At 37.1% G+C, this 72089-nt stretch overlaps 3 protein-coding genes and 2 long non-coding RNA genes across 7 annotated transcripts in view; 3 read left to right on the top strand and 2 right to left on the bottom strand.

Annotated features, from left to right (window-relative positions):
• The first annotated feature begins 9586 nt into the window (after positions 1-9586).
• LOC132606267 (F-box/LRR-repeat protein At3g03360-like) lies at positions 9587-12694 on the top strand. Its single transcript, XM_060319681.1, is given in 5 exon segments — positions 9587-10319; positions 10322-10519; positions 10968-11188; positions 11597-11758; positions 12165-12694. Coding segments are annotated over 5 exon segments (1533 nt in total). The 5' UTR covers positions 9587-9730; the 3' UTR covers positions 12528-12694.
• A 24804-nt stretch (positions 12695-37498) lies between these two features.
• LOC132606266 (uncharacterized) lies at positions 37499-42107 on the top strand. 2 transcript variants are annotated; one of them, XR_009569654.1, is made up of 6 exons: positions 37499-37922; positions 38562-38688; positions 39949-40003; positions 40377-40466; positions 41734-41786; positions 41876-42107. It is a non-coding gene; the product is annotated as an uncharacterized LOC132606266 (long non-coding RNA). The 2 variants fall into 2 exon arrangements; XR_009569653.1 differs by having other exon boundaries at positions 37500-37922; positions 41737-41786.
• Positions 42108-44232: 2125 nt separating this feature from the next.
• On the bottom strand, positions 44233-48047 carry LOC132606263 (GDSL esterase/lipase At1g71691-like). The gene is made up of 5 exons (XM_060319680.1): positions 47603-48047; positions 46571-46692; positions 45725-45964; positions 45144-45393; positions 44233-44606 (listed from the first exon to the last, which is right to left on the bottom strand). Exons 1-5 carry the CDS (start codon positions 47880-47882, stop codon positions 44386-44388), a joined length of 1113 nt encoding a protein of 370 aa, XP_060175663.1. The 5' UTR covers positions 47883-48047; the 3' UTR covers positions 44233-44385.
• Positions 48048-53551: 5504 nt separating this feature from the next.
• On the top strand, positions 53552-56118 carry LOC132606265 (uncharacterized). The gene is made up of 3 exons (XR_009569652.1): positions 53552-54048; positions 54935-55000; positions 55918-56118. It is a non-coding gene; the product is annotated as an uncharacterized LOC132606265 (long non-coding RNA).
• Positions 56119-69557: 13439 nt separating this feature from the next.
• Positions 69558-72089, bottom strand: part of LOC132606262 (uncharacterized) — a 5624-nt gene continuing 3092 nt past the window's right edge. For both annotated transcript variants that reach the window (XM_060319679.1, XM_060319678.1), the window contains exons 2-4: positions 71614-72089; positions 70396-70911; positions 69558-69841 (exon numbers count right to left, since the gene is read on the bottom strand). The exon at positions 71614-72089 is cut by the window's right edge. In XM_060319679.1, coding sequence (XP_060175662.1) covers positions 69683-69841; positions 70396-70911; positions 71614-72089 — 1151 coding nt within the window. In that variant the 3' untranslated portion in view covers positions 69558-69682. The remainder of the gene's footprint in view (positions 69842-70395; positions 70912-71613) is intronic.

Genomic DNA, 72089 nt, shown 5'->3' with positions numbered 1-72089 from the left:
TGCGGCACTTGACAACTCGCTCACGTTCTTGCACAACTTGCTCACGATCTTGCTATGCCAAGTCAGCCTAGTTTACTACACTCAAGATCGCTAAGGGAACAGTAGTTGAGAATGACAAGAGAAATTTGCTAGAAGGAAGCTTTTTACTATAGAAGACTTAATTGATTTTGCTTGATGGTTTACAAATGAATGACCCTCCTATTTATACTACTCACTTAGGGACTAGTATGTAAATAATAATTATTATACAAGTCCCTACATATTTACAAATAAGCTCCTATTCTAAAAAACTCTACACAACTAGATTATTCTAAGGACTTTCCATGCAATTCCATAAGGTTCTAAGGTCTTCCGTGAGAAATCTCCATATTTCTCTAGAACCTTCTCACATAAGCTAGCCTCTTCTCCATGTAAGCATCCACATAAGCTTCCTACATGGCAAAAATAGTTTCACGTGGCGCCTAGATGACATGATGATGTGGCGGGTCATCGCATAATGTCTATATAAACTGTGCCAAATAAACACATTTTGACATTGCATAGACAAGCCCGAGCGCGTGCCACTTGCCATCAAGTGCCTTTGATGCGACAAATCAAACCAATAAAATTAAGGGGGGGGGGGGGGGGGGAAGCACATTAAAAAATAACTCTATCCCTTCACTTTTCTCGTTGGCAGACACCCCCATTAAATTTTGTTGGCAGCCACCACTTCTGGTGAAGCATCTTCTCCGGTAGCCATCTTTGACGATCACCACCTTTGTTTTCTAATCATTTTTTCTTTCCTCTCTCCCCCTGTACTTATTCTAACCATTTGTAACTTTACATGACGTGAAATTGTTCGTTAAGCACTTGTATAGGTCTGGACATACTTTTAAGTCAAATTTTTATTCATATATGTTAGGATTGAATTCTTCTGATAACACCATTGTTGAAATGATCAACACATCGATATCTATATATAATATAAAACTAGACATAGATGAGGTGATGTTTCTATGACTAGCATTTATATTTATCTTTTTTTTTTTCATATTTTTCAATCAATCACTATATTTAAGGCCCACAATATATTTATTACATAAAATATATTAACCCTACCGTTTTTCCCTTAATCAACCCATTAGCAGCCGTTCATTTCTTTTGCTTCCCCTAATAAATTCATGTGAACGTTTTTTTCATAAAACATAAGGCTTCTTCTATGTTATATATAAGTTGCAACGAAGAAGGCTGCCATGATCTTCCTCTTCCAGTTTGTTCTTCCAATTTAAAATTTACATGTGATAGAGTAGGACTATTTTTTTACCTTTTCCAGCAATTTGAGAGTCATGTTATTTACTTTTTGTTGGAATTATCCTGATTTTTTATATTATTATTTTGTTTGTAATATTGGTTCGATTTGTTTCGTGATGGATTTTTCTGTCGAAATTTTGTGCTATGACGGGCTTAGATTATTGTGTTATTTTTTACTTTCACTACCAGCAAAAGCATGGATACTATGATTCAATTAAATATGCTTTAATTTCTTCTATCATTCATCAGAATTAATATTATGCATCATATTTTTCATGCTTTGTCCGTCTTTTAATTATTGTAACAACACTAATATATTTGAATTTTGGGTTTATAACTTGAGGGACTTTGTATTACAGGTATGATTAGTTGATTATATGATGTTTTAGGTATTAAAAAATAATGAGTTATAGATGAATCACTTTCTTGATCTATTCGTTTATTATCCTTTTCTACTTCATGTGACCTTTGAGTCCAAACATGAAAATTCGGTGAATTTTTTTTTCTTTTGTTTCTTTTTCCTTTTTGTTTAGCTTAACGCAGTGTTTTTCTTGAGAGTAAAATTTTAAATAAAGAAGTGAAGAAAAAAATATAATTACTATAAGGATGCACCATTTTAATTTGTCATGTAGATAATAGTGCTTAAATGAGGAGAAGATGATTTGATATACTATCTTCAAGAAAAGAAGTATTTTAATTGATTTAGAGGCCAGCCATGTGTGAAGATCGACATGACTACTATGAAGGGGGAAATGAAATAATAAATTATGTAAAGAAAAAAGGAAAGAAGGGAAGGGAAAAAATTAAAGAAGAAAAATAGTGTATTGATTCGAACATTGAAATTAGTATCCAAATTTGGTGTCACGCTTTCCTTCTTTATTTTCATTTGAGTTTTGCACAAATATATGTTGTACATCAAAATCTAACTACCTCATGAAGTTAAATACCAATTTAGGACATAAAACAGCTAAATTACTTATTTACAAACTTAAGAAAAATGATTTTTCTCTTCTTTTCATTTTAAAAAGTGTGTGTGTGTGTTTTTGGCATTTAATAATGAAAAAGTAAAAGAGAATTTTTTTATTGGTAAAATTATCGTTGGTGCTTCAATGAAGAAGTATAACCTCACAAGGTGGATATAAATTTCTTTATTATGGCGTAGAGATCTAAATTCCAAAACACTACAATGTTTACCTCAATAATCTTGAAAATTGTAAAACTAAAAACCCATTTTATTATTGAAGGGTACCACCGAATAATGAATGCTAGTGTGTATGCGGGTACATGACACCGGGTGAGAAACAAAAAAAAAATCATTGAATGAAATACACTTTTAAGGATGAGTGAAAAAAATATGTAACTGAATAAAATTAGTAACAAATAAAATTATTGAGTAAACTATCCAGACCAATCAGCAACCAATCAGCAAAACTATCCAGACCAATCAGCAAAAGAATAAAAAACACTTTTAAGGATGAGTGACAACACAATGTTTTTTCCATGTATGATTAGGTTAGTTTCTCTACTATTGGAGTTTGTTAATGGTTTTATTTGTAAAGTACATATGTTTTGATTTTAATGTCATTGTTATTGCCTTCCTATTATAAATTATATGTCTCTGTTGAAGCAAACTAAAAAAGAGTTATAGAATTAATATATGTATTGTTATAAAATAATAAAGCAAAGAACAAGAATATTGTGGAGAAAGAGAGAAGAGGGGAGAGTTCTTATTTCTCTTATTGGGGATGAAATACAATGAAGAGAACCCCTCTATTTATAGGAGAGAATTGACTTGGTGTCAAAGTCACAAACCCTAAAATTCCTCCTAAAGATATACATCACAATATTATAATAATATTTATAACACTCCCCCTTGATGTCTATTTCGATAGATAATGTGCCTCGTTAAAACCTTATTAAAAAAACCCAATGGGAAAAAATCTAGTGAAGGAAAAAGAATACACATTTCTAATAATACGTCATTTGGTTGCCTCATTAAAAACCTTACAAGGAAAAACTCAGTGGGACAAAAACCTTGAAAGGGAAAAAAAGTACAACGCGTATTAACTCCCCCTGATGAGAACTTCAATCCAAAAACTTGAATCTTCACATCTCAATCTTATGCACCATCTTCTTGAAATTTGCAGTTGGTAGAGACTTGGTGAATAAATCAGTCATATTATCGCTCGAACAAATCTCTTGCACGTTGATATCACCATTCTTCTGGAGTTTGTGTGTCAAGAACAACTTTGGTGAAACATGCCTTGTGCTTTTATGAATCCTCTCTTTAGTTGGGCTATGTATGCCGGTGCATCTTCAGTCTTTGGATAGAGTTATATTGTTAAAATCACTCCAAGTGCATTCCTGACTTGCTTTATAAACAGATGTTATCTTTATATGATTTGACTGTCATGTAGAACAACATCGTATGACTATAATCTCCATAGTCATAGCAAAATATATAAATGCATCAATTGCATAAAGATGTGGTACTTCAGGACCAACAAATTCTGCAAGTTTCTCATTTCAACTTCTTTCAGCAGATAATCTATTCTTTCGAAAACTCTTCAAGAGTTTCAATAATTCTCAAGTCATCAACTTGCACTAACAATATGAAAGATTTTGATTCACAAAGACTTAAGGATAAATAGAGTCATTTGTACCCTTAGCCAGTAAATATTCATTAAGGTGATAAAATCGTATTCACCTTGCTTAGCTTAATTCATATAAGAATTATGAAAATTTCTACAACTTGTATATGCTTCAAGCATTTAAAATTCTTCAGGAATTTTCATATAATTTTGTCAAGTAATTCATATAGGCTGTGACAACATCTATTTCTATTTAAATGATGTGACATCTTCTGGTGTCTGGACAGCAAGTCCTATAAGCTTTACGCTTACCAAGATGCGTCATTTCACTTGGTAATAATGTCTACGTTAGCATGCTTTATATACGTAGAATTCAGATCCTCATAATCTTTTACAATATTGTGCTATATTGTACCAACGATATCGTCGACGATATATCATTTGTATCGGTTAGCAATGTGACATAACTTATTGAGATCTCATCACTTCTATTATTTTTAGGTACCTAAACCTTTCATGAGGTTTCATGAAGTGTTATGTCGTAGGCTCTTCAAGAGCACATTGCCTCCTTATAATGATCATTAATCATTTGCTCCTTTTTTTTTTCAATGATTATTGCGTTTGGAACCGATTGGTCTATCATGCTTCATGCATGCTTTAGATGCTGTCCTTCAAGGACATGAATTTAATAGGAGCATTTTGCAGCTGAAGTTAGAAATTAATTTTGGGTCAGCAAATGCTTCTAGCATTTGAGTAGAATTATCTTTTGAATGAGGATCATACTAATGATATATAATTCATCACATATTCCTCAGCTGCTTATTCTCTCCCCCTTATGTTAGAAAAACTAACATACACGCCATTTTCTTTAGGGGAATCCATCTTTATGCATCATGATAGATTAATTAATCGTATACCACATATAAAACTGTTAGATGGAAATATCTAATTCCTAACCCTGAACCAATTGTGAGGGGAAAATTTATCATAATTTATTGGTCTGATGCATACAAGTGATGTTGTATACAATATATCATATCTCAGACCAGCACCTGAAGCTTTGTTCTCATAAGCAATGGTTTAACTATTTATCGGAGGCATTCAACGCCAAACCAGCTAGCATTAATAAGATGAATTATCTTGATTACATAATCTGAAAATTGTGCTCTCAACTCAATTATTTTGAGCAAGTAACTTTGCATATGTCAAAATGCGGGTTGACAATAAACGCACATGTGACCATCTTATTGATGCATCTATTTAAAACATCACATAACAAGTGAACGGGCCCATATTCACCTTTTATATTTTTCCAGAATTTAGGGAATTCAATCCAACATTAGCCAGTATAATCAACTTATCATGAGAACAAGCAACAAAAATAATTCCTTGAAGAATCTTCTAGTTCTTCAATATATGTCAAATACTCAATTTGCATATCATATTTGAATCGGGATGGCCATACCGCTCATGCCGACTAATAAAATTATTTATACTAGTAAACTTCAAGTTTACCATGCCATGTGCTATTTGTTTTAGTAAACTTCTGGTTTACTATGACATGAATTATTGTTTGCACCTATAAACTTCTGGTTTACCATGTGATTCATCATGCTTATATTGGTGTAGTACAATTTGGAGAGTAAAGAGGGTAACCATTCATATACATATTTCTTACCCACTATAATTTTCAAGATATTTAATCCTTCAATCATTTATAGCTTCAATATGATAGCCATTTACTTTAGTAAACTTCGGGTTTACTACAACTCGTGTTTCAGTCATGACACCTTCGTATATTTCAATTTAGAATGAATGACATATAGGCTCTTCCGGAGCCTTTAATTTATTCTCCATAATCACATTTTGTTTGGACACTACTAGTGTCATGATCTTGTAGATGAGTGGTTAGCTCTTCTGGAGCCTTTAATTGATTTTGCACTATATATTTATATATATATTTCATAATAAGCATGAAGACATGAAATAAATTACCACTTCTGATGGTAATAGGCATAAATAAATTTAATCATATAAAATGAAACTCACAAAATTTCGCCATATGTGAATGGTAACCTCTAAAGTTCGATCAAGAGGATATCAAATTTTATCATCCAGCTACATTCCTTCGCTTTGGTAGTGGTGATACAATAAATTTTCAAAGTAGAAATATCGCTACCACGAGAAGTCTAATAGATCTGATACAAATATGTTACCACGAGAGTCAAATAGATCTGCACAAATATGTTTAGTAACAAAGAACAAATATACAAAAGAAAGCCAAAGGAGGATATTTGAGGCTTATACACATACTTTTCGGTAATTCCGCTGACTATAAGATTATGTTATACATTCAGTAACCATAAGTGGTTCCTTGCCTGAAAATTTAAAACTTTTAATTTATTTTACATATAATGTGTCAAACTTATTCCTTTTAAGAGATAATTCCAAATTAAGAGGATTCATATTATTAACAGAAAGAGTAAATAAATTGATCATTTTTTTTTCTTTTCTTGGTTTTCTTTCCGGACGTGAACTTTCTTAGAACTTTCCAATCTTTTACTAATACATGCTATAACATCACCAAATAATAGCTATCATGATTTTTGCTAATAATGAGAGCAAAGAAATGGAAGGGAACGAGTGAACTTTACCAGAATTTCCTCTCTTGCAAGGACAACAAATATTGCGATCGATCGGGTCTTGGCATAAATTAAATATTTATCATACCTTGAATATGAACAGTGGACAATTACCCATTCAAACTTTCTCCTAATTCGATTTCAATTGCAGTATTACTGTTAAACACTGTTGGCGTCATGAGATAAACAATAGTAGATTTCAAAATTTGCGATTTCGAGAGTAAATTTCTGAGTTTGCTACTTCGGGAGCAGATTTCTGAGTTTACTACTTCGGAAGTAAATCGTAGATTTTTTTTTTCCAATTATTCTACCTCTTCTGGAGGTGAGGCTTGATATATTCACAACCAAGAGCATGTTTGAATTTATAATCTTTGTTAAATATCATCACATTCACTTTAGGGAATGGATCTGTATTTGTAACATTTGTCAAATATTCTCATTCTTCGGGAATGGTACATAATCATCTGAACGTGATTTAACCATGTCAAATTATGATAGTTTAGAACCTCTTTTAAGATGTTGCTACTTCAGGAGCAAATCGAAACGTACATATGATGTAAAGAATTTTGCTCAAACACAACTTCAATTGTAGCCAGAACAATACATCGGAAATATTACCTCTTCATATAGGCGGCATAAATGAATTTAATCATAAGGAGACTTAAGAAATATTGTCACTTCTGGTGATTCATATATTTCTTGTAAATTCTCATTCTTCGCCATTAAAGGATATGGAATTAATATCACAATCCCTGTTAACGATATTGTTCTTCGGGAACAACTTCGAGACATAAATAATCAAATGAACCAGTTAGATTCCATAGATCAAACGAATCCAACGTAATAATAACATGCTATTAGTAGCAAAAGACAAAGCTAAGCTACTATAAGGATTATAAACAATTGACCGTATTCCACATATTCACGGATCTCACCATTGTAAACAACATTAGTAGAGAAAATTACTTACCTACATCTGGAGGAATTTAGCATCAATTTAATTTCTTTCAAACAGCAAAAGGAAACTTTTCATTTAGCTTGCACTCGTGTCAAGCTCTAAATGATATAGCTCTCCCATATCTCTATTATGGTACTCGATCACAATTCAGCAAATTCTCGAAATGAGTTTAATCTCGAAAATCTCTAAGAATTCTATCTGAAATAGAAAATTAAACTTAAAATGGCAAAGTCTCGTGCTGATAACGTGTTATAAAATAATAAAGCAAAGAACAAGAATATTGTGGAGAAAGAGAGAAGAGGGGAGAGTTCTTATTTCTCTTATTGGGGATGAAATACAAAGAGAACCCCTCTATTTATAGGAGAGAATTGACTTGGTGCCAAAGTCACAAACCCTAAAATTCCTCTTAAAGATAGACATCACAATATTATAATATTATATGTATGAAGTTTTTATATCATTTTTATCTTGAGTAATTTTATAAAAAAAAATTGTTAATTAAATTCACTAATTTCTTTTTGCGCGGCCAAATTTACTAGTTCATGACTATAAATAGAACAATTATACAACATTTCTAAGTAACCCAATTCATGATTTTCAATAAGAGAGAGAGAGAGTGAAAAACCTATATGAGTTTGTAAACTTAAAAGCAATTTCAGTGTTACTAATCAAATCTCTATTTTACCATTTGGATTTTTTTGAAGCCTCTATGAGTGTCATCAATGGCGACATATGGGTTGTAATAGTGCATAAATACTAATTAAACGCTAGTGAATGATTTTGTGACACTAATTCAAATGCTACTGGAGTCTTTTAAACTTAACACTAATTCAAATGAAGCACCTTTTTTCTTGCTAAGAGTCTGTTTGGATGGGCTTATGCCTATAAGCTGCACAGCTATAAGCTAAAAAAATAAGTTGGGTAATCTAACTTATTTTTTTTTGCTTATACGCTGTTTTCAGCTTATAAGCTACTTTAGATAAGTTAAGTCAAATGGGCCCAATTATTTTTTTGAGCTTATTTTAAGCACAAAATGACTTTAAGCTGGCCAGCCAAACACTTAAAAATGCTGAAAACAGCTTATAAGCAACTTATAAGTCAATCCAAACAGGCTCTAAGTCTGTAATTGATGATGTCCTTGCTCCACTGAATTTGGAGATGATATAAAGTAGGTAGTGAGTGGGAGATAGAAATGAAGATGAAGATAGGGAGGGAATGTTAATTTTACACAAAATATCTATACACACTACTCACGCGCCTAGGAAGGTGTAAGATTCACGGTCTGTGCCATGTCCGCGTGCAGTGCTTAATAGGCACAACTTACACATATATTAGGTGTTTAATAGATAACACTCTTAGTTGAGGTGTGAAAAATTGTGTCAAGTTTAAAAGACTATTTATGTATTTGGCCTATATTTTAGGTTAGATGGTTTAGAGAATGGGACCCTATTAGATTTACTATTACTCCATTCAATTTAATTAAGAAATACAATTAATTTCTTTTTGAGATTTTTTTCACTTATTAATTTAAAGGTAAAATTAGTTGCTGCAATCTACAGAAGTGGCATAACAAATAAACATGCCAAGGAATTTCATATTTCTTTTTAATATGACCAGTCCCTGAAACTTTCTTTAGTTTTGAGAAATCTGGGAGGAGGTTTATATTTAGTGGGCGTTTGGCCATAAAAATTATTCACTTTTTTCCGGAGTTGTATTCCGGAATACCAAAAGCAAGAAAAACTTGTTTTTAAAAAAATTTCCACTTTTTTCACTATATTTCACCAAAAACTACAATTTCAAAAACTATAGCCAAACACAACTCCAACTCCAATTTCAACTTCAAAAATTCCAAAAAAGGTGAAAAAGTTTTTGATATTTATGGCTAAACGGCACCTATAAAACCTAGACTTAATAAAAGGTGGAAGATAAGGGTAGGTTCAGGATATTATAGACAATTTATTATTAAAATTAGTTTGGATACAAAAACATCAAAATAAAAGAGATAAACATAATATCTCAAACTACAAGGGAGTTAAGTGTTAAGAAATCAAACCTAAGAGGTCTAAAATTATCCTTTTATCTTATCAAAACATTGCTTAAAAACCCCGAAAATTAGGGACGGAGCGAGGGAGTAGTTGTTTAAAAAAGAGAACTGACATCTGCTAGTTTCGTGTTCTTTGGACGTGGTTTGCCATTTCGAGGAAGGATCTCATAAACCCCCCTACATTACAAAATCCTTTCTCTCTTCAATGATGGATTCACGCTATTCCAGCAAAAATGATTGTCATAGAAGCAGTAATTTGACAGAGTCAATGTCAAAGAAACAAAACATAGAAGTCACTGAAACCCTAGACCGTATCAGTCAGTTGCCAGACCCACTCTTAGTACAAATTCTCTCTCTTTTGCCCACCGAAGATACCGTCACATCATGTATTCTCTCAAAGAGGTGGCGTTATCTATGGACTGCAATTCACAATTTCCTCTTCAGTAATAAAATTTACAACAGAGTCCAAAACTTCATATCCTTTGTGGACCACGTTTTAACTCATTCCACTTGTTCTAAAATCAAAACATTCCAACTCGATTTTGAAGTCAGAGAAGACTGGGAGGACTTTGATTCCAAAATCAGCAAATGGCTCAGTTTTGCTGTGGAAAACAAAGTGGAAGATATTGTATTGTATTCGTTTGATGATGATCTCACTTACGAATTGCCTCTATCTATGTACGCTTGTTCGTCATTGGTTACATTGTATTTGAGCCATTGGGTGTTTGATAAAGGACTGAACATAGCTTGGAACTCTCTAAAGAGCCTAACTCTAAGAAAAACAGAGTTAGAAGATACGATATTGCGATATTACTGTCAAGTTGTCCTGCTTTGGAAACTGTGGAGCTGTCATTTTGTGAAGGTTGTCGTCGTCTAGAAATTACTTCTTCAAATTTAAAGAGACTAAAGTTGACGAACCCTTTGCAACCTCTGGTTGAAGGATATGATTCTTTGGAAATTATTGCCCCACATCTTCAGCATTTGGATATTTCAGGTAGAGATGACAAATGTGGGGAGGGGTTGGGCTATTTTTTTTTTTTTTTTTTTTTGTGGGGTGTGGGATGGGGTGGGGTTCAAAATGAGCTGAATTGACGTTATTTGGGTTGAAATGGGCTAAAAAGCAGGTGAAAATCCAACCCGCCTGATTTTTTCTAAATTTTGATTGCTTTATTTGTTCTTTTATAATTTTCTTAGTACCTAATAAAATTATTATTTGTCTTTATTATGACTATATATAATGTATCAAATAAAAAATGATGTTTTTTTGAAAATATTTTGATAAGATTTTTCATGGAAAATTTGGCTAAATATTAGCCTGGGTTGAAATGGGTTGGGTTGATATGGGCTGAGCTAATAAATAGGCGGGTCAATAACCAATCCAAACTTGAGCGGGGTGGGCGGGTTATGATTTTATGGGCTAATGTTGCCACCTCTAATTTCAGGAGAACTTAGAGATCTCAAGTGTAGGCTTGTAGATGTCTCTTCTTTGGTTATTGCCAGCCTTACTTTTAGCATTAGTTGTATCACTGACTGCTGGGAGGAAGATGATATTGAGGAAGACAGCTGTCGTGATCATCATCAAGTTATTAGAAACCTTATTCTGGACTATCTTCAAAAGTTGAGGTATGCGGCTGAGCTAATAATTGGATGTTGGTTTGCAGAGGTTTGTTTCTATGTCAAGAGACCTTATTGTCTATTTGATTTTTAGCGAAGAATTGCAGGATGTAAACCTAAGAAAGAGAAGAGTGTTGGAATATCATACAATTTTGAACTTTTGTAAACATGAGAATTTCAGTGGAATTTGTTTTTGTTGAATAATTGGAAGGAAATTTGTAATGTATATAGAAGGATCTTGTCTTCACATTTTGATACCTTTTATCATCTTCATATTTACTTTTTGAAGTAGGTATTTTCTTTACTAGCAATAGATTAGGCTTTTGCACATTCTTGTTCCTTAAAGCGTTTAGATGGTTAGCTTTTTCATAGCACTATCTTTTTGTTGTGGATTACTTTTTATTTGTAGTTGCTTCTTTCTCTATCCTTTACTAATTCTTTGAGATTATTTCACCAGGTCGTGTACATGATAAAACTTGAAGGAATGATGCTTCCAGAATTGAGATGCAAATGTCTAACTCTAAAGTTACATGTATCGGAGTATAATCTGTATGGAATAGCCAGTCTTTTGCAAACCTCGCCTCTTTTGGAGTCACTCAACATATACATCGAAGTTGAGGTCGTAATTTTTCTCGATTTATGCTCTTCTTTTTACATCCGTTCAATTTTGAAGTTCTAAACCACCTTCCCTCGAAGGAGTTCCTTAAGGAGAATGCAAATATAATATCATTAGGAATATTTTGTCACCGTAGAACAAAAATGGTCAGGGTAGTTGCTTTCTATCCGATAAACAGGCTCAAGAAAGAATAAATAATCATTGACAACTAAACCTCTTTTTGCTTGGTTTATGCATTGTATGTGTGTTTCTGATGGGTATTAGATAGTATAATCATTTGCTGAGAACTGTTCAAGATTTATGGGTTTTGAGAATTGTTCTACTGTTAGATCATTTTGTTTGTCTTCTCTTGAATATTTCCATAAGGCTGTTGACCCGCTTTGGATCCTGAATTTATTCTTTGTTCCAGTGTGGCGATTCCCCCTGCCAGCTTGAGCAAAGCTATTTCGCTGAACTAGATAACATCAATTTGCCGAGTTGGATTCCAAACACTGTGTTTCCCAATCTCAAGAATCTTCAGATTGTCGGCTGCGGAACAGGATGTTTGAAGGAGTGGTCTGAAGAAGGCTTATGTAAGCTTTTCGAACTTTCAAAGTTTCGACTAAAGAATGCAGTGGCTTTGCAGAAGTTTGTTATCGTCGCGAAGAGAAGAAAATGCTGCACTTGTTCAGAGAGCTGTGTGTCCCGGCATTTATCACAATTGGCTAAGAAATTGTTAGACACCCCAAGATCATCTAGGAATCTCATGATTACTTACCAAGAGTTAGCTTAGCATGACCAGGATGGAAGTTTTTTTGCTTCGGCATACTGGAAATACCTTATATTTTAGCTTTTGATTTACTGCAGTCGTAATTTTGAACTTGTGGCATTCCCCATATTATGATGGCTGCTTGGTTTCTTAGAAGAAAGAGGTCCCTACAGTTTTGTTTAAGGAAATAATCTCTAGCTGTTATATTTGTGGCATATAGTGTTGTTGAATGCTTTTACTTGAGGTTATGTTCATACTAAGACTGTTTGATTACATCTAATTGCTTGATTTTCCTGAATCTCCGTTCCTCAGACAGTTTTTTTGAAAATGTGCTTACTAGGGGTTGCAAATTTTTTGTGGAACAACTCCTTGATAAATAACATATGAAGGAGTTTTGAGTAGGCCTTATGAACTTCATTATATCCTTACTATAATTAGACAAAAGAATCCCTGTAATAGGTGTAATGATGACTTTGGGCTACCATATGATGGTACCTTTTTTAGGTTTAATTTTTAAAAGAACTTTCCTCACGTGATGTTAATGAGTGCTGATATTCATTTTCCTGTAATGAAAACTTTAGGATGATGACATCTGATAGAAGTTACTGCTAGTCTCTCTTTTTTTGTGGTTTTCTTATGGCTGCTGGTGACCGGAGTCAACAAACTATGAAGCTTGCTGATGTTGTAGTTTCTTTGATGGACATTTCACAAAAATTGCCGCATATAAAGAGTTTATAATAAATCTCGTAGTACATAATAAAGTTTATTTAGATGTAACCTGTGGTGAAGAAAGGATTCTGGTAGAAATATGTCCTAGATTGAAAGATCATGTCAAAACTGCTGATGGTTCTTGAAGGCTTCATTTGTCCTTTCTATTTCAGGGCAGTTGCTGATATGCTTGCTAAATTGCATCTCTATGACAATGGTTGTTGACATGAGCAGAGTGGAGGCATATTTCCTCTGAGGAGGCAGCTTTTGCTGACTTATGCCTAATTAACTTGAAGTTTTGGACAATAGCTGGGATATTTAAAGCCATTGCATCATTTAAAGGAAACCTTTTCTTGGCTTTTCCCTCCTAGTCATGAATTAGTAGTAGGGTGCTAATCCTTTTTGGTCCAAAATTATGGTTAGAAAATGCTTTTCTTACAAGATATTGAGATTATCTGTAACCTCTTATTGTAACGTAGATTCAAATCTTTCCAGCCAGCAGTTTGGAGGAAAAAAGCGGCTGAAAACATCTTCCAGATGAGGAAGTTGAGTTCGTTAAACAAATTAACAAGGTATGTGTGGAAAGATCTTTAGAGTCGGTTTCTCATGATTTAGACACAAGAAATTAGGTCGCTTGATTATCTCTAGTGCCATTCTCTTCGATAATAAGTTTCACCAATCCACCACCAGATGAATTTGCTCCTCTTCTGCTGCTTGCTATACACAGCATGCTCGTATCCTGAAATCTGAGTCGCTTCATTAAGTTTCACCAATCTACCAATTTTCTGATTATTTTCCATGAGTCAGTTTTTTGCTTTGTTTCTTGGCATACAGAGGCGATTCTGGAATTTAAAGTTTATGTGTTTAGATTTTGCCACCGAACCCATAGCTGGTCTAAGTTACTGGGTCATGATCAATTATTTATGCATATTTAATGGTTTCCTAATACAAATCCAAGATCTAAAGCTACTTGATCGTCCGAACCCGTAAGTAATAGGCTACCCCAGTTGGCATATTAGACATCCCCTAATTTATTAGGAAAAATAATTCTAACTTAAAATTTGGCGTATAATAATAATAATAATGTTTTGTTGGAGAGGCTTGAAGCTATCAAAAATATTCTACACAAACTAGCGCAACATTTGATTACACAAAATGATTTCTCGATGTAGGCTATATTTTTAACATACCGGCAAAAAAATATATCTCGAAACCAGGATTTTTGTACATTGAGGTTGCTTAGAGTGTTTGGATGGTACGATTTGTCACAACACTTATCACTTTGTTGTGGAGTACTTTCCTTTTGTTGTTATTGCTTTTTTCCATTATTTACTAGTTTCGTAGGGATTATTGCACCATGACCTATGCATGTTGCAGTTCAAAGGGGTGCCGATTCCAGAACTGAAATGCAAATATCTTGCACTAGAGTTGCATTTTAAGAAGTTTAATTTGTATGGAGTAGTTGGCCTTTTGCGAGCTGCACATTATGTCGACACACTCAAAATAGAAATGGCAACTATGCATGTAACTTCTTCTCTTCTTTTTACATCTATTCATTTTATGAACCCCCTTCCACACAAACACACACGCATCTTCTTTTGGGGAGTTATTTCTGAAGGAAAACGTGAATATATCCTTAATTATCATAAGAAGCTTTGCTTATATCAGTGTAAAGCTTCTCGTTACTATTGTTACTTTCTGTTTGGCAGATGAGATCCGAAACAAAAAGGACTGTTGCAGTATCACTCTTTGCTTGGGTTACCTATGCCATGAATATTCAAGATAGGGACAACCATCATCAGCATTTTTCAAGTACCATTAAGATTCGCTGGTTCTGAAATTTTTGTGTACCTGACGCTTCTACTCGGAAATCATTTTTTCACTTTTGTGCAATTTCCATTAGACTGACCTGTATTTGGTCCTGATTATATTCTCTACCTCCAGCTTGATGACTACAATAGTTCTCAGTTCTACTTTGAGTTGAGATATTTGGTCAAAGGAGATAATATTGATTTGCAAAGTTGGATTTCAAGCTTTGCGTTTCCCAATCTCAAGAATGTAAAGATTGGCGTCTCCTTCAGGATGTGCTTGGAGAATCATTTCCAATGGGGTTATGTGATGCTTTTCAAACTTTCCGAATTTCTGTTAAAACATTCAGCAGTAGATGAAATTTGTTATCATATCAGAGAGAAGAAAGTGCAAGAAATGTCCAATGAACTGCGTGTCTTAATATTTATTTTGATTGGCTGAGAAATTATTATGTTGCCCAAGATCCTCCACTAATTCTGCGATTATCTTCCACGGGAGAGCTCTCTCCATGACTAGACTGCGAGTAGTTATTTGGTTCAGAATATGATAAATATCACCTTATATTGAGTGTTTGATAAACAGGTTCCTTAACTTATCTCTGTAACTAATTACCCTTATGCCAGCTTTGTTTCTCAAAGCATATGTTTGTTGCATTTTAGATGTTGTACTTATGCATTTAGATTTTCTTGTAACTGTTTCCCTGGACCTATTAAGATGAGCAGATCTCCAAGCCACATTGTTTATGATAATTAGTCGCCTGAAATGTTGTGTTTTTGCTACCTTGCTTTGTCAGTAGTATCAAGGTCTATGATTGTGAAATTGTTCCATTTTTGGGTTTGTCCTTGGAAGAGAGATTTCTGGATTCAGGTATTGTTTGTTTGTTTACCTCGGATAATTTTTAGCAGTTATGACTGTGGCTTACAGTGTTGTTCAATCTTTGTATTTAACTCTTAAGGTCATAAAGACGAGACCAACTGGGACCGAATCTTCCTATCTTCTTCTTTCTCTTTATGTACCCCCGCCAAGAATTTAAGAATGTTTCATTATCTGTTTGATTCGCCTGAAATCTCCTTTCTTAAGGCAGAATTTAATTGGCTGGGACAGGTTATAATGGATTGTGAAAAAGCTTAGCTTCATTTCTTTATTATCTTCTATTATAGTGAATGAATAATAATTTCTTGTGTTATCCCTCAATCTCGACGTGTGTTTGACCTATTTTGACCACACAAAGTATTATGACCAGTAATCCTCATGATAATTTTTGAATGTTTTGGGAGGTTGTAACAAACTTGCCCAAGATCCTCATGCATCATCCTTTTATAAAACTTTTATTTGACCTGGTTTGATGAAAAAATTGAAATACTATGACAAGTCTAAAACTAGTACAGTTAATCTAATTTGTGCCCGGTGATAATGTGATGACCCTAGTGATAATATTTGCCAAATAATTTATATGGGGTGCACTTTTTTTTTTGACATTATTAATTTGCACTATATATATATATATATATATATATATATATATATATATATATATATATATATATATATATATTAGAATTATGGGGCCCATAATTTTTTTTTTGCACTTTTTTTTTTGACATTGTTTGTTTTTTTAATATGGGATTCACTTTTTTTTTTTATATATATTGCTTGATTTTGTCAATATGAGATACTATGTTCAAAACACGATTAATATAACATTGTAGTTTGTGCTCTGTATTTAAAACTTTATTATATTAGTGTTTGCTACGAATACGCACGTGGCAATGAATCTATCATTATTGACTTAATGAAATACTTTGAAAATTACATGAATATTGTTTGTTTTTTTAATATGGGGTGGACTTTTTTTTTTACATTATTAATTTGCACTATTTTTTTAATATTAGTTGTTTAATATATATGGGGCCCACACTTTTTTTTTATTAAATTAGAACGGATATATATATATTAGAATTATGAGGCCCACAATTATTATTTTTAATATTAGTTGTTGTTTAATATATATGGGGCCCACAATTTTTTAAGGGCAATTCGCAGAATTGCCCTTTTTCTGGGGTGGTATTTAAATTTTTCCCTTCATATTTGTGGTCTTTAAATTTTGCCCTTCGGCTAAAACCCATAGGTTCCGGGTTCGAACCCCCGCTCAGTCAAAAATTTTAAAAAAATTTGCAAAGCAGAGTTTAAATTTCGCTATGCCCCCTCCGACAGACTTTTAGGCATGTTTAACTAAAAGTCTGCCGGAGGGGGCAGACTTTGCCTTGAAGCATATATACGTATTTTGTTTTTTTAACTTTTCAAGGTAAACTTTTAGTAATGCCTTAACTAAAAGTGTGCCCCATAAAACATAACTAAAAGTATGCCCCATAAGGCTTTAAGTTTTCCTTAAGGCATAACTAAAAGTTTGCCTTATAAGGCAAAGTTTAAATTTTGCTATGCCCCCTCCGGCAGACTTTTAGTTGTGTTTAACTAGAAGTCTGCCGGAGGGGGCAGACTTTTAGTTGTGTTTAACTAAAAGTCTGCCCCCTTCGGCAGACTTTGCCTTGAAGCACATATATATATATTTTACTTTTCAAGGTAAACTTTTAGTTATGCCTTAACTAAAAAGTGTGTCCCAAAGACATAACTAAAAGTATGTCCATAAGGCGGAACTTTTTCTTAAGACATAACTTAAACTTTGCCTTATAAGGCAAAGTCTATGCCTTAAGAAAAGTTCTTGTCTTATGGGGCATAATTTTGTTATGCCTTAACTAAAATTCTGCCCCATAAGGCATAACTAAACTATGTCTTAGGAAAAATTCTGTCTTATGGGGCAGACTTTTAATTATGCCAGATCCGGCATAACTTTAGCTTTTTCTTAAAGATTGTATGCTGGATCCGTCATACACTCCCCCAGTCCTGTTTGGCAAAATTATTTTTTATTTTATGCCTGAGCGGGGGTTCGAACCCAGACCTTCATGTATTCGCCCACCTTTCCAAGCAAAGGGCAAAACTTAAAGACCACAAATATGAGGGGCAAAATTTAAAGACCACAAATTTGAAGGGCAAAATTTAAAGACCACCCCAAAAGAAAGGCAATCCGCGCAAAAAAATGATTTTTTTTATTAAATTGGGACGGACGACGAGAAAGTGAGCCCAACCGGCTCTTCTTAATAGTAGAAATGTCTATATATTTGAAGAAAGAAATGATTTCATTTTTACTATTAAGGACTAAACTTTAATTTTTTTAGTTTAAATAAATATATAAACCATTTTTTTTAAAATGTGACGTTTTAATCGTATTAATAAAGTTAAACAAAGGCAGAAATATCTAAAATTTAATTTAATCAATTATTTATTTTATAGAAGATGATTTAAACTCTATAGTAATACTAGTCATGTTATACAAAATTGTTATACGGCCCATATAATTTTATACGGACCGTATAACTCGTCCGTACTTCATGAAACTTCAAATCGACGTTTTGTTTTCAGCCATGATAAAATATGGTCATATTATACAGACCGTATAACTTTATACGGACCGTATAATATGTCCATATAATTTCCGCCTCACTTTTGTATAAATTCAAGCCTTCAGTTCTTTTATTTCATTATTCACAATTCCAAGCCCTAGCAACAATCCAAAACATCAAGGTAAGTCAATCCAAACCCTTCCAACTCAATTCTAACATATACTCTAATAATCTAAGCAAGAAATCATTGTTCCTAAACTAGGGTTTTCAAGAAAACCCATCTCAAGGTTCAAGAATTTAAGATTTTGGAAATCTTCTTCAAAGTTAAAATCTTTAATTCAAGTTTGGAGCATTACCAGGTATGTAGAGTTACTATCTACGTGTGGGAACATCATTGTTCTTCCCCACGCCTTAAAATCCATAAATTATGATTCTCTACTAAAACTAGGGTTTCTACACCATGCTCATGATAACCCTAGGCCCATGTCCATGATTATATTATGTATCAATTGCTATTATTCTATCATTGTGTTCTTAATAACTCCATATGATTATTGAGAATCAGTCTGTAATCCATAAAAACCCTTATCTTGTATTTCATGGGCTCTTGCATGCATGTTTTAGCTAAAATGATTATTTCATGAATATCCTACATGTCTACAAGATTTCATGCAACTATATTATATAATTACTTTCATGCTATGATACAAGATACATAAATGCTAAATACAAGTTATTTCATGAAACCACGTTTACAAGTTATTTCATGATATCCATGTACAAGCAAGTTAATGTTATATCCCGTGTTTTCGCATAATTGGAAATCGTAAAAATAATTAAGACTTGTATGTTATAAGGAAATAATTTGATTTTAGTTAATATGTTTATGTTGTTTATGGAAGTATTGATGCAAAGACCTCGGGGAAGGCCGAGGGCAAATTTGGAATTTCAGAAATTAGTTTCGGGAATTACAAAACGAGATTTCAACGAATTGGGCTCAAGAAAAATTTGAGAAAAGTTTAGGCCCAAGACCAAGGGGTGGCCGGCCAAGAGGCCTTGGCCCAAGCCCCATATAATGGTCATGTGATTTCCATGTGCTCATTAATCAAGCATGTTATAAAGTCATCCTTAGCTATTAGAATGTTCAAGAAACAAAAATTAAAACCATTGAGCTCCAAAAATAAGCTCTCGGCCGAACCCTTGGAGAAAAAAGAAAAATAATTTTCCTAGCCTTGATTTGATCCTAAAAATCTTGTTCTTTTTGTATTAGTAGTAAGTTCAAGACGCTCTCCGACGTGATACAATTAGTTTGGCGAAAGAGCGACGTTTGCAGCAAATCGGAATTTCAAGAAAAAGGTGAGAAATCTATGTTTTTATGTTATGAAATGGGTTTATATGTTATAGTGATTGATGTTGCATGAAGATTATGGAATGGTGTTGTGTTTGTGCATGGCGTGTGTGTGTGAGAAGGGTGTGTTTGGCCGTGAGCAATAGTGTGGTGGAGGGGAGGTGAATTTGATTTTTGTTTAGTTTGTTAGTTGTGTCGTTGTGGCATTTATGATGTAAATGAATGTTAAACGAGTTGAATTGGCATTGAAGTTGGTCTTATGTCGATATGGGAGATTATGTAATTTTCATGTGATTTTTATATAATTATAGAAGTAAGATTTTAAATGTGAATTATGGTCGTTGTTAATGAATTTGGATGAAAACAATGCGAGTTGATAGTTTGTCGCATTTGTTGAAGTTTTGGATAGAATATGGAAAGTGGCGGCATACTTGAATTCATGTATATCGCTTGGAATATTATTGGAATGTGTTTGAATAACTTTGAATGAGTAAATGAATATGATAATGTGGATGTTAGTTTGATGTTGTGAAGTTTGGATGAAAGTTGTTGAATTATGTAGAAAGAAAGAATATTGACGTTAGACTTATTTTGTTGCGACATATGATGTTTGTGATATTGTGGGCTGTTGTGTTGTTGTATATGGAGCCGAGCTAAGTCTCGGGGTGTTATATATATAGGGGAAATGTTGCCGAAATTTCGGTAGGCAAATATGGGATTAAATGCATTCTTAAGTATTGAAATTCCTAATTAGGTAACTCTGACCATTTGCAGATTCTGAGCGAAACGGGACTTGAGTTTTGGGCGAACGTAAGACGTATATAAGGTATGTAAGGCTACCCACTCCTTCTTTTGGCATGTCTTAGGTATGCTAGGTCAATATCGGAACCCCGGGAGCAATCCTGTTCCCCGAAATCCGAATTAGAGAATGTCTACTATTCATTCAATCGAATTGAACCTTAAAGTTCTTCTTTTGTTTTCAAAGTAATTAAATGTTCGAAACTTATGCAAATGTAATCAAATCGCTTCGGATCCTCCATGTATGATTCCATAGACCCCAAATGTCCGTGATTCATGTCCGCCACCTCGACTTGACCCGAGGTGGGCCCGCTAACCCCGAGACTTCTTTGTTTGCTCTATTATGCCCATTTGTGTACAAAGTCGGTAAAAGACTTTTGTTATGAATTTGCCTATCATACAATAATGTTATAACTGCCACGATATTCTAAACTATATTTTGAACCATAAATATTACTTTGGAAATATCTTTGTGAAAAGAACTCCGTACTAACTAATCGCTCGACTATTTTGACTAATAAATTGACTTATGATTTTAACAAGTTTCAAAGAATATTTTGACATACAAATTGCATTGTTTGCTCACGACTCTGCTCGTGCCCTTATTATGATTTCGTTCGCCGGTTCCCGGGCCGGTTATGATTCGTGCGCGCTATGATAAATTCGGCCGTATGCTGTGTTACGGTTCCCGAGACTTCGCCATAGGGCCGGGTTCCGTTTGGAGTTATGTTGTGATATGGCTGGTGATACGTATGATGATATGTGTGTTCGGGGATGTACGGAGATTTGAACCTTCTGGTGTTATGCTGTGTGTGGCACCAGCGTCGGAGTGGTGACCACGTTCCTGAGCTTTGCATGATTTTTGCTTGCATTATGTATATATGATTTTGATACAGATTTTGATATACTGTTCGGTATTTCCCTCATTTGTATCCTGTTTGTTTTCAGTTGGGGTTATATTTTCTGTACTTTATGCTTTACATACTCAGTACATCTTTCGTACTGACGCCCTTTCTCCGGGGGCTGCGTTTCATGCCCGCAGGTACAGACACTGGTGATCCACCACTGTAGGCTCCACTTTCTGCTATTTCGGAGTACTCCCTTTTGATCCGGAGTCCACTTTTGGTACATACATCTTTTGCTATGTATATATTTCTGTATATCTGACTATTTGGGTACGGCGGGGCCCTGTCCCGTCATATGTCTTCGTTTTGGATTTGTAGAGGCCTGTAGTCATATATGTGGGTCGAGGGTCCTATATGTGTTTGTCTGTTTCCGATTTGCGTCTTAATGCGGTTCGTCTGTTATGGTGGCCAAAATGGCCCTTATGTTTATATTTGTACACATGACCGGCGATGTACATTCCGCCGCTCTTTTCCGTTCTGATATGGTATTATGATACGTGCGACCGCTTAAGACAGGTTTTGATTTAAATTATGTTTAAAGTGGCTAATATGAAAAATTTAGTTAAGTTTGGATTTGGTAATTGGCTATGTGAATTGGTCTGGGTGCCCAAGTAGGGTGCCAGTCGCGGCCCACGGGGCTGGGTCGTGACAAAAGTGGTATCAGAGCGGTTTGTCCTCGGAATGTCTACAGGCCGTGTCTCGTAGAGTCTTGTTTATCGGTGTGTTGTGCACCATATCTATAAACAGGAGGTTACAGGGCATTTAGGGTGTTACCTTTCTTTGGAATTTAGATCGTGCGTTAGAGCTGTGCTACTAGGATGAGTTTGATCTGATTCGTTATTGTGTTTGCAGTGATGCCTCCGAAGAAGGCAACGACGGCCCAGAAGGGCAAGGCAGGGATGGCAGGCACTAGTCAGGCACAGCGAGTTACCCGGGCTCGTGTTTATGATTTGCCCGAGGTGGTGCCACATTCAGAGGGATCCGCTACACCACCACCGGCGGAGCCTGGAGCAGGTCCATCAGCAGCTCCAGGGGCCCGAGTACCCGCACCCGAGCCTCCAGCATCTCAGCCAGGGGCGGAGGACAGGACACTGAGAGAGGCCGTGCAGTTATTGACCACTCTGGTAGCGGGACAAACTCGCAGACGCGGGCGGAGAGATGATGATGATGACGACAGGCGTGACAGCCTGAGAGTTCGAGAGTTCCTATTATGTGGCCCTCCAGAGTTTTTCGGGTCTAAGCCCGACGAGGACCCCCATGACTTTATTCGGGGGATGCGGCGCTCACTAGATTTGGTCAGGGCTTCAGAGACTGAGTCTGTTGAGTTGGCTTCGCATAGACTACGGGATGTTGCTGCTCACTGGTATGAGTCCTGGGAGCTATCCAGGGGTGAGGGTGCTTCCCCAGCCACTTGGGACGAGTTCGTGACTGCTTTCACGCGCCACTTTTTGCCCCCAGAGTTTCGGCGGGCGCGGGTTGACCGATTTTTGCATCTGCAGCAGAGGGGTCGGAGCGTCCGTGAGTATAATATGGAGTTTGATTCTTTGGCCCGGTATGCACCTACCATAGTAGCAGATATAGCCGATCGGATGCACAGATATGTGATGGGGTTAGACCGCTACTTGATTGATGGCTGTATGGCGGTGGCATTGCAGACAGACATGGACATTGCCCGACTACAGGCTTATGCCCTGGGTATGGAGGACAGACACAGGGCCGATCATTCCAGTAGAGATCGGGACAGGAGGCCGCCCAAGAGGGCCAGGTCTGCAGGCTATTCTGGAGATTCCCGAGGCGGACAGCCTCAGCAGCAGCAGTCAGGCAGACATTTTCTTCCGTCAGGCCGGGGTACTCAGTCAGCCGGCAGGAGATTTGACAGTGCAGGACAGTCTGGGGCCGGTCAGAGCTCCAGGGCGTCAGGTTCACAGATATCAGAGGTCCCAGTCAGCCCAGACTACCCAGGCCCCGTTGTTCTCACTGCGGGAAATCACATCCGGGGGAGTGCTATCGGGTTACCGGAGCCTGTTTTTCATGTGGTGGTCAGGGCCATATTATGCGGGATTGTCAGTTGGCGAGTGGTGCTGGTAGTGTAGCTCAGCCTACGGGATCAGCCGCTGGTTCATCATCTGCTCCATCAGTTGCACGCCCTGCGGGGCGAGGTATGCCGGCACCGGCGGGACGCGGTCGAGGCCGTGGCAGCGTTTCGGGTTCTAGCGGTCCCTCGAACCGCATATATGCATTAACCAGTCGCCAGGACCAGGAGGCTTCGCCGAATGTCGTCACAGGTACATTACTGGTTTTCTCCAGATCTGTATATGCACTGATTGATCCGGGTTCTACTTTATCATATATTTCCCCGCTCGTTGCTAGTAAAATTGGGATAGTGTCTGAGCCTATAGAGCCATTTGAGGTGGCTACACCGGTCAGGGATTGTATTATAGCGAGACAGGTATATAGAGATTGTTCCGTGACTATATGTGATCGCTGCACTAAAGCTGATTTGATAGAATTAGATATGCTGGAATTCGACGTCATTATGGGTATGGACTGGTTAGCTTCCTGTTATGCTAATGTTGACTGCCAGAAAAAGGTAGTCCGTTTTCAGTTTCCAGGGGAACCAGTTATAGAGTGGTTCGGGTCCACAGCATCGCCGAGGGGTAAGTTTATTTCGTACCTCAAGGCTAAGAAGATGATTCAGAAAGGCTATATCTATCACTTGGTTCGTGTGCATGACACTACAGCTGAGACACCTACTATTCAGTCTGTTCCGGTCGTTAATGAATTCCCAGATGTATTTCCTGATGAGCTTCCGGGTCTTCCGCCCGAGCGGGAGATAGATTTTACCATAGAGCTATTGCCGGATACGCAGCCTATATCTATTCCTCCGTACAGAATGGCACCGGCTGAATTGAAGGAATTGAAAGAGCAGCTGAAAGATTTGTTGGATAAGGGTTTTATCAGACCCAGCACATCACCCTGGGGAGCGCCGGTATTATTTGTAAGAAAGAAAGACGGGTCACTGCGCATGTGTATCGATTATCGGCAATTGAATAAGGTGACTATAAAGAATAAATATCCCCTCCCCCGGATTGATGATTTGTTTGATCAGTTGCAGGGTGCTAAATATTTTTCAAAGGTGGATCTGCGCTCAGGTTATTATCAGGTGCGAGTGCGAGAGTCTGATATCCCAAAGACTGTTTTCAGGACCCAGTACAGGCATTATGAATTCAGAGTTATGTCTTTCGGGTAGACTAATGCTCCAGCAGTATTTATGGATCTGATGAATCGGGTATTTCGGCCTTTCCTAGACATGTTCGTGATTGTGTTCATCGATGATATTTTGATTTATTCACGATCAGCAGAAGAGCATTCAGATCATTTGAGGACAGTACTTGGCACTCTCCGTCAACAAAAATTATATGCTAAATTTTCCAAATGTGAATTCTGGTTAACTTCGGTGGCTTTCTTGGGGCATATTGTCGGAGCAGACAGTATTCGGGTCGATACGCAGAAGATTGAAGCTGTACAGAATTGGCCCAGGCCTACTACACCGACAGAGGTACGCAGTTTTCTGGGGTTAGCCGGATATTATCGCAGGTTCGTGGAGAATTTTTCTTCTATTGCAGCACCACTGACGAAGCTTACTCAGAAAGCCGCAAAATTTCAGTGGACCGATGCCTGCGAGCGCAGTTTCCAGCTGTTGAAAGGAAAATTAATTACAACACCAGTATTAGCTCTTCCAGAAGGATCAGACGGGTATGTTGTCTACTGTGATGCCTCTGGTATTGGGATAGGTTGCGTGTTGATGCAGCACGGTCGAGTCATAGCCTATGCTTCCCGGCAGCTCAGACCGCACGAGAAGAATTATCCCACTCATGATCTTGAGTTAGCCGCGGTAATTCATGCTTTGAAGATTTGGCGGCATTATTTATATGGGGTCCACGTTGATATTTATATGGACCATAAGAGTCTCCAGTATATTTTTAAACAGAAAGAACTAAATTTGCGGCAGAGAAGATGGCTTGAGTTATTGAAAGATTATGACGTTGATATTCTGTACCATCCTGGGAAAGCCAATGTGGTAGCGGATGCACTTAGCCGCAAGTCTATGGGCAGCTTGGCTGATGTACCACCTGGTAAGAAAGACTTGGTTCGTGAAATTCATCAGTTGGCCAGCCTTAGAGTTCGTTTGGCAGGTTCTGGAGGTTCTGGGATTTCTGTTCGTGCAGTTGCTGAATCATCTATTATAGAAGAGGTAAAACAACGTCAGTTTGAAGATCCTATTCTGGTTCAGTACAGAGATGTGGCCCTTAATAAAGAAAAGACTCCGTTTGAAATTTCGCCTGAAGGGGTATTATTATATGAAGGCAGATTCTGTGTACCAGATGTTGCAGGCCTACGGCGACAGATCATGGGCGAGGCGCATAATGCACGGTATTCTGTTCATCCTGGTTCCACTAAAATGTATCATGATCTCAGATGTTTATATTGGTGGGACGGTATGAAGAAAGATATTGCTGAATTCGTTGGTCAGTGCCCAAATTGTCAGCAAGTTAAAATTGAACATCAGAAGCCCGGTGGATTATTACAGGAGATGGAAATACCAGCCTGGAAATGGGAGATGATTAATATGGACTTCGTTGTTGGGTTACCGCGCACTCCACGCATGTACGATTCTATTTGGGTTATTGTTGACAGACTGGCGAAATCAGCCCACTTTCTCCTAGTCCGGACTACTTATTCGGCTGAGGATTATGCTAGATTATATATCAGAGAGATAGTCAGACTTCACGGAGTCCCTGTATCTATTATCACTGACCGAGGTGCCTAGTTTACAGCAAATTTCTGGAGGTCATTTCAGGAGGGATTAGGGACTCAGGTGAGCCTCAGTACAGCTTTTCATCCTCAGTCCGACGGGCAGGCCGAGCGCACTATTCAGACACTGGAAGATATGTTGCGGGCCTGCGTTATTGATTTTAGAGGCAGCTGGGATGATCACTTGCCGCTTATAGAATTTGCCTATAATAATAGTTATCACTCCAGCATTCAGATGGCACCATACGAAGCCCTTTATGGTAGAAAATGCAGATCTCCTATTGGTTGGTTCGACGTGGGCGAAACTAAATTAATTGGGCCAGATGTGATCCAGGAAGCAGTGGATAAAGTAAAACTTATTCGGGAGCGATTATTGGCTGCACAGAGTCGACAGAAAGCTTATGCAAATAGATGACGTCGACCGTTAGAGTTCCATATTGGCGACTGGGTATTTCTGAAGGTGTCGCCTACGAAGGGTGTTATGAGATTCGGTAAAAAGGGTAAGTTGAGTCCGCGGTATATCGGGCCATATCAGATCGTGCGAAAGATAGGCGAGGTCGCCTACGAGCTAGACTTACCATCCGATTTGGAGGCCGTACACCCGGTATTTCATGTGTCTATGCTGCGAACATGTATTGGTGATCCTTCCAGGATATTCCCAGTGGATGATATTCAGGTAACGGAGCATTTGTCTTATGAAGAGCAGCCTATAACTATTTTGGATCGACAGGTAAGGAGACTGCGCACTAAGGAAGTGCCTTCTGTTAAAGTCCTGTGGCGCAACAATAACCGGGAAGAGATGACCTGGGAGTCAGAGGATGAGATGAAGAAGAAATACCCCCACTTGTTTCCTGCGGCCACAGGTAATTTAAACCTTCAAATTTGTTGTGTTGATTGATGAATGAATTATGTGTGCTAATTATAAAGGGAAACTCCCCCGTTATATTATAAGACTAATTTAACATTCGAGGACGAATGTTCTTAAGGGGGGAAGAATGTTATATCCCGTGTTTTCGCATAATTGGAAATCGTAAAAATAATTAAGACTTGTATGTTATAAGGAAATAATTTGATTTTAGTTAATATGTTTATGTTGTTTATGGAAGTATTGGTGCAAAGACCTCGGGGAAGGCCGAGGGCAAATTTGGAATTTCGGAAATTAGTTTCGAGAATTACAAAACGAGATTTCAACGAATTGGGCTCAAGAAAAATTTGAGAAAAGTTTAGGCCCAAGACCAAGGGGTGGCCGGCCAAGAGGCCTTGGCCCAAGCCCCATATAATGGTCATGTGATTTCCATGTGCTCATTAATCAAGCATGTTATAAAGTCATCCTTAGCTATTAGAATGTTCAAGAAACAAAAATTAAAACCATTGAGCTCCAAAAATAAGCTCTCGGCCGAACCCTTGGAGAAAAAAGAAAAATAATTTTCCTAGCCTTGATTTGATCCAAAAAATCTTGTTCTTTTTGTATTAGTAGTAAGTTCAAGACGCTCTCCGACGTGATACAATTAGTTTGGCGAAAGAGCGACGTTTGCGGCAAATCGGAATTTCAAGAAAAAAGGTGAGAAATCTATGTTTTTATGTTATGAAATGGGTTTATATGTTATAGTGATTGATGTTGCATGAAGATTATGGAATGGTGTTGTGTTTGTGCATGGCGTGTGTGTGTGAGAAGGGTGTGTTTGGCCGTGAGCCATAGTGTGGTGGAGGGGAGGTGAATTTGATTTTGTTTAGTTTGTTAGTTGTGTCGTTGTGGCATTTATGATGTAAATGAATGTTAAACGAGTTGAATTGGCATTGAAGTTGGTCTTATGTCGATATGGGAGATTATGTAATTTTCATGTGATTTTTATATAATTATAGAAGTAAGATTTTAAATGTGAATTATGGTCGTTGTTAATGAATTTGGATGAAAACAATGCGAGTTGATAGTTTGTCGCATTTGTTGAAGTTTTGGATAGAATATGGAAAGTGGCGGCATACTTGAATTCATGTATATCGCTTGGAATATTATTGGAATGTGTTTGAATAACTTTGAATGAGTAAATGAATATGATAATGTGGATGTTAGTTTGATATTGTGAAGTTTGGATGAAAGTTGTTGAATTATGTAGAAAGAAAGAATATTGACGTTAGACTTATTTTGTTGCGACATATGATGTTTGTGATATTGTGGGCTGTTGTGTTGTTGTATATGGAGCCGAGCTAAGTCTCGGGGTGTTATATATATAGGGGAAATGCTGCCGAAATTTCGGTAGGCAAATATGAGATTAAGTGCATTCTTAAGTATTGAAATTCCTAATTAGGTAACTCTGACCATTTGCAGATTCTGAGCGAAACGGGACTTGAGTTTTGGGCGAACGTAAGACATATATAAGGTATGTAAGGCTACCCACTCCTTCTTTTGGCATGTCTTAGGTATGCTAGGTCAATATCGGAACCCCGGGAGCAATCCTGTTCCCCGAAATCCGAATTAGAGAATGTCTACTATTCATTCAATCGAATTGAACCTTAAAGTTCTTCTTTTGCTTTCAAAGTAATTAAATGTTCGAAACTTATGCAAATGTAATCAAATCGCTTCGGATCCTCCATGTATGATTCCATAGACCCCAAATGTCCGTGATTCATGTCCGCCACCTCGACTTGACCCGAGGTGGGCCCGCTAACCCCGAGACTTCTTTGTTTGCTCTATTATGCCCATTTGTGTACAAAGTCGGTAAAAGACTTTTGTTATGAATTTGCCTATCATACAATAATGTTATAACTGCCACGATATTCTAAACTATATTTTGAACCATAAATATTACTTTGGAAATATCTTTGTGAAAAGAACTCCGTACTAACTAATCGCTCGACTATTTTGACTAATAAATTGACTTATGATTTTAACAAGTTTCAAAGAATATTTTGACATACAAATTGCATTGTTTGCTCACGACTCTGCTCGTGCCCTTATTATGATTTCGTTCGCCGGTTCCCGGGCCGGTTATGATTCGTGCGCGCTATGATAAATTCGGTCGTATGCTGTGTTACGGTTCCCGAGACCTCGCCATAGGGCCGGGTTCCGTTTGGAGTTATGTTGTGATATGGCTGGTGATACGTATGATGATATGTGTGTTCGGGGATGTACGGAGATTTGAACCTTCTGGTGTTATGCTGTGTGTGGCACCAGCGTCGGAGTGGTGACCACGTTCCTGAGCTTTACATGATTTTTGCTTGCATTATGTATATATGATTTTGATACAAATTTTGATATACTGTTCGATATTTCCCTCATTTGTATCCTGTTTGTTTTCAGTTGGGGTTATATTTTCTATACTCTATGCTTTACATACTCAGTGCATCTTTCGTACTGACCCCTGATAAGTTGGTATTTTACCAATTTATCTCTTCTTTAATCTTATATTTTTGCTATGTTTGCTTGAGAAAATAGTGCATTTAATATCATTTACATCTATTTTATAGGTTTATGTGATTTAGAAGTGATCGGAAGAAACCAAGTGAAAATAAAGTCAAAAAGAGGTCAAATTGGACAAAACTGCACAGTTTTGCAAAACTGTCAAAAGTGGACAGTTTTGCAAAAACGGGACAGATTTGCAAAAAACGGGCAGAACTGCAAAAACGAAAATCTGGGGCATATTTTGTCATTTTTTGGACTTGGAAAAATTGGGAAACATAAAAGGAAGACTAGGGGGCAAAATATTTTTCATCTTTGGCACAATACACAAGTTCTTGGAGGCTAGGGTTCATCATCAACACCTTGGAAGAGAAGATTTGGAGGCACCCAATGAGAAATTCTTTACCCATTTCTTCTACTCTTGTTTTGTATTGAATATTTATGTGTGTAGTATTTCATTTCAATACTTGAACCTTGTTTATGGAAGTATACATTGTTTAAGTTGGATTGAATCTCTTGTTTTGCTTATGTGTTGAATGATTTTATTCCTAATGAAGTGGGTTATTGTTTCTTTAATTAATCTCATTTTGAATGATTCTTAAGGGAGTAGCTAACCCTAAGACTTGCCCATTTATTTCGATTTAAACTTGGAAGAGGCAAACTCGGGATTGGGAAAGATTAATTAACAAGAATTTGGGGCGTTAACCCTCATCTAATGGAAATCGACCTAGGGATAGGCGACACCACTTGTAGCCATATTCGGGTGTTCTTAATGCTCCTAATTGCTTTAGGGATATTCAATTAGGTAGTCTAGTTAGTCTTCGGAAGAAGCTAATTTAGAGTCATTATCCGATGCTAAGTAATATAAACTCACCATTATTTGTAAATCATGAAGTCCATTGGATCATTACTTGAGAGTAGTTTCCCTTGTATCCATGCTTGTGGCCATTGATCATTTTACTTGCTTTCTAGGTTAGTTTACATTTTTGCATTAGCTATAATTTTCTCCAAAAACCAAAATATTATCAAGTGTTTGGCTTAGTGTAGAAAGTGAAAATTCCTTACTTTCCTAATCGCCTATATATTGTTCTCTGTGGGATTCGACCCCGACTCATAGTTGGGTAAATTATATTTGCATACGACCGTGCCCATTCTAATTAATAGGGTGGATTTGGACGTTATCAACCCCCTTTCTCCGGGGGCTGCGTTTCATGCCCGCAGGTACAGACACTGGTGATCCACCACTGTAGGCTCCACTTTCTGCTATTTCGGAGTACTCCCTTTTGATCCGGAGTCCACTTTTGGTACATACATCTTTTGCTATGTATATATTTCTGTATATCTGACTATTTGGGTACGGCGGGGCCCTGTCCCGTCATATGTCTTCGTTTTGGATTTGTAGAGGCCTGTAGTCATATATGTGGGTCGAGGGTCCTATATGTGTTTGTCTGTTTCCGATTTGCGTCTGAATGCGGTTCGTCTGTTATGGTGACCAAAATGGCCCTTATGTTTATATTTGTACACATGACCGGCGATGTACATTCCGCCGCTCTTTTCCGTTCTGATATGGTATTATGATACGTGCGACCGCTTAAGACAGGTTTTGATTTAAATTATGTTTAAAGTGGCTAATATGAAAAATTTAGTTAAGTTTGGATTTGGTAATTGGCTATGTGAATCGGTCTGGGTGCCCAAGTAGGGTGCCAGTCGCGGCCCACGGGGCTGGGTCGTGACAGTTATATTCATGAAAACCATGGGCAGCAAGTGCCACTTATTTTACATGTTCATGTTTTTGGGAGTTGCGTTAATTACCGAGAAGGCTTCAAACAGCCTGAAACTACGTAGCCACCGTAGGATGAGGATTACTCCACCCATGCTTAGGACGATCTCTCATAATGACTGGATCCTTTCATAATATTATTAAATCTCATGTCCCTGGCAAGGTATGAGTGTTCTGCTGGTAGGACGCAAGTACCGGACCATGTTGTCGGTTATATTTACTGCTCTCCCTACTCACGATACTTTACACATGTTATATATGTATATGTACTCATGTTCATGATCATGTTTCAGCTCAATCTCTATTATGTTATTTTCATGTCCCACATTAATTCTTTCAGTTGCTTTACATACCAGTACATTCAATGTGCTGACGTCCCCTTTTATTGCTCGGGGGCCTGCATTTCACGATGCAGGTACGAATTTACAGGACGACGCCTCTGCTCATTAGGATCTGCACGTACCAGCTCATTGGTGAGCCCCATCTCATTCGGAGTTTAGTCAACTCTTTATTTTATGATTAGCTATGCATCTAAGGTATGCTGGGAGCCTTGTCCCAGCGAGTATGTTTTCCATGTTCAGACTTATGTTAGAGGTTTCATAGACTAGACAAGTCAGTTATGTCATGTCACACTTTCGGAGTCATATAGCCATTTTGGCTCATTCATGTTATTTCCGCACTCATGTTTAAACAAGTATTTTGATTTAGTATTATGACTTATTGCATTTTATAAAGGCTCATCATGCATTCAGGTTAAATTCCGCTCATGTTATGCCTCATGATGATTCAGCAAACCATGTGGTTCGCTCGGTCACATGCAGTAAGATACCGAGTGTCGTGTTTCGCCCAGGCCATGGTTTTGGGCGTGACATATAGACAAAGGGAGTACTTCATTTATTAAATCTTAAAGAACGTGAAAAGTCAAAAATTAACATGTAAAAGTGCACGGAGGAAATAAATGTGTTGAAAAATTAAAATTGAAGTACATACGTGTATGCATGAGAAGAGAATAAATATTAAGTAGCCAAGTAATATGGGACGGAGAGGGTAAGATGAGAAAGATTTAATTAATTTTATCTTGATTTTATAAATGAACAAGTAATTTGGACATATATTTTTAGTAACGTGGCCAAGTAATATAAGACAGAGGGAGTACTTCATTTATTAATTCTTAAATAACGTAAAAAGTCAAAAGTGAACAAGTAAAAGTTCACGGAAGAAATAAATGTGTCGGAGAATTACAATTGAAGTGCATACATGTATACATGAGAAGAGAATAAATATTCAGTACTATGAACAAATTAAAGTGCACAGAGGAAATAAATTTGTGTAAGAGAATTAAAATTGAACTGCATATGTCTATGTTAGCTAGAACACAAAAAGTCAAAAGTGAACAAGTAAAAGTGCACGAGGAAATAAATGTGTCGGAGAATTAAATTTGAAGTGTATATATCTATGCATGAGAAGAGAATAAATATTAAGTAATATGACACATGTCTACATGAGATATAAAAATAATTGGATAAAGTGTACAAGTTATATAGCTCATGGTACAAGAGTTAGTTAAAGTGTACAATTTATATAGCTTTTGGTACAAGTATTCATTGCTACGAAACTACCCCTTCGGATATTGCTACATCAACACGTGTAAGATCAATAAAGAGTTGTGGACATATGGAGTGGTACTGTTAAGTTCAATTGGTTACACATGTTCATATAGAAAAGGCCAAAGTTTTAAGTACAATTCGGCTAGCTTTTTGTACAGCATGATATTGCTGTGTTCGTCCCACTTTCGCATTTAGATATAATAAAAAGTTAAATAGAGGACGAACTTCTCATCCAACTTCCCAACTCGAGTGAACACTGGAAAAGGCAAATACCAATGCCAAAAAATAGATCTAGAAATAATTAGTTCAGACAATAATTTTCCTTTTCTAATTACCTATGAACCTTCACTGCATGACATAGTAGTAATGTATATTCTTAACTCATTAAAGAAAATAGACCAAACCAACTCATTATCAAATTTCAGTGAGATCATCAGCGGGTTCATAACTTAAAAAATAGTAGAAGTAGAACATTGACGCGAGAATCTCAGCAGTCCTACTATTAATATTTTTTAGGCGAACATATCTTTCTAAGGAAGTACTGAGTAGTTTTTGTAAATTTAAGAAGGAATATCCTCACAAAAGGGAGACTCCGAGTAAAATACACAACCATTTTGTCTCATTCTTTGCGAAAATAAGTTTATGTTTATTTTGGTCCATAAATTGCATAAGTATTAATCGATGGTGCATTTGTCTTGATCTTTCACATATTCCCCATCTTTATTGCACAAAACATATTCCCCATCTTTATTGCACAATATCTAGAACATATCCTATGAGCAAGCAACAAATAGAGATTTCACGAGAAAAGTAAAACCAATAATCCTCAAGATTTAAAAAGACCAATAGAGATTAAGAAAGCAAATATTGCATGAATCTACTCTCTCTAATTGGGGGATGTTCGACAGAAAGTAGGAAGAATCCTTCGAACTTAAGAGATCTTAAATCCGGAGGCCTTGTGCTGGAGGTGGACTCCTGCGTTACAAGACAAGCTAACTGTGAATAGTTTAGCAGTGGAAACTCCATATTTAGTGTTGCATGTGGGAGGTCTATGATTAAATAGGGATATAATGTGCTTTGATTTTCAAGGATCAGTTAGAAATTAGGATAATCTTAGCAAACAGATAAAGGACTAACAGTTGTCTAGCTTATTTAGGCCGCGTAAACTTAGGCTAGAGTTTGATGGACCTTCTTACCATATTCATGTCAGTACAAAGGAATCCTGCAACTTCAACCAATCTATGTCAGACATGGTTTCGAATATTTAATTTAGTAATTTTGTCATTAGATTACTAACCTTCTTTGATTTGTGCAAAAAAAAAAAAAAAAGAAAAAAAAATTACTGGATTTTGAAGCTCCATGACATATGTTGATGCCATAATACTAAGCATATACCAAGTGTAACTATGTTATAGCTTAATAGAAAACAAAGACTTTGGTATTAATGCTTGAGAAGGTACTCAATCAAATTATCTGAAAAATAAAGATTGACTTGAGTTCACCGAAAAGAAGGCTGCATTTTTTAGATACATTAAGCAATGATCTGCACACCCGCAAGGGTGACTCCGTTAGTTGAGCATGGGGTTTTCATAACAAAGGTCTCAGGTCCGAAACCCCCTGCCTACGACAATAGGGGATTTGTCTTCTGGATTGAGCTCGTTGCATCGAGCTTATCTAGTGTGGGTTATCTCTCCAGTGTGGTTTGGATGGGCTATTGCACATGAGCAGGATTTACCCTGTGCCCTTGTCATAAAAAAAAAAGGGGAATGATCTGCATTGTACAACAACGTGGATGTTGTTTAATGTTTAGGATAGTAAAACTCATTAATTTGGAGTTTATGTAACCAATTTGCAAAACTTTAGTCAAACTGCACTCTTTCGTGCCTTTTCCCAATACGACGGAGCAAAGGCTATCCAAAGATTCACAGATGAATTGATCAATTAGTGAAAACTAAAGGAGAGTAAAACATGCTTTAAGAAAATCAAAGGCAAAGAGTTCATTGCAAATCAATAAAGCAAAACTCTACTTGAATTATAAAGCCCCAAATTTCAAATTCTAGGTTAGAATCAAAATCCTTAATACAAATTCGTAAAAAATTACACCACAAGAAAAACAAAATGCACCTATAAAACTTAGTTCTTTTAGGGATGAAATTCGAAATAGTGGGCTGTCCCGAAGTTGCAGTAGAGAAGGAAGAGGCTTCTGGATGACTGTTTCTTCTTCATCCTTATCCAGCACCACTGATTGTCATCAACGGGACTGCAAATGAAGAAATTCCGATTCAAGTTTTATTGCCCAAGAAATATCAGATTTCTACTTATCAGACCAAATGACTAACATGCATGTTCAAAATCTAAGAACTGACTACCCAAGTCCTAACCGAGCAAAAAAAATAGCTCAACAACAATGATTAGCTCATTAGTATCAAAGACCCATTAATTATATTTGACCAAAAATTCAACTTCTATATCAAAAAAAAAAATGACTCGCAGAATAAGTTAAAATTTACATGAAACAGAACAAGAAAATAACAGAGAATCAAAAAGCAAAAATTGCAAGGAAAAAGAAGAAGAGGAGCAGATGTAATAGAAGCAAGGAAGTAACATAATGCCAACAATAAAGAAACTGTAAAGCAGGTAATGAAGAATTAAACTAAGGGAGAAAAAACAAATGAAAGAAAATAGAGGAGCAAATGTAATCTTACTGCGTTACACCCAATATGGAGTAAGTAAAATGAATAGAGAACCTTCAAGAAGATTTTTGAAAAAATTGAAAGAAAGACATGGAAGGAAAATGGAGATATAAGAGGGGAAGTGTCAATATCTAGAAAGCAAAGACAAACCAGACAATTGATAGTGACTGCTCAGTTTCACTCTCGAGTGACACGTTAGATTTCACAAAAAATTACATACCGGAAATAACCCTGGACGACGAAAGACACATGCTTATTATATAGTTAAATGAAATTGGAAATTAAGCCCAACTATCAAAATATTGAAGTACAGATGTAGTTGTTTTTTTGTTAATGACTTTTACCACATAATCCTTCGAGATAACTAAATTTATGCGTGAAATAGTAATTATAACAAAAATTATCTCAAACTTGATCAACTTTACATAGTAAACTCAAACTTAAAAAAAGGCATTCTTTTTTTCTTTTCTTTTTTTTTAAAACATGAATACAATTTAAACTGAAAAGTATTTTGAGAATTTGAATTCTTTCAAATATGATTTCAGTAAATATTTTTCAGCAAATAGGTTGTAAATAGACAATGACACAATTTTTAAAAGTTTATCCCAATTCATGCAAGTCACCTAAAAAATTACATACTTTATAAGCGTTTCTAATATTTTTTTTCTTTTAGAATCTTTAGTTTTTTAACAAAGTTTTAATATTAAAAAAGAGATAATTCTTATTTGGATAATTTCTCTTATATAAAATACAATAGGGGTGAAGTATGCTAAGCTTCGTATACATAGCTATCTCTTAATCCTTGCCGCTATGGATAATGGGTCAATTGGCGTATATATCGGTTGACGCGGTACACACGTGCAACGCACGTTCGCCGAAACTAGTACATAGATAAACACTTAAACTTGGTGTTTACGGTAGTTGAACACTCCAACTTATAAAATGATCATCTCGACACCTCAACTAATTTCAACGGTGTCAGTTGAACACTCTAACTTATAAAATGATCATCTAGACACCTCAACTTGGTTCAACTGTGTCAGTTGAATACTCCAACTTAAAATAAAATCATCCAAATACCTCCAAAATTTATGTGCCACGTCAGCATTGGGTGTCCACGAGACACAATAGAGACGAGTTGAGGTGTCTAGATGTTCATTCTCAAAGTTCGAGTATTTAGGTATCAGTTGAAGCCAAGTTAAGGTGTCTATATACATATTATTGATCTTTCTTTTCTTGCTATAAGGTTACTCATTAAATGATCTTTCTTTTTTTGCTATAAAATGGTGATCTTAGGTTAGATTATGGGAGAATAACTTATATGGTCATTCAAGTATTGCAAATTACCTACTAAAGTCACTATTACGATCCAATTTACAGAGCCGAGAAGGCACTAACTCCCCCAAGTCACACTACAAGAAAAAGGCTCATTTACGACCAGCCTTTAGTGACGGGTTAAAAATCTAGTCCCTGAAGGTATATTTATAGGGACGAGATTTTCTTCCAGTTGCCTGATTGTCAATTTAGTTTTTAAGTTAAGGAAGAGAAAAAATCTGGTCGCCAAAATAATAAATATTTGGTCCCTGATGCTCTAAATTGAGCGGGACAGAAGACACATTTATTTACCTCTTAAAAATAAATGAAAAATCAGAAACAAAAGGCCTCTATATTTAAGGTACTTAGCCAAAAAAAAAAAAAAACTCCTTAAGCGATAACTTTACTCTCTCAAAGTCAAGAAATCCCCAAATCTTCTTTTATCAAAACCTAAGTGATACGGTAAGCTATCGATAACACAGAATTCGTCGCACGAATTCTCCATTGTCGGAGGAGAGACCTAATATCAGCCTTAGGTCTCTCGTCTATGAGTTCTTGTGCAGCAGAGAAGTGTGGTATCTTTGATATATGTAGTTCGTCCGTTGCTAGGATTGAGTTTGTTCTTTTTCTCTGTGACCAATTTCAAAATTAGAATCTCTTGCCAAAGCATCAAGATGTGGAGAGTCAACTTATCCTTTTCAAAAAGGAGTATATCTGTCAGTCACTAAAGAAGAAATCTTCAACCCCGCCCTGATTCCACCTCTACGCTCTCCACCATTTCACCATGGTTAGGACCCAACCTACCCCCTTCCTGTATCTACAGAATAATAGAGAGTCCTATGCCACCATTTTGTTACTTGTCATATATTACATTAGGGTATTTGATTTTAGCGCTTATTTGAGGTGGAATTACATTTTTCAGATGCCATTTATATGGTTTAGATTATTGGGTCAATGTACTTTTTGTTTGTGCTAGCATGCCTTATTTGATTATAAACTTGAAATTTATCTTTAGGGTATTAGTTAGTGTTTTTCGGAGGGATTACAATATAGAATATTTGTTACCCTTTTTTTATTTTTATCAGTGGTTTAGAATGGTTATGACTAATGGATCATTGTTTGTTCAAAGCTATTTAAAAGTTCTAACTTTGCTTTCGTTCATATTTTGTGTGAATTGTGTTATTTTACAATGATATGTGTTTGATTGACTTTAGTCTTCTTGTGTTGAAAAAGAAAACATGGTGCAAGAGTTTCCACCGACTGTTTGATGTGACTCGTGAATCTTTTTTTCTTTAGTATACTTGAGAATATAAGAAAGGAGTGCACTGTTAAAGTCCTTCCCTACCTTTGAACAAAGTCAAGAAAATGTAAAAGTACATGATTTTAGCTTGTATTGACAATGGATTCTACAATTGTTTGGTCGTAGCTTGATGGAGGACCGCGTTGAACGTACATCTCAAGCAGAGGAAAAACTTAGGAGCTAAATCATGTCGGTAGTGAATCTCTATTTGTAGAGTCTCTTGTTCAATATGCTACAGATCATTGTTGTTGTGGTAAGCCATCGTTTCAATGTTCTTCTCAAAGATTGGGTTTAGGCAGTGCTATCAAAAGCGCGCGCTTTAAGCAAGAAACGAGACGCAGCGCAGGGCTATTGCTTCTCTGCCCTGAAGCGAGCAATGGAGAAATGGATGATAATATTGTTGCATTTGTTTTTGTCATATGCAGGGTTTTCATTTGCTGGAAAGAATTGGATTTTGAATGTCTAGAATTTTTATATGATTATTCCTCTGCTTTTTCTATAAAATGGAGGGCATGTCTGATAATGTTCATGGAGTTATATTAGCTATATCATCCAGTATTTTCGTTGGTCCAGCTTTGTTATTAAGAAGCAAGGTCTAAAAAAAGCTGGTGCAAATGGGAAATGAGCAAGTTATTTTTCTTTCCCAGTGTGCATAATTTCTTGTATTAGCTTTTGCACCATTTAATCTCTATATTTAGATTTGCTGTTAGGTAATTAAGTTTATTGGTTTAGTTAAGCAATGGGATAGTTTTTTTATTTTTTATAATTGACAAATCCAGAGAGCCCGTAGAATACAATTCGAAACTCAGTGGATAATGGGGTTGTACCCTTCTTCGCTTAAATATCATATGTTTTCTTTTGGCAGGATTCGAACATGTGACATGTTCCTAACCCGGTGGAGTAGTTTATTTATGTCAATTACGGGATATGCTTTATCCTTGTGGGGATTGGTTGTTTTCTAAGTATGTCGTACTCATCCACATGCAGCAGCTCAAGGATACATTAGCATGATTATCTTGATCGTGATAATTTAGTATACTTGTAATACCTTCCTTGCTTAAAACTTTTCCCTTGATAACTCTGTCGTGGAATACACTAACCTGCACCTATTTACATCAAACCAAGCAATTTAACCGTCAAATTCACAAATTGATATGAGAATACATTTTATTTCACCATGACTAAATATAAAAGTTTATATGCGAAGGTACACGTCTTGCATTCATTTGTTAGGTGCAAAACTGGCAATTAAGTTTTTTCCCATACAGAGTTTAGTTGCCTAGTTTTTCATTTGTAGGGATTCCATAGGGAAGTTTGGGATGTTAAACATACATGTACATTTCTAACTACATGGTCAAAGTTGATTAAGTAAAATTTCTGATTTTGCTATCAATGAAAATTTTGTGTGCGCATAATACCATATATTCTTATAAAATTTCTTCTGCTTTTTGTTGAGGCTAAGGAAATTGGTCTTGTTATTATGAATTACCAATTGATGCTGAATTTTGAACAGGTTCAGGAGGCCACCCCTTGTTGGAACCTTGTTTGGTAGGCTGGAATGTTATCTAGTAAGAAAAATCTTTTGTTATTTTAGAGAGTTCTTTTGACTTTAAGCATGAGTTCATTGACCATATAGTTAACTCAACTTTCTTGGGATTGGAGTGGAGTAGTTGTTGTATGAATCCTTAAGCATATAATGTTGTATGTCTAAGAAAAAACCTGCATCGATTATGGAACACAAAGACTTTGAACATGCTTTAGAAAAAGAAAAAAAAACAGAGAATATCATGAAAAAGCTCTTGGATAAGTTATCTTAAGAGTCTGATATATGAAATTATCTGGAAAAAATGACAGTTTTAACTTGATCAAAAGCTGATCCCGTACTTAAGATCTATGAAAAGCTCACAAGATATGCATATCTAATCTTCCAATTTCTTGTAGTGATTATTGGAGAGGGAGCTAACTTTGCCGCTTATGCATAGGCCCCGACAATACTTGTGCACGCCTAGGGGCTTTAAGTATGATTGCCAGGTACGTCGTTATGTAGTGCATTTTTTATAATTTTGTTATCATTTTTACTCATTACATCTTATAGATCCTTGTTATTTAATACATCTTATAGATTACTCAATGTTTGAGGAAGTATAAACAAACGACAAATTCGAATGAAATGATACTTAGTTGTCAATGTCTGTTTGTTTCTTTAGGTCAGATTTATACTTTGGGGCCACATTTAGAAGTCTAGCCTAAAGATGGGATTCTTAAGAGCCATATTCAATGGTTTGACCAGTTTGGGGTCTTAATCTTGTTTTATGTTTCTGTATCTGATTGAGCAACTTAAAAAATCATCTGTACTCTGATTTTATTATTGAGATCTCGTCCATTAATCTGAAGCTACATTTTCAACTATACAACAACAACATATCCAGTGAAACCCCACATAGTGGGGTTTGAGGAGGATAGATAGTTGGAAAATATTATATTTCTTAGAACTTTGCTTTAAATACTCTAGCTCATGTTAAACATGTTGGTTGAAATTTTGATCTTCCTTCTTATGGAAATTAAACTTTATGCAACTTAAAGGTTGGAGCGCCATTTTGTGAGCATTTGCTTCCATGGCTGAATTTAACGTTTGCTGGAAGCTAGTAGCTGCTATATTTATAATTTACTTCATTTATATTCATCCAAACAGTGAGCAGCTAAGGTTGAACTTGTTTCTTATATCATTTTTATGAGAAATGACTAAATTTCTCAGTACTGCTTTGTTTTATATGCTTTAAAGCTCTAGCTCAAAGGACTTACCGTTAAAGAAAGTGCAATTGTTGTTTTGATGATGGAAAAAGCCTTATTCAAGATCGATAAAAGAGCAATTTTCTACCAGATGGAAAAAGTCTTATTGTTGTTAACTCTTGTTACTTTTATTTGTTTCCAGTTTAATTTTTGTGATTCCTTGTTTGGTACCAGAAAGAGTTCATAGTCTCACTTGGTTTGGTGGAAGGTTAAAAGAATTACCATCTACAGTATGAGAATGGAAATCTTTTAGTTAGGAACATATATTACATGAAGAATAGCAGCGAGCTCTTATTTTTCTAACTTCGCCAGTGTAATCTATAGAAATTGAGAGAAGTCCAGTAGCGTGTTTCTCTTTAAATGGGAAACGACGCCTTAAATTCAAACACTTCTATTATTCTTGTCAGTTATCACGGTTATTCTGTAAGTTGTGGTTCTTTAAAATATATTTTTGGATCTTGGTTAATGCGTCGCAAAGCTTTTCTAATCAATTTTCTTAATTTTCCAGCAGCATTGTTGATGTTGTTGGATAACACCTCATGAATTTAGACTTCTTTTGGGGTAAGTGGTTTAACCGTTGCTATGTAAAACTTACATATATTACTTTACTAATAATTATTCATCGTCTTTTCAAAATTTTGTACTTACAGATTTTGAAGATTGAAGTTACAAGTCAAGATGAAGTTTAGAAAATGCACAAGCTCATTATTAATTTTCTAGGAATGTATTGCAAAACTTGATATCATAGTCTAGCTCGGGATGTTAGCTTAGTTCTTTTGTTTAGGTGTTGAGCACATATTGAAACTAACATCATGGGATGTTAACCATTTTATTGTAATTAATAACTCGTCTTTCTGTCCATATAAAACTTTTTTATATCTAGATTTTTCAGTAGCAATTTGATATTTGTTGATCAAACTAACTTTTTTTGTGACATTGAGCTTTAGGACCGCTCGTGGTCAATAATATATCAGAAAAGCGGTTGCTAAAATTAGTACAATTATTTTAAAGAGGGACCAGTACAACTCGTCTCTAAAAGATAATCTAGGACCAATTGAAGGGTGGTCGCTAAAAGTTTTAACGACCAGAAAATATATATTTTTCATGATATTAATAGTCCATTAGGGACGAGATGTGTAGTCTCTAAAAGTATGTAACGACCAGATTTTCTTTCGTCTTTATTGACATTTAGCGACCAGATTTTTTAACTCGTCGTTGTTGGCCTTTAGCGGCGGAGGCTATTACGACGGGTGGCGACCAGCTTTTTCTCGTCGTAATTGCTCTTTTGGGACCAGATTTAGACTTTTAGGGACCAAATTTCCCTTCCTTAAAGGCCGTTTTTCTTGTAGTGTCAGTAAGTCATTTACAACACAAAACTCAACAAATAAAGTAAGAAATAATGCCGAATAAACATACAAGTCAACTTTTAAGTTTTTAAAGCCTTATAATCATAAAACGGGTGAATTATAAGTACAACCATCCTCGAATTTGGTGTCACTAGTACAAGACTGTTAAATGCGAATACAAGTATGAGTAGTACTCAAATACTGTCTGAAATGAAGGGACAGAAAATAAACATAGATGAGGGTTTGGTGCTACGGGTCTGCTAGTAGCTCACCCCAAAGTCTTGAAAGGCCTCCTCAACGACCGACGAAGTCTTGAGCGGTGCTCGTACCAAGTACAGAATCTGCACACTAAAAAAAAAGTGCAGCAAGTGTAGCGTGTGGGTACAAAGAACAACGGATACTCAGCAGCATCATCAACCTACCCTAACAAAAACGGAGACGAGGGCTGGCCTACGATTACCACTTACTACACTTATCTGCTATTAGTCCACAGTAATAATAATCACAATGAATCACAATAATCTTAGGTTATAAGCCTAAGTGAAGTTTCTAATCCACAAGTCCATCAAGTTTCCAAGTAAGCAATTAAGGTAAATCAGGCATTCAACTCATTAAATCACACCCAAATAATCAATGAGATAATATGATATGCATTGATATGAAATGCAGTGCAATGCAAGGCCTTTTTCCATCTCTTGGTATACACACGTTCGAACATTGACGAATCGTGACCCATGGGGGACTCGCGAGGTCCATATACCAACCCGGCACTCTTAGATCTCCCAGATCACATGGAGTCTTAGCAATTTAGGCTTCCAATCACAATATTCCGCCCTTAGGCCTACATTACCTGTCATATAGCCAATCTGGCACAAATACCATCGTCACTCCGTTCGGAATCATTTTCCAATCGGACCTTTCACAAGTATCCTCAAATGCACATGAGATACTATAATTAGCATGAAAATGACATGCAACATAATAAGCAATCAAGCTAAGCAAAGTAAAGCAAAGACAAAAATCTAGATCACATGAGGTGAAAAAAAATTGATCAAGATGGGACTCAAAAACTGAGTCTACTAAGGTATCCAATAAAAGAAATTTAAATCATACAAGAGAAAAGATATATGCTATCTTGTAGCTTGCTATTTAAAATCATCGGAATATTCTTGTAGCATACTACACAAGATGTTAGAACTTATTTAGTTTCAATAGGAGTAGCATAAGTTTCGGATTGGATCTGTTACCTGGTGACTTGTAGTTATTTCCATCAACACACACCCTTGACAAAAAATTTAAAATATTTCTTATTTTTAAACCTAATATATAAAATATATCTTACACATATAAATTTATTCGTTATGGTTTGATATTTTTCAGTTTTTTTTTATAAAGTTAAAAAACTACCTAATTATTCGATACAATTATTAATTTATACAAAAATCTACGATTTTAATTTTAAAAACCTAATAATCAGTTCGTTTCGGTTTTGTCGCTTAAGTCTGATTTTTAAGAAACCATTGACACCCGTACTAAATTGAATAATAAAATTGTTTTTATATTTTAGGACATGCTAACTGATAAGGCGGTATAGTGTATTTTGTTACTAGGGTGAGCAGGGGGGTTGGTAATAGGAAACAAACAAGAAGCATTAATGTGTAGAGACAAAAGATTTTCCAATTCTAACAAATCCCATTACATGAGCAACTGCCTTAGTCCACTGCAATATATATTTCAGCTCTTGACAGTCTGAATATTTTCTCAACTAAGTATAGCAAAATACACACACACACACCCCAAAATTAAAGCTTTAACTAAAGGCTGGCAAGTTGCTGAATATTGATGGGATAAACAACATCAGGACCACCACTAAAAGCTTTCCTTGCAAACAAGATGTTGACTGCCTCAGTTGGGTGAAATGCATCCCAAAATATGTATTGATTCCTGTTTGGACATGGTGTTTGCAATGGTAGACATGTTATTTGTCCTCTGTTTTTCCCTATCCCACAGCACCCCTTGTTTATCACGCTAAATCCTGCAACATATCATTCAAAGAGTTGATGAAAAAAAGAAAACAATTTATTACTAACATTTTGCTAAAAGATAAGAGAAACTCCAAGACACCTGTTTAATCTACTTACGTTTGTGCTGTCTCCCTTTCTTCGACATTCAATCGTAGGCATTAATTATTTGTCATTATTAATTGACAAGAATAAGTTTCATTATAGAATTTCCAACATGAAATATGAGTCGATATATGATATTAAAAAACACTATAGCTTTAATTTTCTAAATGAAAAAACGAAATATGGTAAAGATTTTCATTTGCATGGATGATCATTAGGAAAACAAAGGAATGAATATAGAAGAAATAGTTAACATGTCTGAATATTTAGAAAAAATAATAATGGGGACTAGCTTCTCAAAAGGAAATTCCACAATTACGACTCAACAAGCAAGTTGAAGTAGGCTATAAGAAATTTCATCGACCATTTCAAGCTATTTTCCCACGTCTCAATGTATCAACATTATAAGCAAAGAATAGATAAGAAAAATTCAAATATTTGCTTACCATATCGCCTGTAATTGGTAAGGAGATCTTGGAACATGTTCTTAATGTCAATGTAGATGAATTTGGAACCAGGAAGATTGGAATTTAAGTTGCTAAGCATTGAGTTAACATTGTTAGAGAATGGAAGAACAAGCTGATTCACTTCTTCTGAGCACACATTACTATTACTCTGTGCAAGAATACTTGGAATGCAACCCATTAGTCCTACTCCACCAACCACAAATTTTCTTGCTCCAAGACTATATAATCTCTGAAATTTCAACAATTAAAAAAATCTGAAGATATTATTCACCTGAATGCTAAGGAAAAATAATACTCCTTCCATCCCAATTTATGTGGCATATTTTGCATTTCGAGAGTCAAACAAATTTTTCTTTGACCGCGATTATTTTGAATAGTTAATTATTGTGACTTATAGTACTTCTTACGTAATTTTCAAATACGTAAATTTTATTTAAGGAACTTAAAGATTTTACATCCGAATTCATGGTCAAAATTTAAAAAAATTGACTCTTGAAATCTAAACTGTGCCATGTAAATTGGGCAGAGGGAATAAAAATTAAAGAAAAAAGAAATCTTACAGTAAGCTGTTGGTTATACTGCTGAACCAGGAGATTGGCATATTGTTGAGCATTATAGCGACTTTTAGTGTCATAATTAGGCATAAGGTAATTATTCAGGTAGTCATTACTTCCCATTCCCACAAAGAAGAGGCATTTGGCTAATGCCTGTGCCACATCTGGGGCTCCAAGATTGTCTGTGATTTCATCAAGTGTGTTCTCAAAGTTTTTGATTTGCTGATTGAATGGAATGCGCCCAACCTGGAAAAAATCACATTATTAAACTAGATATATACGGTTCACATATTGATGAAGTAGTAAATACACCAACCAACTTACAAGATTCTTGATTATTAATTATGCCTAATGGGTACTCCGAAAATTTTAAGCTTTAAATCACTAAGTTCTTAGGTAGGTGGTGTGGTACTATAGCAGTAATAACTATGTTTATTTGATCAAATAGTTGCTACTTGTAAATGAATAAATCAATGCAAGTCTGCGACCCTATTTATTAGTTTGGTTTCTACCTAAGGCAATAAATTGTCACGAAGTATATAAGAGGCTTCATTCATAAAGCATTGTAGGGCAAATAAAATATTCTTTTCCTTTTTTCTATTGGGAGAGTAGGGGGTGGGGTGTGTATCCTAAATTTACCATTTTCTTTGTTTTTGTCCTCATACTAGTACTAATTAATCTAGTTTATCCAAATATCCCACTGGAAAACCATATCACAATTTCATTTTATAATACCTTGAGCTAATGAAGTTATTTTATAAAGAAATAATTCCCTCACAAAAAAGTCGAGTTTTGAAATCATATTATATAAATGAAATTATTCAGTATTTTAGACAATTAATAAGAACTCACAAAGTTCCTGCCAGTATTATCAAGAATGCCAGCAGCAGCAGAGGCAAAGTTCACTCCAAAGTGCATTTGGTCTCCTGAAGCTCCTGAGTGTGCTGGAATTAGTGGTAGTCCTAGTAGTTCAGCTGTGCAAAGGATTAATTAACACATTAATGTTCTGAACTATTATTACAGTATTAGACTAAGTACTACTTTTATAAGTAGTAATGAGTACATTATTAAGCAATTCTTAACGGGTATATATTTGGCTGTATATTCATAATGGAGTTATATATATGATATATGTTATAAAGTACTAAATATTCTTTTATTTACAACAGTTGCTGACGTTCAATGCTATTGTTAGTTCGGGGAAAGGCCTTCCCTTGGTTTTTCTTTAGATAATGAATCCACTTATTGGTAAAAGATGATTATAAGAACAAAAATTTACACATTAAGCAAGTTAATATATTACCTGTATCAATAGTACTGAAAACGAATAATTATCCTCTATCAGATTAAAAGCCAACGTCTAATATCTCAGACACTTAAGAAGTTTATAGTACTAATTCAATACCTTGCATTTTTAATAAACCTTCTAATCTTCAGCTTAACATGTGGATCGATCAAAACTTACTACTCCTTAGTATATAGTACTCCCTCCGTCCCAAAACGATTGTCTTAGTTTGACTTGACACGGAGTTTACGAAATAAAGGAAAACTTTTGAAATGTGTGGGCCAAAACAAGCTTTAAATATGTGTGTAGCTGTAAATCTTCTCATAAAGTTAGATTATTTCTAAATATAGAAATGTGTCAATCTTTTTTAAACAAATTAATAAGGAAAGTAAGACAATCTTTTTAAGACGGAGGGAGTGTGTAATAACTAGCTAAAAATAACCCTATCTTCACTAGATAATTAAGTTTCATCTCATGCAAACATAGCCAATCTATTAAGCAATGAAAAACTTCTAGACAAATATGAACTCAAAGAGTAGGAAAATTATGCATTTGTGGATAGATATAAGCAAATAAAATAGCAAAACAATGTGTGTTACCAATTTCATCAACCATAGTGTAACCATTGGAGAAACGACCAGTAGGGCCACCATCAAAATCAATGCCATAAGGGAAATAGTTGGCCTTTGCAAAAGATGGCAAGTTATTATTATTGCCATTGTCAATCAAAGAGTCTCCAAATATAAACATGGCAGGAACCAAACTCTTTCTTCCACCTGCAGCTTCTGGTGCCAATGCATCTTGACAAGTTGCAACATTCACCAACAAAAACACCACAAATATAGTCCAAGAAAATACCCTAAGCTCAATATAAGCCATTTTCCTATGTTATTCCTTTTTTGTTGACAAGTTGATGATGCAAGAAATGAAAGGGAACGAGAGGGTTTATATAATAGGTGGAAGACATGCAGCGGTGGTTGGACAGGAGTGAATGCTTTCACCTGTAAGCTGTTTTTTAGCACTAAATGAGTTTGTAATAATATGGAGTATTATATACCAGAATTCATTTTGGGAATTCAACGACATATTGTCCGCGTCTTGCCATAAATATTGTATTTGTCCTTTTTATTTCAGTTTAAGGTTTGATCTTTTTGGAAAGTATTTCAGCTTCAACGAATTGATAGAATATTTTGAGTTTTAATTGACATTCATTTCACCCAAAAAAACTAGATAATATCATGCCCCGTTTGTTTGGTTGGGGGTTGGGGGGGGGGGGGGGGAGGGTGTTTACCCCTAAATCTGTGATTTAGAGAGTAACAACTGAATTTGTTTAAGTGGTTCAAGAATACGTAAATTAAGATGATCAAATAATGATATTCTTGATCCAACGTTGCTTGGCTAAGCGTAATCAAAATGATAATCAACTGTAACAAGTAATGGAATATCAACATATAAAGTAAAGAAATTGAATCTTATTGATATGACTCTCGAATTGTTGTCTAGCAACGTCTCCGACATGCTGATCAAGCTTAGTGAGCCTGAGAGCTTGAGTTACAATTCTTTGATAGTAATAGCTAGTTGTGATGAAAAATCAGATGGGATACAGATGAGGGGATCGAAGGGATACTTCTTATTCTAATCCTGAGTAACGTTTTTCGTATTGCACACCCCTCATGATGATCATTATTATCTGCACGGTCGAGCCGTTATGTACATAGTTGATAGACTGCAAACCTCAAATTTCTCAGGAACATTTGTAATTTGGGCTTATCTTGACCGGCCACTGTCATGTTTCCGGTCTTGTGGCTCCGGACCTAGAAGGGGCCTATGTCGTGGTTCCGGGTCCTCAATGTATAAGATCAACCACACCGATTCCGCTCAAATGATGAGACCGGTGAGGCTCTTGCTGAGTCATACCTGATCTGTCTCTATTCTTCCACGTGTTACCTTCCAATTCTTCCAACTGTTAGATTCGAGTTTTATCTCATACAAGGCGCAATTCTATAAAATAAAAAATGAAGATAGAACAAAATAACTAGTTATAGCTGGAGTAGAAGAAAATCCTCCGATGACCTTCCGTGTTTTATATTCTTAATCTCTTATATTTTAACGTAAAAATATCTTGTAAGATGAGCCATATAACCTTTGAACCCTTTTTTAACCTATACAAATTAGTTCCTTAAGGATAAACTTGATACATCTGTATACGTCTAATATTAAGGGATGTGATGCCAAACTCAAATTCTTACTTTTTGCACAAAATAATCAAAGGAGGGTCTGTTTGAATGAAAAAAAAAAAAAGGGATGTTCTATTACGTGAATAAATTAACCGAGAGAAAACATATTGTTATCAGCTCAACTGCTCAAGTACGCAAATCCAATTACTTGTTGTATTTTTATAAGTTTTCACTATTTCTTCAGCTAATTAAATTGTCGACTTCATTTTTAAAATTAAAATTCACAACTTTAAAATTATAAGTTAAATATGAGCCGCCTTGAAAAATTACTTATTCAATCGTGTCAATTATTGAATAATGACAGATAAATCTCTTAATAAACATTAATTAATAATTTAATAAAAATAATATCACATATTAAAATTCACCGTATCATATAAAAATATCTTTACACCAACTGTCTTTATCTTAAGAGTCGCTTCCACCAACGGATATTCTTTAATTTGCCCTTTCCCTTCTGAGTTGACTTTTGATATACCAATTCTGAACATATTCTTGAAATTGTTCAAAACCTAGAAACCTGAAAACAATTACAGACGAAAAAAGTCAGCACCACAAAATTAAAGTTGAGAGGGAGTTAGTTGAGCAAATAACTCATTCTACTACTGTACAGACTGTTAATAAGGTGAACATAGAGTAATAGTATATGCATACATATAGAGCTGTCTCTACGGTGCTCCCTCCATCCTAAAATAGGTCTTGCTTTAGCTCATTTAACGCCATTAAGATAGTTTACTTAATTACCCCATTAATTTACTTAATTACCTCTTTTAACTGTTAATTGTTTCTTGAGAATTGAGCTTATTAAAAAGTAGTTCGTATAAGGATATAGTTGAAAAACATACTGTTATTAATTTTTGCCTTAAATTCCTAAAGCGGCTGTTATTTTGGGATACGTTTTATTTACTAAAATGACACTTATTTTGACACGAAAAGAGTAGTATTTAACGAAACAAACCATAAGTTCCTTTGGGCAGCAACCAGCCGCAGTTGTTTCACTTCTTTTTCTTAGCTCCATTGGCAGCTGAATTAAGTGCATGAAGATGGCAAAAGAAACACTTCTCAAGAAGGCAATGCTTGGACACTGAGAAATGAATGTGAATTCTTTTTATTTTCAATATGCTTTATTCTGTACGCAAGCAGAAAGATTATTTCTGGCGTGTTACTGTTGGGACAGTTGAGAGGGTATGCTTTGTACTTATTGCTTCTTCTACTACTTGTCTTTGTCTGACTCCAGTACTCCTTTCGGTTTATCTTCATGGGAAATCGTTGGTACATTTAGTCAGCGGCAGATGCAGGACCAGAGATAGAGGGAATTTAAAAATAAAATCAAAAAAGCGAAAAGGGCCAAAAATATTCCTAATCATTAAAAACGACTCACAAATACCCTTCATCCACTTATTGGTTTACAAATACCCACTATCTATTTTTTTCGCTCGAGAATACACCTCAAACTATCACTCTAAACCAGATGGCTTTTTTCAATTTAAAAAAGCCACATGACTTGTTATGATTGGCCACATATTAATAATTTATTAAAAAGTAAACTCACCCACTTTTAAACTCAAGCTTGCTGACCCATTTGATCGACCCGTTTCTTTTAACCTAAACCCACCCCGTACACATTATCATAGAGAGACATATACTACATGCAGCTACATGAGCCCTCAGCAGATTTCCTAAGCTGAACAACATCGTGGACAAAATTGAGAATTTTTTCTTTGACATCTTTTCTATGTTGATTGTACTCCATGTGAACACAAATATACATTAGTTTATCATAGTTAGTCGTGATAAACTTGAGGAAAGAATGTGTAGTAAATTAACTAAGCAAGCCACAATCTATGTAAAGACACATAATACTCTTTATTGAGTTGGAATAAACACCAAGTATATTTTAATTCGGACAACTATGGATAATTGATGTTGTGCTGAAATAATTTTTGACTGGTGAGAGTGGGTTATATCTATGATCTGACTATGAGAGATCTTGTAGATCAGAGTGTAGATAATTGTTGTTCAGGAATTTGACCTCAATCAACTAATGGCACAGTAAAGAAGTAAAGATAGGATGCTACTTCTATTAATCCACATCATACCAATCTGTAAAGAAGCTAGTTAGTTACCAAAACAAAGTGATGCAATTTAAGTGAATTTCAAGTTCAAGATCCATAGTATGCTAAATGGAACTGCCTGTTTCTTCCAATACAAAACAGGAACACGCAAAATATCAGAGATGAAGGTAGGGGGAGAAAGTAAATAGAAGGTTGAATACATGTGAAAAGGAAAGAATTTGAATATGCCAACTAAGGAATCTGTCTACTAAGGAAAGAATTGAATGTGCCAACTAAGGTATCTGTCTACTAAGGAAAGAAGCTGAAATCAATATTCAGAGTGAAGCCATAAGGAAACTATGCAAAATTATTGGAAGATAATTATGCATTCAATATTCTATATATCTTATATAGCCGTTAGTCATGGCTTGGAAATCACTTTTCCTTGCCTTATTTATTTTCCAATCTCTTGTATATATATTGATGTCTTGAATATCAGAATTAACACAAGGAATGAGATTATAATTTGTTCAATTCTCTTTATGGTATCGTAGCCTTCACAAGAGATTGGAACAAGCAAAAATCTCATGGCAAATTCCAACCAACTAGTGAAAGAACCATCCCTATCTCTTCAAGCTTTGCACCCGTGCACTAGTCTCATCTCATTGAAACTAGACACTTCAAATTTCTTACTTTGGTGTTCTCAAATAGAACCTCTGATCCGAAGCATTGGATTGGAACATCATCTTACCAATGAAAACAAGGCAGAAAAAGAGATCACCGGTGATGACGGATAGGTTAATCCAAATCCGCAGTACCTTACCTGGCTCAACAATGATGGCTTGCTAACCGCCTGGTTACTAAGAAACATAGAGACCGAGGTATTAATGTCGTTTGAAAACATACAAACGGCACATCAGTTATGGAAATCTATTGAGAGTCAAATTCTCCCTAGTACTGTTGAAAAAGAACAACTTTTGAATGAAAAATTAATATCCCTCAAAAAGGGAAACATGTCTCTTGATGAATACCTTAAGAAGTTCAAAGGCTTATGTGATAGCTTGGCTGCAATCAAAAAGCCAATCGACGATGTAAGTAAAACATTTCAACTAGCTAGGGGTCTTTGTCACGACCCGCCTACGGGCCATGACGGGTACCCGGAACTGACTACCGAGCACCACTTATGCTAATCATCATACTCATCTTAAATGCATTTACTATTCTCAACACAACTGGCCATAAGGAAACCTTTATCACCTCCAAAAACATATCTACAATCATATGCGTAAGGCCCTCGGGCTATCAAAATAATATACAAATACACAATGTGATCATCTGGGACATCTACTACCCACACCTACATATCTACGAGCCTCTACTAGAGCACTAAACATAAGGACGGGACAGGACCCTGTGGTGCCCAAATATATATACACAAAAGAATGTACCATAAATAGCACCTCTGGAATAATGGAGTGCTCCTGTAGGTCCGCTGATCAGCTCCTATAAACCTGGGTCACCTCCTTGCCTACCTGTGGGCATGAACACAGCGTCCACAAAGAAAGGACGTCTGTACGATAAATGTACTGAGTATGTAAGGCATGAATAACATTAACATAATAAAGAGATCATAAAACATGAGATGAGGATATAACCTGCTTAACCTTTAAAAGAAAACACATGTCATACGTATCACATATACCATCATCGTTAACCCGCGTTTGGGTTACCATCGTACGCCGCCCACTAGTGGTGTCATGTCCGGCCCTCTAGGCACGGTGTAATCATATGCAGCCCGCCTTCGCGGTGACATGCCCGGCCATCTAGGCACGGTGTAATCGTATGCAGCCCGCTTTCGCGGTGACATGCCCGGCCATCTAGGCACGATGTGATCGTATGCAGCCCGCCTTCGCGGTGACATGCCTGGCCATCTAGGCACGGTGTAATCGTATCCTCATATACTTAATCATAAAGCATGCGTTAGAACTCAAAGATAACCTATAACTATGTCGGGGTGACGTAAGGTCGAGAACCCCCGATTCCATTATGGAGTCATCATAATCATCATACCTCACCATGAAGGAACTAGAATCATAAGGTGGGTCTAGCAATAATGAATAACATCAAAGAATTGTACAAGGATCATTAGCTTCATGGAAATATCATATCGTTATCCTGTTACGTCCCGTATTTTTATGCATTGGAACAACCCGGATTAACTATGATAATTTAAGGCCAAGATTATTCCGGGATTTGAAGTCGGGACTTTTGACCATTTGATTTTATTTTGAGACACAAATTATATATGAAATTGATGGCATTGAACACTTAGGGAAAATTGGGACCACAATTCATAAAATTGGGATTAAAAATCTTGTGCAAAAAGGGCCATGTGGCCGTGTGAATTTAAAGGGGTCCCCACATTGTGTGGCCAAATTTAATTGGTCCAACACATGTGTGGACCATAGGGACATGGAGATATTTTAGTGGGAACTTAAAAATATGACCTCTAAGTCATTTCTCTTCATTTCTACACTTAGAATAAAAATTAAGAAGGAGGAGAACAACAACTCCAACCTCACGGCTAAGAGGAGAGAAAAACAAGATCATCTTTTTAGCTCCTCTAAAATTATTCCATTGATGTAAACCCACTATATTGAGGTCCCTAAGTAGCGTGGAAGCATCGTTGGAGCGATCAACCCATTATTTTCATCTTTTGGAAACCCTAGGCTATTGGAAAGTTGAAGAAGGAAGGTAAGCATTCATTATGTTTTTGTGTTATGAAGGTTATATTCATGTTGTAGTATCTTATAGTGGTTGGAAATCATGAAGTATAGTATGATTGGAAGTGGGTCGTGTGATGGGTGTTGTTGTGTTGTGATTGAAATTATGAATTAATGTTTAGTTAGTTGATTGGGATCATTGTAAGGTGAAGAACAATTGAGAATCATCCATATATGTGTATATATAGTGTTGATTGAAATGGGTCACATTATATGAAGATGAACGAAGGAACGTCGCTTAATGTTTTAATCGCCGTCGCTATGAATCTTATGTTGGAAATGAATGTTTGTTGACTCGAAATGATGTTGTTAATGTGCGGACTGTTTTTGGAGGTTATTGTATATTTATTGTAATTGGTATATTGATGAGATAGCATTGTTAGAATGTAATTTGAGGATACAAACCATGATTTGGAAATGAAGGAAAAAAATAATTAAAAAGGGCTGTCTCGGTTGGGGCTGTTTTCGGCCAGCTTGGAAAAAAAATTCGGGTTGTTGGAAATGTGGTATGAATTGCTTAGAATGCCCTTGAATATTTTTGGTAAGGATTCGGGTTGATGATTGAATGTATAAGCGTCGATTTTGGCTTGAAGGTAAGTCGTCGAATTGAATTTATGTAAGTTGTCGAAAAATGGAAAAGAAAGCGATTATTGTATTTTGTCTTTCGGATTGGTTGTCAATGTTACTAGGTTGGTTATTGTGGTTGTTGTTGTTGATTTTGAGCGAGTTAAATTCTCGGGGTAGCCTATTTACAGGGGAAATGCTGCCCAAATTTCTGTAGAATTAAGGGCGAAATTGGAATTTAATGCCCAAAGAGTCTTTTAGCTAATGTTTGGCATTTTATGGCTTATTTTTAGATCGTGGGCAGCCCGAATCATAGTTTGGACTTAGCTTGAGTTGGATCATATTGGAGAGCGTTTGAGGTATGTAAAGCAACCTTCCTTCTTTTGGCATGCCTTAGTTTCACATAGGCTAGATTAGAGCTTTAAGGGAATTCCAAATTCGAGATCCGAGCATGTTATGATCCATATATATATTCTTTGGCACTCTTATATATGTTTTTATGAAATATGAACCATGATGTATTTGAAGTAATCGCTTTCCGAAATTCGCATAGAAAATGTTCACTTTAAGGAATTTTGTAATCTCTGAATGCCATATTTTTCGCATAGAGGCTCGGATCGCTCCAATAATTTTTATAGGAGTTTGCTTTATGTATAATGGGTATGTTTTTCATAGGCGGGCTCAGTTCGGGTCTATACTCGTCCGTGGGTCCCGCGACGCCCTTTATGTAAATTCGACAACTTTGAATCAAAAAGTGATAATTATCATTCCGATTTCGAATATGACTATTTTACTTATCCTTCGGATTTATAATAATGATTTTATGCATATGATTCCTCACTACTCCGCTCGTGCCTACTATGATATCGTTCGCCGGTTCCCGGGCCGGTTCTGTTGTCGTGCGCTTTTTGATACATTCCGGTGTTATGCTGTGTTTATGGTTCACCGTGCTCCCCGCTCGAGGGCCGGGTTCCACTTTTGTTTGGCGTTATGCTGTGTTTGGCGTTATGCTGTGTTGTGATGTGTGACGGGGATTCGGAGATTTGAAACTTTCTGGTGTTATGCTGTGTTGTGGCGCCATCGACAGGCGGGCGACCACATTTTCCAGTGCCCTATGCATAATTTATACTTTGGAAATAAACATTTTGATATGTATTATTTTCTATATATCTGATTCGATTATTATTCAGATTTATTTCTGTACCTTCTGCTTTGCATACTCAGTACATATTTCGTACTGACCCCCTTCTCCGGGGGCTGCGTTTCATGCCCGCAGGTACAGACGCACAGCCTGGTGATCCACCTGTTTAGGACACCCTTTCTGCTATTCGGAGTGCTCCTCTCTTTCCGGAGCTTATACTTTTGGTATATATATTTATTAGTGCATTTGTATATATTCGTTCATGGGTACGGCGGGGCCCTGTCCCGTCATATGATTCTGTCGGTCTGTTTAGAGGTCTGTGGACATGTTTGTGGGTTAGGGTCTTTCTGTATGGATGTATGTACATGTCGTTTGGGCGATCCCATACGCCGAGCCGGCCGGTCCGCATATGTTGTTTGGGCGATCCTATACGCCGAGGCGGCCGGTCCGTATATGTTTATATATTGCTTGGTTATCCCTGTGTGGCTCTTGTTGGTATTTTCTGCGTGCAGGGTATATTGGATAGTCCGTAAAACAAAGGAAACTCTGCCGAAATTTTCTGAAAATTACTTAAATTTGAAATAAAGTCTTGTCGGCTTCCGCCATATACTAGAATGAGTTGATAGAATTTGAGATAATATTTGATAGATGGGTTCGGGTGCCCAGATCGGGCACTAGTCACGGCCTACGGGGTTGGGTCGTGACAGAAGTGGTATCAAAGCGGTTTGTCCTCGGAATGTCTACAGACCGTGTCTAGTAGAGTCTTGTTTATCGGTGTGTTGTGCACCACATCTATAAACAGGAAGCTACAGGACATTTAGGATGTTTCCTTTCTTTGAATCTTAGATCGTGCGATAGAGCTGTGCTATTAGGATGATTCTGTTCTGATCTGTTGTTGTTTTTCTTTCAGTGATGCCTCCGAAAAAGGCGACGGCCGCCCAGAAGAAAAAGGGCGTAGTAGGAGAGACCAGCCGGGCTCAGAAGGATACTCGGACCCTTGCTCAGATGATGCGTGATATTACGTCCCAGCCAGCCGACTCTGCTACGTCTTCATCGTCAGAGGAGTCTGGAGCAGCTTCACCATTAGCTCCAGGGGCTCCAGCTCCCGCGCCTCCAGCTCCTCAGCCAGGGGCGGAGGACAGGACACTGAGAGAGGCTGTGCAGTTATTGACCACTCTGGTAGCGGGACAGGCTCGCAGACGCGGGCGGAGAGATGATGATGATGACGATAGGCGTGACAGCCTGAGGGTTCGAGAGTTTCTATTATGTGGCCCTCCAGAGTTTTACGGGTCTAAGCCCGACGAGGACCCCCATGACTTTATTCGGGGGATGCGGCGCTCACTAGATTTGGTCAGGGCTTCAGAGACTGAGTCTGTTGAGTTGGCTTCGCATAGACTACGGGATGTTGCTGCTCACTGGTATGAGTCCTGGGAGCTATCCAGGGGTGAGGGTGCTACCCCAGCTACTTGGGACGAGTTCGTGACTGCTTTCACTCACCACTTTTTGCCCCCAGAGTTACGGCGGGCGCGGGTTGACCGATTTTTGCATCTGCAGCAGAGGGGTCGGAGCGTCCGTGAGTATAATATGGAGTTTGATTCTTTGGCCCGGTATGCACCTGCCATAGTAGCAGATATGGCCAATCGGATGCACAGATACGTGATGGGGTTAGACCGCTATTTAATTGATGGCTGTATGGCGGTGGCATTGCAGGCAGACATGGATATTGCCCGACTACAGGCTTATGTCCTGGGTATGGAGGACCGACATAGAGCTGATTATTCTAGCATAGATCGGGACAGGAGGCCGCCCAAGAGGGCCAGATTCGCAGGTTATTCTGGAGATTCTCGAGGCGGACAGCCTCAGCAGCAGCAGTCAGGCAGACATCCTCCTCCGTCAGGCCGGGGTACACCCCCACAGTTTACCGGCAGGAGATCTGAGGGTGCCGGATATTCAGGGGCAGGCCCGAGCTCCAGGGCTTCAGGTTCACAGTTGGACAGAGGTTCCAGCAGTCAGATGAGGCCACCCAGACCTTTGTGTTCCTACTGTGGGAGACAGCACCCGGGAGAGTGTTTCCGAGCTACGGGTGCATGCTTTGTGTGCGGCCGTCAGGGCCATCAGATGAGAGACTGTCCGGCTAGAGGTGGTACAGGCAGTTCAGCTCAGTCTACAGGGTTAGCCGGTGGTTCATCTTCAGCCTCGGTGGCGATGCGCCCTGCGGGGCGAGGTACTCCAGCACCAGCAGGCCGCGGCAGGGGTCGTGGCCGAGCTTCGGGTTCTAGCGGTCCTTCGAACCGCATTTATGCCTTAGCCAGCAGACAGGACCAGGAGGCTTCGCCTAATGTCGTCACAGGTATATTACTGGTTTTCTCTCGTGATGTGTATGCATTGATTGATCCTAGTTCTACATTATCATTTATATCTCCACTCGTTGCTGATAAAATTGGGATAGAATCCGAACCGATAGAGCCTTTTGAGGTAGCTACACCAGTAGGGGATTCTGTTATAGCCAGTCAGATTTATAGAGATTGTTCCGTGATTATCTGTGGCCGCTGCACTAAGGAGGATTTGGTAGAGTTAGATATGATCGAGTTTGACGTGATTATGGGTATGGATTGGCTAGCTTCTTGCTATGCTAATGTTGATTGTCAAAAGAAGATAGTCCGATTCCAATTCCCAGGGGAGCCAGTTATAGAGTGGGCAGGTAATACAGTATCGCCGAGGGGTAAGTTTATTTCATACCTCAAGGCTGAGAAAATGATCAGAAAGAGGTATATTTATCATCTGGTCCGTGTTCATGATTTAGAGGCAGAGGCACCGACTCTTCAGTCAGTCCCAGTGGTTAATGAATTTGTAGATGTATTCCCAGATGAGCTTCCGGGTCTTCCTTCCAGGGCCCAGCCTGGTGATCCACCTGTTTAGGACACCCTTTCTGCTATTCGGAGTGCTCCTCTCTTTCCGGAGCTTATACTTTTGGTATATATATTTATTAGTGCATTTGTATATATTCGTTCATGGGTACGGCGGGGCCCTGTCCCGTCATATGATTCTGTCGGTCTGTTTAGAGGTCTGTGGACATGTTTGTGGGTTAGGGTCTTTCTGTATGGATGTATGTACATGTCGTTTGGGCGATCCCATACGCCGAGGCGGCCGGTCCGCATATGTTGTTTGGGCGATCCTATACGCCGAGGCGGCCGGTCCGCATATGTTTATATATTGCTTGGTTAGCCCTGTGTGGCTCTTGTTGGTATTTTCTGCGTGCAGGGTATATTGGATAGTCCGTAAAACAAAGGAAACTCTGCCGAAATTTTCTGGAAATTACCTAAATTTGAAATAAAGTCTTGTCGGCTTCCGCCATATACTAGAATGAGTTGATAGAATTTGAGATAATATTTGATAGATGGGTTCGGGTGCCCAGATCGGGCACTAGTCACGGCCTACGGGGTTGGGTCGTGACATATCCTACTCTCGACATATCTCTTATCTTGTCTCGTAAGAAGCTCTTTATAAACATTGACTCATATTTTTCGGAATGTAAGAAGGTCATGGAAAGATAAAGGGAGTCATGTCATAGGAATCATGCCTTAGAAAAAGAAAAAAAAAGGAACTAGTCTTACATACCTTTACGTTTCGCTAACTTTATCGCTTGAACGCTTTCCTCCAATATTCACGTTTCTACATTCAAGAGAGTTCGTACTAAAATTAGATAATTGCGTACTAAAATTAGATAATCGAAAACATACTTAAGCTTAAGCTAAGGCTAACGAAAATTGGGTAACATCTCCTTTATTTCGATGACTTCTTCCACGTAATAAGAAACTCCCAACATCAATAACAACACCCACAATATTTTAATCAATAGCTTCATCAGGCTAGACATTATCAAATTCTCAACATTCCCTATCATACTCCTTCATAACCCTAACTATGGCACCATAACGTATCCATCCTCATATAATGCCTTTACAACATCTTTAATACTATTCATAGCAAGATTATACTCGTTGCATATCAAGAACTATGATTCGAGTCAAGTCATGATTCAAGAATATTACTATTTTCATATTTGCACTCCATATTCTCCTCCCTTCCATAATCCAAGTCTTTGAACCTCTCAGTACTTTTAGTAACATGAAATAAACATAAAACTCACCTTTGATGATGTAGGAATGGACTTTAGATGAGAATACTCCACTTGGAGAAAACCCTACTTCAACACAAAAGGGTGTCTTGAACTCCACAAACCCTAGTGAGCATTCTTACACTAGATGCTACTAATTCTTGGTGATTACTCCTTATTTCCCTTGGATATATGATAATATAATGAAAGAATTTTTCTAGAACCTTCAAGACTTGGAGAGAAAATAAAATCTGAAATTTTAGGGTGTGACTCGTCTATTTATATGTCACGACCCGACTAGGGGCCGCGACGGGTACCCGGGGCTAACCACCGAGCACCGCTCGCTCTACTACTTATCTTACTCATTTAATGCACTTTTATCAAATTCATATTCAAATCATAAGAAAGTCATATTTCATTTAGCACATAATTACTTTTATATACATGTGCCTCTCGGCTATCAAAATGATAATGTACACACACACACACACACACACACACACATATATATATACACATATACAGTAATGACCTTGTGAGACCATTTAACCCACACTGCGTATCTACGAGCCTCTACTGGAGTGCTAGACATACGGACGGGACAAGACCCCGTCGTGCCCAAAATATACATGTACCCAAAAGAATAACCATAAGCACCTCCGGAACAATGGAGTGCTCTCTAATCAGCTGACAGCTACTACGAGTCTGGATCAAGCTCACCTCCCTGTCTACCTGTGGGTAGGAACACAACGTCCAAAGAAAACGGACGTCAGTACGAACATTGTACTGAGTATGTAAGACAGGAATGAAATAAATATAATCGAAGGATCATAAGCCATAAAAGAAAGATATAACCTGCATGAGTTTCATAGGTGAACACATTTCGTACATATATCGCATATTTACATAATCATGGTACGTACATACGTCATCACATCACATATATCATCACATCATAATCATCATCGTTAACCCGCGTCCGGGTAACCATCATATGCCGCCCACTAGTGGTGATCATGCCCGGCCCTCTAGGCTCGGTGTAAACATAGCAGCCCGCCTTAGCGGTGACATGCCCGGCCATCTAGGCACGGTGGAATCATATGCATCCCGCGTTAGCGGTGACATGCCCGGCCATTTAGGCACGGTGGAATCGTATCGTCATATAGTCAATCATAACCCATCATTATTACACATCTCATGAACATATCATAATCTTATCATGGCTTGACATTTTCATACATAACATAGGCATATTACAAGCTAGCATTATTGATCATCTTATAGACATATCATGACTTAGCATTATTTCACATTATCATTAAGAGCATACATTAGGCTTTGAAGGCAACTATGGCTATGTCGGGGTGACGTAAGGTCGTGAACCCCCGATTATATTATGAACATTTATGAGTATTCTGCCTCACCTTAAAGGAAATAGTAAATAAGGTGAGTGTTAACAATAATGGCATCATTAATGTTATAGGAGCACCATATCATGAACTCTAGAATCTCTATACTTTAACTCATCATCATCATTATCATGCTCGTATGTAGTTTGGTATATTTACGGACTCATAAGCTCCATCATATAGGAAGATCTTAGAAACTTGGAAGATTCATGCCTTTGAAGGAAGGGATTAGCCTTACATACCTTTGTCGTTTAACTAATCTATTGCTTGCTTGTTCTCCTTTAATACCCACGTTCTACCTTCAAGAGAATTCGTATCGACATTAGCTAACAATTATAAGAACGGACTTACTAACGTTAGAGAAAATTGGGCAGCATTTCCTATGTTTCTACTACTTTTCCCTCATTCTATATCAACTCCCACACGTTCATAACAACATTCACAATATCGTAAACAACACTCATCATTTATCTACGTTTATCACAATTCACCATTTCCCTTCAATTTCTCCACAATTATGGTTATAGCTCATTATCGCGTTTTCTCATATATAATACTTATTTCTTGGTCTAAATGTCATTCATGACACATTTACAATCACCACATTCCATCATTCATAATTCACCCAACCACTATTCAACAATGACACTATTTACTCATTTATGACCCATTTTCTATGTCGTTCTACAATTCACGTGTCTTAGCCCTCCAATACCTTAAACAACATGGTATGGTCATGAAACTTACCTTAGATGATGGAAGAACAATCCTTGAATGGAAATACTCTTCTAGCACCAAAACCCTATTTCTCTCCCCTTTAGTTTTCTTGGTGTAGATGAACTTTGGCTAGGTTTCATACACTTGTTTTCATGGATTTGGTGTTGTAAATCTTGGTTTTCCCTTGAATGATGGAGAATATTCTAGAGGTTTCTTGACTTGTGGAGTGAAAATGAAATGAAAATGAAATGAGAAAGGGTCCCTTATATTAAATTGAAAGCTGTCCCGACCAACTTATATGGACCAACATACGGTCCGTACATTTTATACGGACCGTATGTGTGTCCGTATGTCTGGTCCAGAGAGTGGTGTCCCTCTTGGCTAATTATACGGCCTCACATACGGCCAATATAATTTATACGGTCCGTATGTTTGGCCGTATAGTGCCCAGTTGTTCCGTTTTCGTTCTCGTCGACTCGTTTGATCTCCGATCCTTATGGAACCTTCTTGACACTTGTTTAACACCTCAATACCAATCTAAGGTACGTTATCATCCTTCTCTAAGACATCATTATGCCATCATTAACCCGCCGTGCGTAATTCCTACCCGACTCATAACACATCATTTACTTCCCTTGCAAAGCTTCTTCCTTTTAGTCAAATGTCTTTGAATCTCGATTAAGATCATCAAATGTTGTTTCTTACTTATCCAAATCACCGTATACGTCGTTCCCCTCGCTATCCTATTCATTGTACATTAACGGGGAATTTTTCAAGGTGTAACATTATAGCTGGAACTGGAATGTTCCAGATAAGCGGTTCGACACGCGGGTCAACGGTCACGTCGATGTGTTGACGGTCCGTCGACCAGCTTCTACAGATCAGAAGTTACTGAGCCATATCGACGTGTCAACGGCCCGTCGACGTGTCGACGATCCGTCGACGTGTCTCGTCGATCGGTTTCTGCAGACTAAAATTCTCAAAACATAACGACGGTTCATATTGATGGCCCGTCGACCGTCGACGGTCCGTCGATAATGTCTGGTGTCTACAGATTTCCCTGAATCTGCTCAGCCTGCGTCGGTTCAATCCGTTCAACTTCTAATCCTGTAATATACCTGGAATACCTGCTAGTACTTTCATACACGGGGTAAAATACTTAGCATCTCAATACTCAGGTACGAATCTCCATTTCGAGGCATACCTGGCTAGAAAGCCATAAGCTTTTCCTACCATAAAAATGAGAGGTGTAACAGTCTTGGTGCTAAATATAAGGATTTTCGAACTGCCATGTTAGCAAAAGCCCCTTATCCTACTTACAATCAGTTTGTTCTAGCCTTGCAAACTCATGAACAGATGATAACTAATGAAAGTGAGGAGAAAGAACACTCGCAGCCTCACCATGAACATGCTTTCCTTGGACAAAGAGGAAGAGGACGAAACCGTGGAAGAGGAAGGTTTAACTCGAAAGGCCGAGGCTTTGCTCCAGCCGCGCGTCATGGGAATTCTAGTGCTAGTACAAACTTCAATGATAAAACATCATATCGACCTAGAGCAAATAATCATAGTGTCGATCCGCATCAACAGAGGAAAGAACACATGCTCATTTGCCAAATCTGTGGTAAGGCTAATCACTCGGCCTTGGAATGTTGGAATCGGTTTGACCATTCTTTTCAACCCGAAGACCAACTTCCTAAGGCCCTTGCTGCAATGAAACTCGAAAATGAAGATTCTTCACTCTATGCTGATTCAGGAGCGACGACTCACATCTTAAACAATCCAGTTAAACTTGTGAAATCCATATAAAGGCAATGATTCTATATTTGTCGGAAATAGTGAAAGCCTCCCCATTTCTCACATTGGTGAAGATAAACTAAAAACAAAAACTGGTAGCATAAATCTGAAAAATGTTCTCATTGTTCCTGATATAAAGAAAAATTTACTCTCCGTTGGACAATAGACTCATGATAATGAGCCCGTTTTGGCTTTGCTTATAAGATGCTGAAAATAGCTTATACTTGTTTTCAGTTTTTTTGAGTGTTTGGCTGGCCAGCTTATAAGTCATTTTGTGCTTAAAATAAGCCCAAAAGAATAAGTTTGGATAACCCAACTTTTTTCTTTGCTTATAAGTTGTTTTCAGCTCATAAGCTATTTTTTTTTAAGCTGAGCCAAACGGGCCCAATGCTTGTACTGTTAAATTCTTTGATCATGGTTTTGTGGTGAAGTCTCGACAGGGCAGGATACTTGCTGAAGGATGGCAAAAAAGGGAGGACGTTATGCTCTTGAAGAAATATATCAACAAGCTCTTCTTGCCTTTAAGAATAAAGCTTCACAAAACATCTGGCACCAAAGGATGGGACATCCCCATTCGCGATACCTAAACGTTTTAAAGTCAAAAAATTTGATAAACATTTTTAGTTGGGAGAAGAGTCCAACAGTGTGTAGTAGTTGTCATATGGGAAAGAGTTGTCGAATTTCCTTTTCATTATCAAATAATATCTCGCAATTTCCTTTAGATAAATTGCATTGTGATTTATGGAGTCCAGCACCCATTTTATCTTGTCAACATTTTAAATATTATGTGGTTATTGTCGACGACTGTACCAGATACATATGGTTGTTTCCGTTGAGAAAAAAATCTGCTTTCCTTAAAACATTTTTAAATTTTCAGAAAATGGTAGAAAATCAAGTTGAGCATAAAATAAAAGTTTTTAAGAGTGATGGAGGCGGAGAATTTGTTTCCACTAATTTTAAAAAACATTTGATCAACCATTGAATTCATCACCAATTTTCATGTCCAAACACACCTGAGCAAAATGGTGCGGCACAAAGGAAACATCGTCATATTGTAGAAACAGGGCTTATTTTACTTTTTCAAACTTGCTTACCCACTAAAAATTGGGTGGATGCCTTTCTTACATCTGTTTATCTCATAAATCATATGCCTTCTCAAACACTAAGTATGGAAACCCCATTTTTTAAATTGTTCAACCGCCATCCTCACAATGGTAATTTGAGAATTTTTGGTTCCAGGTGTTTTCCACACCTTAGAGACTATGCAAAGAACATCTCTAAGAAAACATATCCATGCATCTTTGTAGGATACAGTCCTATTCATAAAGGATATAGATGTTTGGATCCTTCTACAAATAGAATTTATTTATCCAGACATGTTGTGTTTGATGAAGCTTTTTTTCCCTATGCTCCTAACAAAGGAACTGTGTCGCAGGGTAATCTTGAAGTCACAACATTTTTCGACGCCGACACTTGGATACAAAAAGGGAAGAAAATGCCTCAAATAGCAAGCTTTGACAAAACGTTGGATGACCTCTATGAAAACAAAGGGGAGGATCCTATTATCCTGGATGACACCAGATCTGATGATGACGATAAATACAACACATCAGATGTAACTCTTGACAACATAAACAATCATCGTCAAGCTGAAACTACTGAAGCCAGTTCTACAAACGATATGGAGAATAACAACTCTAACTCTATTAATGGCGATGAGTTACTTGATCTAAGTAATAATCTAACCATTGATTTGAAAGCATCTTCTACATGTTCAAGTCTTGATGCTGCACAAACAAATGGGCGTCATATGATATCTTGTCGGAAACTTGATACTCGACCTGATCTTGATCCTATATTAGCCGAAAGCATTCAACAACTTCGAGAAAAGCGGACACACAAAGCGTTGACCACTACAACGATAGCTTCACTACCAAAAAATATAAAAACAGCTCTTTCCATTCCACATTGGCGTGAAGCCATGCTTGAAGAGCTCCAAGCACTCCACACCAATAAAACATGGACCATTGTTTCCCGACCAACTAATGCTAATATTATTAGATCCAAATGGATTTTTCGAGTGAAACATAAAGAGGATGGATCAATCGAAAGATTTAAAGCTAGACTAGTTGCACAAGGATACAAATTGAAGGAGTGGACTATGTAGAAACATATAGCCCTGTAGTCAAGGCCACAACAATCTGGTTTGTTCTTGCAGTTGCCGTATCACAAAAGTGGACAATGAGACAACTAGATGTCAAGAATGTCTTTCTTCATGGCTACCTCAAGGAGACCATTTACATGAAACAACCTCCTGGCTTCAAGGACCTTCAACATCCAAACCATGTTTGCAAATTGCACAGGTCACACTATGGTCTTAAACAAACACCTAGAGCGTGGTTTGATCGTTTATCAAAATTCCTTCTTTATATTGGGTTCAAATGCAGTCAAGCTAATCCTTCTCTCTTTACATTATATAAAGAAAATATTATTGTACTAATGCTAATTTATGTTGATGATATTGTCCTCACAGGAAACAATGACATATTTTTAGAGGATCTTATCAAGAAACTACAATTAGAATTTTCTCTCAAGGATCTTGGACAACTTCGCTACTTCCTTGGCCTCGAAGTTCAACATTTTCCTGGAGGAATTACTATTTCCCAAAGCAGGTACACAAAGGACCTTCTAGATCGAGCCAAGCTGACAAATTGCTCTCACTCCAACACTCCCATGGCACTAAAATCGCAGTCCTCACCTCAAGACTCAAAAACCATTGACCCGAAACAATATCGAAGCTTAGTAGGCGCTCTTCAATACCTCACCTACACGCGACCTGACATTGTTCATGTAGTCAACAAGGTCTGACAACATCTCCAACATCCAACAGAAAAGCATATGAGAGCCGTCAAATGAATTCTTCGCTATTTTAAAGGAACGACAGACTATGGCCTTAAATTCCTTTCCCAAAGTCCGTTCAAACTTTATGGGTATTGTGATGCAGATTGGGCAGGTTGTCCGGATACGAGGAGGAGTACTTCGGGATTTTGCATCTATCTAGGTGCTAATTGTATTTCATGGTCCTCCAAGAAACAACCAACAGTGTCTAGATCCAGCACAGAAGCAGAATACCGATCCATGGCATCTACGACAGCTGAATTAGTTTGGATAAATTTTCTCCTTCGAGACATTGGTATTCCGCTACATCACTCACCTCAGCTCTTTTGTGACAACAAAAGTGCACTTTATATGTCAATCAACCCGGTGTTTCATGCTCGGGCCAAGCATATCGAGATAGACTATCATTTCATTCTAGAAAAAGTTGCTCTTGGGGCACTGACCACACGATATATTCCTTCTGGACTTCAAATTGCAGATATATTCACGAAACCTCTTCTTAAGCTTCCTTTCCGGTCCTTTCGAGCCAAGCTAAGAGTACATTCAGCCATTACCTCCAGCTTGAAAAAAGGTGAAAAGGAAATAATTTGAATATGCCAACTAAGGAATCTGTCTACTAAGGAAAGAATTGAATGTGCCAACTAAGGTATCTGTCTGCTAAGGAAAGAAGCTGAAATCAATATTCAGAGTGAAGCCATAAGGAAACTAAGCAAAATTATTGGAAGATAATTATGCATTCAATATTCTATATATCTTATATAGCCGTTAGTCATGACTTGGAAATCACTTTTCCTTGCCTTATTTATTTCCAATCTCTTGTATATACATTGATGTCTTGAATATCAGAATTAACACAAGGAATGAGATTATAATTTGTTCAATTCTCTTTAACATGAAGATTCCATTAATATTGTCAATACATTTGAATAAGTCAGACTAAACGGGACAGTGAGTTTGGGTTTAAAAGTGGGTGGGTTTATATTTTAAAATCAACTAATAAATGTGGCCAATCATAATAAGCCATGTGGCTTTTTTTAAAGGGTGTTAGTTTGAGGGGCACTCTTGAGCCAAAAAATAGGTTTGGGGTATTTTGCACCAATAGGTGGATGGAGGGTATTTGTAAGTCATTTTTTTCAAACGTTAGGAGTATTTTTGGTCTTTTTCAGTTAAAAGAAATGCTAGATTATCATAGCTAAGATGATGGTACAAAAAATTTGATGCATTCATAAAGGGTTTTCGAGAAATGCATTTGATAATTGTTTATATCACATGGCGTTGTCTGGGATACTAAGACGATTTTTGGAATGGAGATTCAAAGGAAGAACGATAAAGTACATCTTTCACGAAAAAAGTATATTGAGAAGGTACTTGAGAGTTTTAATACGGATACATGTAACCTGTTACTTTATGCTAGCACAGCACTTCAGACTATCATCTTTGATGGCATCCCAATAAGAGGAAGAGGTGGAGCACATGTCTGAAGTTTCTTATTCTAGCGCAGTTGGTAGCATTATGTATATTATGGTTTGCACTCGGCCTAATATTACTCAAGCAGTGAATATGATAAGTCGATTCATGTTGAATTCGAGTAAGACACATTGGAAGGAGTTAAATAGATATTGAGATATCTTAAAGGTTCTTCCAAATGTTGGTCTTACATTTTGTAGGAGGAACAATGAAGGCTTCTCAGCTCTTGATTATATGGATTTTAATTTTGCAAGTGATCTTGATAGAAGAAGATCCACAATAGGTTATGTCTTTACTCTTGCAAGTAGTGCCATTAGTAAGAAGACAGTTGTTTTGTCCACAACAAAAGCTAAATATATGGTGGCAGTAGAAGCAGAAAAGGAAGTTATATGGTTGAGAAGTTTGGTGTCAAAAATAAATTTTGTTCATTAGCAATCAACTCTAAGATGTGATAGTCAAAGCGCTATTTACTTGATCAGAAATCAAAGATTTCATGAGCGCCCCTAACACATTGAAGTCAAATTCCATTTTATTCGAGGTGTTGTTGAGCAGGGCACCATTAAAGTCTTAAAGGTTGCCGCAGAGGACAACGCAGCAGACATGTTCCCAAGGTTGTTCCTCTAGCCAAGTTCAGTCACTGCATGAACTTGGCAGGAACTTGCATCAACTAACACTACTAAAAAAGGTCCGTTTAGAAAACCCGACTGTATGATGTCAGTATTATGGAATGACCGATGGAAAATGGGGTGTTGGAACACAGCACGTCGGTCCAAAACACCGACAGACTCCATCAGTTTTTCTGATTGACTCTCTAGATGTGATGAAAAAACATTTGTAATTATTGTTTGGTTGGAGCACATGAATAATGAGGTACCTGCCTTACGACCTTGGTGCATGCACTGAATACCACTTATATAGGCGAAGCCCACCTGTGTTGCACCTAACTTCGCTGGGCTTTAACCACACTAGAGGACCAGTAATAATAACATGGGCGTTTGTTCCCCTGCTTAAGTCTTCAGAAAGCAGGTACTGATGTTCTCAAAGTCCGGTTGCAAGCAAATAAACAAGAAAAGAAAGAGAAATATATTAAAGGGTACTGGTTCTGCAGTCATATATGAGACAATTAGCAGTAAAAATCTCTATAATGCGCATACTAATGAGTCACCCGAGGCTGCAATGGATCAACAGTGGTAGACTTGTCTGACCAACACTTCTGCTGCTGTAATAGGACATAATGAAGCATGGTCTAACTTTCAAGCAAGCAAGAAAACTGACAATTTTTAACCACCTTACGAAACCAGTTAGGGGGAAATGGACCCTGGCATATCTCATTGAGGTTAGGTTTGTTGCTTTGCCACACAAAGTAATAAAGGTGAACAGAAAGCCAAAAGTAGATATACTTATATGTGTGTCTATATTATATACAAACAAGCGAAAAAGAAATTTGTTAGAAGTGAAACTTATTGTAAAGCACAATGAACATACAACAGGTGTTATGTTACAGAACTGCCCTAACATCACCTTTATCATCTTCAGGAATCAATACATCAAAATCACTGACAGTCCATTCAGCAGTAGCCCCTTGGCTGCTAACATATATTTCTGTACCAACATTAAGTGAAGACCAAACACGCTTTGCTGGCTTGGTTCCTGGATCCTGTGTAACATATAAATGTACAGTGGATTCAGTGGTGAGAATATAAAAGTTGAACCCATCAAGTTTAAATCTTTTCCGCCTTTGTATGCATCTATTGAATGGGCCATCTTAAGCAAATTTGACTTCCCCATAAAGAGAAGCAAGCTCGAAACTAAAGGCAGGATTGACTAATTAGCTCACAAGTAAAAAATTAAACGCATTCTAAAGCTCAAAGGAAACGTAAATCTGAATACATGCTTGCACATTATCAAGCATTAAGCTGTCTCACATCCATGTAGCTTAATAGGTTTCTGAAAAATTAAACACTGTAGAACCGCTTTGATCTTGTAAAACCTTTTATGCTTGAATCTTAGGTTCCTACTTTCACGCAGAGTCAAAATCAAAGTAGAAAACTGTTAGAGCTCCAAAAACATAGGATATAAGCAACATATGCCACCAAATATGTCATCCATGTTGGATCCACGGAACCTACTAAAGTACTGGCAAATCAGCAACACCGCAAAGAAAAGGACACACTCCCTTCAGCAGAATCCATAGACAAGAATTAAGGTTACCTGGTAAAAGTATAAGCGACTAGATAATGCTCCTACGTCAAGCTCCCAAGTCCTAGCATCACCAATCCACCCCTCTCCTTGTTTTGAAGGATAACCATGCACAGCCCACTCAGGATGTGGCAGGATTTGTATCAGTTCTTGAGCTTGTGGATTGCTGTATGGGTCACAGATATCATATGGTTTCTCTAAATAATTTGCATTTCCAGGAGCACAATAGAGATGATAAGCAGAGTATGGGAACCGAGAAGTATCATTTCTGTATATTATCTCCCCATTAGGGCTAATGTGGTAGGGTGGACAGGACACGAGGTTATCAGGATGACACCAACTTGTGGTTGCTGGATTGATGATCATCTCACTGTATCTCGTCACATCCGTTAAAACGTCTCCATCACATGGATCTCCTCTATTTTTCCAGCAGCTTCCAATGTCGAGAAGATAAAACTGGCTATTGGAGCCTCCTCCTTGTCTAACATCAAGTGTCAACTTTACCTTGAAGTTCGGTGACTCCGGAAGCTGCAAGGAAAAAGAAAAAAGAAATTGCTAAAATATTAACTTACAGCTCTTATTCTATCTGAAAGTGAGAAAAAATCACAGCATGAGACTAATACCCTGTCTACAAGAATCATCCATGATGGTGAAACAAAATCACTATATACAATTGGTTCACAATTTTTCTATTTGTTTTTCTAATTATTTTCCAGACCCCACTTTGTGGGATTACACTGGGTATGTTGTTGTATTTTTATAATCATTTTCTTGAAAACCAAGAAATTCCCAAGGACAGCACACGGTTCAAAACTTAGTGGATAATGGAAACCCCCCTCCTATCTACCCTTCTCTACTTAAATACCAGATTTTGGTTTGTGGCGGCAGGGTTCGACCCCGTGACGTGCACCTAATCCACACATCACCCGTTGTGCTCTTACCACTAGACCAAAACCGTAGGAGTCTTAGTTCCAAATTTTTATATCAGTAAAATCGAACATTTATTCCTCAAGAAAATGAAACGATGTCACTATTTTCTTATCCAAGAGTTAAATAGGAACAACCAAGAAAACCAGGGAAGAAAGGATATTATTCTTAACCCCGAGGGCAAACAACAGGAATATTCAGTTCCTTTATTTGGTAAAATTAGCCCGTTATTCTTTTATATGAATAAATTTGCACATTTATTGAGGAAGAGCTTTCATAGGGAACAAAGTTGCTGTCACAAACCTTTTTCATAATTCCACGGCCACTATAGTGATATCCTCCATTAAACCCTTCTGCTGCATCTGCTCTTAGATACAACATAAGCCATGGATACTTGGATGATGTCGTCAATTTGTTTGAGATAATCCAACTACCTGTGCTTAAATTCTTCCGCCATGAAGCTGAAAAAAAAGATTTTCCATCTACACCGGCAGTTAAATTGGCATCAAGGTCATATGTTCCATAGAAGCCTCCGATCAAAGATGAATGCTCTATTCTTGAGTAGTTATGGTAGACAAGTGGCTGATTCATGCAGCCCTTACCAAAACATGGAAAAGTTCTACCAGTCACTATCTTAGAAACTTTCCTACCATTTTCAGGACAAAGAGTTGTGTTCTTGTCAAAATTTCCGTTTTTAAGCATTATCATCCAATAATACCACGGGTGAGCAGAATCATGCACTTTGCAAAGTGAACCAAGATACCACTCCTTTTCCACAG

Source organism: Lycium barbarum, chromosome 8, assembly GCF_019175385.1.
Source record: "Lycium barbarum isolate Lr01 chromosome 8, ASM1917538v2, whole genome shotgun sequence".
NCBI classification, from domain to species: Eukaryota; Viridiplantae; Streptophyta; class Magnoliopsida; order Solanales; family Solanaceae; genus Lycium; species Lycium barbarum.
Note: the sequence above shows the minus strand (reverse complement) of the source record. Positions and strands in the feature narration are given on the sequence as shown.

Bases quoted from the DNA above. Each gene is read 5' to 3' on its own strand.
- LOC132606263 (XM_060319680.1), bottom strand. From the start codon at position 47,882: ATGGCTTATATTGAGCTTAGGGTATTTTCTTGGACTATATTTGTGGTG. The intron at 46,693-47,602 runs GTAACACACATT...TCCTTTGCACAG, and splicing joins CACTATGGTTGATGAAATTG to CTGAACTACTAGGACTACCA. The intron at 44,607-45,143 runs GTAAGCAAATAT...GATATGTTGCAG, and splicing joins TACCAATTACAGGCGATATG to GATTTAGCGTGATAAACAAG.